Source organism: Malania oleifera, chromosome 5, assembly GCF_029873635.1.
Source record: "Malania oleifera isolate guangnan ecotype guangnan chromosome 5, ASM2987363v1, whole genome shotgun sequence".
Lineage (NCBI taxonomy): Eukaryota > Viridiplantae > Streptophyta > Magnoliopsida > Santalales > Ximeniaceae > Malania > Malania oleifera.
In genome coordinates this window covers 83,687,137-83,759,225 of record NC_080421.1, presented here as the reverse complement: position 1 = coordinate 83,759,225, position 72,089 = coordinate 83,687,137, and the positions used below count along the sequence as shown (strand labels likewise).

Below are 72,089 nucleotides of genomic sequence, written 5' to 3'. Positions count from 1 at the left end.
GGGAAGGAACTGCACTTACCGTTGAAGGGTAAGCCAACATCTATGAATGAGGATAAGTGGGAGTTGCTTGATCGTAAAGCTTTCGGAGCCATCACAATGATGTTGTCAAAGTCTGTGGCTATCAATATCAAGTATATATCATCCACCAAGGCTCTAATGAATGCACTTTCTAATATGTACGAGCAGCCTTTAGCCGCAAATAAGATACATCTCATGAAAAGTCTATTTACTATGAGCATGTCTTTAGGTGAAAGTTTTAACAGACATTTGAATAATTTCAACGAGTTGTCGGATCAACTCGCCTTAATCGGGATAACATTTGATAATGAGATTCGCGCCTTATTGATTCTTAGTCATTTGCCCGAAAGATGGAATGGTGTTGTTACTGCCATTAGTAGCTTCGTTGGAAAATCAAAGCTTGTATATGATGAGGTCATCAGCATGATTTTGATGGAGGAAATCAGAATGTAGTCGAACCATGGCTCCACTTCGAGTCCAGCCTTGAACATGGAGAGTCGAGGCAGAGGAAATAGGCATGGACGATCAAACAACTGTGGCAGATCTAGGCCTAGGCAGTCTAAATCCAGAAATCCCGGAAGTTCTCAGGACATAGGTTCTTAGAGCACAAAAATTATTGAGTGCTGGAACTGTGGAAAAATTGGTCATTATAAGAACCAGTGCAGAAGTCAGAAGAAAGAATACGAGACGAGAGCAAAGATAGAAGAAAATGTTCCTTTAGAAAATGATGATTTGTTGATCTGCTCTTTGGAGAGCAAAAATAAGTCTTAAGTGTTAGACTCTGGAGCTTCATTCCATGCCACTTGCAGCAGAGAGTGCCTAGAGGAGTATACATCAGGTAATTTCGATAAAGTATATCTAGGCAATGATCAACCTTGCGACATTGCCAATAAGGGGACAGTGAATATCAAAATGAATGGGTCAGTATGGAAACTGAGAGATGTCAGGTATATTCTAGACCTAAGGAAGAATTTGATCTCAGTTGGTCAATTGGCAAATGAAGGATATAACACATCTTTTATTGGTAATGAATGGAAGATTTCGAAGGGTGCATTGACAATTGCTCAAGGTAAGAAAAGTGGTACTCTTTATGTAACTCCTGATGCATGTATGTCTATTACAGTTGCTATAGGAAATGATGATAGCAAATTATGGCATCAACGACTCGGTTACCTGAGTGAGAAGGGACTCAAGGTAATGCACTCAAAGGGTAAGTTGAGTGATTTATAGTCGGCGAAGATTGACACATGTGAGGATTGCATATTTGGAAAATAGAAGAGAATCAATTTCTAGACAAACATTAGTACCCCAAAGAAGGAGAGACTTGAGCTAGTCCATTCAGATGTGTGGGGACCAACAACCGTTTCATCCATATGAGGAAAATATTACTTTATCACGTTTATCGATGATCATTCACGGAAGGTATGGGTTTACTTCCTAAAGTATAAATCTGATGTTTTTTATGCTTTTAAAACTTGGAAACCGATTATAGACAACAAAACTGGTTTAAAAATCAAAAAGCTGAGAACAGATAACGGTGGTGAGTATGTTGACACCGAGTTCAAAAAATTCTGCTACGAGCATGGTATCAGAATGGAAAGAATTGTGCCGGGTACATCCCAACACAATGGCGTAGCCGAGCGAATGAACAGAACACTGTTAGAAAAGACCAGAAGCATGCGTATGCAGTCAAGCTTGCCAAAGATGTTTTAGGTAGAAGAAGTCAACACAGCAGCTTATTTCATTAACAAGAGTCCATCAGTACCTTTGGACTATAATCTACGAGAAGAAGTTTGGAGTAACAAAGAGGTAAGACTTTCACATTTGAAAGTTTTTGGTTGTGTTGCATATGTACATATCGATGATCATGTCAAGAATAAGATGGATCCGAAATCTTGGAAATGCACTTTCATCGGTTATGGTGGAGATGAATTTGGATATTGCATTTGGGATGATGAAAACAAAAAGGTGATTAGAAGCAGAGATGTGATTTTTGATGAAAAGATGATGTACAAGGATAAACACACAACAAAGTCTATAGAGTCTGAAACAACCTATGTAGATATGGATGATGTTTTAGAAGGTGTAAGGACATGTTAGCAGAACAACAAGAATCCTCAGCAGACTACCAAGATTCCTCAGGTAGAGGAACATGTGGAGTAGATTGTTGCACCACAACCTCCTCCTCCAGCACTAGAGTTTAAGAGATCTTCTCGGCAGCACGTACCAAAAAAAAGGTATGTGAACCATTTACTTCTTACAGATGGAGGAGAACCTGAATGCTATGTTGAAGCATGTCAGGCAGGAGATGCAAGCAAGTGGGAGCTTGCAATGAAAGATGAGATGAAGTCTCTTAACTCTAATAAAACATGGCAACTAGCTAAGTTGCCCAATGGTAAGAAGACTCTTCACAAAAAATGGGTGTACATGATCAAAGAAGAGCATGATGGATCCAAGAGGTATAAAGCTCAGTTGGTAGTTAAAGGCTTCGAGCAGAAGGAAGGAATTGAATACACTGACATCTTTGCACCAGTTGTCAAGCTGACAACGATCAGATCTGTTCTGAGTATTGTTGCCTCAGAGGGTTTACATCTTGAGCAATTGGATGTGAAGACAACATTTCTTCACGGTGATCTTGATAAGGAAATTTATATGCAATAGCTAGAAGGTTTCTCAGAAAAAGTTAAAAAGAATCTTGTATGCAAATTGTAAAAGAGTTTGTATGGTCTCAAACAAGCTCCTAGACAGTGGTACAAGAAATTCGATAGTTGTATGCAGAGGAACAATTTTCGAAAGTGCAATGCTGACCACTACTGCTATTTCAAAAGGTATCGTGCTAGCTATATTATTCTACTGTTATATGTTGATGATATGTTGGTCGCAGGATCAGATATAGAAGAGATTAGAAAATTGAAGCAACAACTGTTAGAGGAATTTGATATGAAAGACTTGAATCCTGCAAAGCAGATTCTTGGGATGTGGATATCTAGAGATAAGCAACAAGGCACGTTGCAGTTATCTCATTCAGAGTACATCGGCCGTGTTTTACAAAGGTTCAACATGAGCAGCGCCAAGACTGTAAATACACCATTGGCAGATCATTTCCTTTTCTTAAAGGATCAGTCTCCCCAAACAGAGGAAGAGAAAGACTTCATGGCTAAGGTTCCATACGCCTAGCCATTGGAAGTCTAATGTATGCTATGGTTGGTATCAGATCGGATATTGGCCAAGTAGTGGGAGCTGTCAGCAAGTATATGTCAAATCCAGGGGAGACACATTGGGAAGCAGTGAAGTGGATTTTGAGATACCTACGTGGCACTATTGATAAGTGCCTATGTTTTGGCAAAAGTGATCTAAAAGTCTGAGGATTTGTAGATGCTGATTTTGCAGGTGAAACTGATCATCGCAGAAGCACCATCGGGTACATATTCACTGTTGGCACAATAGTTGTTAGTTGGATGTCATAGATATAGAAGATTATTGTTTTATTCACTACAGAAGCTGAGTATGTAGTAGTGACAGAAGCGAGTAAATAGATGATTTGGCTTCAAGGTTTGGTAATGGAGCTTGGATTAAAGTAGGAGAGGAATGTTTTGTATAGTGACAGTCAGAGTGCGATACATCTGGCAAAGAACTCCACATTTCATTCCAGAACTAAGCATATTGGATTGCGTTACCACTTCGTCAGATCTTTGATAGAGGATGGTGTGTTGATACTTGAAAAAATCCAAGGTAGCAGAAATCCGGAATATATGTTAACTAAGGTGGTGACTACAGAGAAGCTGAAGTTGTGTTCAATTTCAATTAGTCTTCATACCTGAAAACATATTTTTTGAGCACATCATTTATTCATGATACTGGTTGAGGAGGCGTCTCCGTCTCCAAGTGGGAGATTGTTGTAGCTGAAGACAGGAGATACAGCTGGAGCTAGGCATGAAGAGTTGGCATTGCAAGATGGACATTTATCCACCATTTATGCATTGCAAGCTGGACATTTATCCACTATTTATCTCCATGATTGTAACCTCCCAAATTTCTAATTTATTGTATTTAATTGTGATTAAATATCAACCCTATAAATAGAGAGCTGAGGAAGTTGTAATATGTACAAGAGAGACACAAAAGAAGCTCAGAGAGTAGAGAGAAGAAAGAGAGGAGGAAGAGAGGGAGAGAGATAGTGGGAGTTGTATTTTTCCGGTGAATGGTGAATTTTGTGGTGTGCTCTGTGGACGTAGGTTGATCTTGACCGAACCACGTTAAATTACTGGTGTCATATTTTTTCTGGTTGCTCACAGGGTCCTAACTGTGTCATAGCCGTCTTTTATGACTTTTTGCTTTATATGTTGCATTAATTTGTAATCAAGTTACTAATTATTGTGCTGGGGGTTGTTAGGCTTGTTTTTGAAAGTGAAAACTCTACTTCAGGTGAAGATAGGTAAGCTGCTATTCTATGTTCATGATTATTTGTAAGGGTTAATTTTTTTTTTTTCCATTGTCTATTATCAATATGATTATGCATGGTGCTCGACTAAGAGCTGGTTAAAGTTTTTATACATTTTGATGTACAAGTTGTGCTAGTTATGATTTTGGGCACTTTACTTAATCTGTATAAATATAAATATCTACACTACATATGTAATATGTTGGAAATGTTTGTGTTTTGGTACACATATCAAAATGGGCATGTTTGGTGAGGGAAGAGAATGCACTTTTAGTTCATTTGAAGTTAACTACAATAATCTCTTAATTTCATTCTTTTTTCAATTAGTTCTATTGTGTTGGTTGTGGTTTTACAAAGGCATTTCATTTTCATGTATAAAAAGGAAAATAAGTTCTTTTTAGTAGTTCAACTGTGTATCCAATGGAAAATTTGGATAATGTAGCTAATATTCCATGCAATAACTAGGAATCCTCATAAAAAAACTATAAACTAAAAACCTCCCCCACCCCAACTTTCCCCTTACCCTTCTTAACCGTATAATTAATGGATGAATTCATATTTTGCAAGCCCTTTCAATTTTTTTTTCTTTTTCCTATCATCATACCTAGAAGAGAACTTCACACTATCCACTCGACCAAACACATAACTAATTTTCCCCCTTATCTTTCCTTCGTTGGCTCTCAAATTTGGTTTGAGAGTTGTTTAGGGACACTCTTCCTCTCAGTTAGGCTATGCAGCATCCTTAGTTGTATGCTGTGTGTGTTTTTCATTGTTTTCTAAATGAAACTCTTGTGCACTCATAAAATTCATTACTGGTTGGATTATTGTTAACTGTTAATTGTAAATAATCAAGTTTGGAGCATATCTCTATGGAAAGTGTCTTATTTACAGACGAAATGTCATGCCCTGAACCTGACAATGGGACTCAGGGTGTGATGTAGTAACCTAACCTGTCCCTGTATCATACAATGCACAAATAATACTATAATGAATGAGAGTTCGACTCCATGGGGTTTTCGTACACCCTATACACATTCACATACATGATATATACACAACGGAAAATTTTCTTTCTATACATACATTGTACCATACCAGAGTCTATACAAATACAGTCTCAGGTCCGCAATACAAAACATAAACCTGGGTGCTAGCCAAAATCCAAAACGACAACCTGATATAGTCTTAGTACTTACACAAGTACTTCACGCACTACACCGACCACTATGCTCCCAACACAAGGACACTAGTTTCGGTTACTCGAAGGACTTGAAAACATGTACGTACGATAGGGGTGATGTAGTGACCCAGAGAAATTATAGTATTTAAATGATAAAGAATGAGAGAAAGGAAATTAAAAAGGGGGCACAACAGGTCCTCGTTGACGAGAAAATACCGAAAGGGGGTTTTGGGTGATTTTGAATTTCATCGATGAGGAGAGAGTTTGTCGACAAGTTGTCTTCATAACCTCGTCGATGAGATGATGTGTCTTGTAAATGAAGGCCAGTGTATAAATAGGCCAAATTTTCATTTTTGGCTGAAAAATCACGCACAACTTTCATTTTCTCTCTCCTTTTTGGTTTCCCAACCTTCTCTCTTAGTTTCTGATTCCATTCTCCGTCGGATCGACGATCCAAAGCCACCACGACACTCTTGGGGAAGTTCTCTGCATATCTGCTAGAGTGGATCATCGGTGGGTCGAGCTTAGAAATTCATCTCAAATTTAGGGTAAGACTTTTATTCAGTATTTGGCCTTCCCTGTAGTTGTAGAAAACGTAGTACATGTAGAAATAATGAATTTTTGTTCTGAGAAATGTTGTTTCTAGGGTGTTGAACGGGGAACCCATCAGGAGTTGAATTGACTATTTTAGGGGCTTTTCAGGAATCAGGTAAGAGGATAAACTACGCTAATTGTTTTATGAAAATTTATGTATGATATTACAACATTTGATTTCAAAAAATGAATATATTTATATATACACTATATTGAGAAATACTATTGTAAATGACGATATATTCTAAATATACGTGAAACTCATTTTGTGTGGCATGAGTAGAATTTATGATGAATTTCTGTTTTCTGGGAATATGATAATAATATGGATTTTTATGATGAAAAATCGGCGTACGAGCCGAGAGTTTTATATGTTTTGCCGGCATATGGGTCGAGCTATGGATATGTTTTACTAGCATATGGGCCGAGCTTTGGATATAATTTGTCGACATACATCTGAGCTATGGATATGTTATGCCGGCGTACGGGCCGAGCTATTGATATGTGATACGGCGTATGGGCCGTGATTGATAAACTATGAAATGCCGGTGTACGGCCAATGATTTTCATGATGTATATATATATGCAAAAAATGTGATGATATTTATTTGACAATTAATAGTATGAAATATGCATGTATCACAGTTTCATTATATGCTATATGTTATCAGAACCTGGTTTACTTGGTTTAGGCTAACATTTGCTCGGTATCGTTGCTATGTGTTCATGATCATTATGATATTGTGTTAACGCTGCTGTACAAAGTATAGCGTGAGGACGGATAGTCAATGTGGTTTTTAAGAAGTGTGAACACCCCTGGTGTATTTACCAGGTTTGGCAGATCCATCGTACTTACAGACTATACTTTTGACTTGGCAGTGGTCGGCCAACTATTGTCAGGTCCTGCATTTGGGCCACATAACCTAGTCATATGGGGGTAATACATGACAACCAGTTAACCATCCAAGGTTGTTTTTGTATTATTATTATATGAGATGATTTATGCAAATAGAAATCCATTATTTTTTGCTTTGATATGAGTATATATGTTTTCCCAGATATGATACACACAGTTACACTAACATGTTTATGTATGGTTTTATGTATAACACGAAAATACTCATGTTGCCACACACTAGTAATAGTTTATTTCCCTTACTGAGAGGTGTCTCACCCCAAATGATATGAACTTTTTAGGAGCCCTTGATAGGAGAGCGGATAAAGCTCCGCTGAGATAGATATAGCTGACTTGCCCTTTCTAAAGGGTAAGTATTTTGTTAGGGTCGGATGGATTTTATAAAAAGTGACCCTAGACTCTTTTGGAATGTGTAATTATAAATACAATGGATGTAGTAACTCTGGTATTGAGATGGATGGAATTATGTGTATGATATTATAAGATGTTTACGATTTTATGTTTCCTACTGCTTAGGCTTCCGTATTGTATTATGCTGTATCCCTGGTACCCACGGGTTTAGGTTGATTATGATATGTTGGATATGTTATTTTGGCTTTTAGTATATATTAAAAAAAATAACGTGGAAATTAAGTAGGTCGTTGCAGTTTGGTATCAGAGCCTAGGCTGTTAGGTTTTGTAGACTTTAGAATGCAGCAGAAACGATACTAGAGTATAGGAAAATGATTTAAGGTTTTGTTCTACAGTCTAGAAGTAGGACTACCATGGTGGTTTCTGTGTTTTTCCTGTGGTGACAATATCAGAAAAATCATAGTAAACTATTGTTGGGTTATGTTCATAGAATGTAGGATTGGGGTTAGAAATAAGCTGAGAAGGTTAAGACAAGAGGTGAGGTTAGGCAGGTAAATTGTAAGGATAAGATTTCTAAGTTACGTTTGTTGTTTTTTAGGATGGATCCAAGAGGAGGTAGTGCCCATGTGAGTGGCAGTGATGGAGCAGGGCCCTCGAGTGCAGACGGGACTGACTCTGACGTAGTATTACGTAGCGTGGCTCAGCAGGTTATAGCTGAGATCGCTAGGAGCTCTAGGGAACAGAGTGGTCCGTCAGCAGGCCATAGGTGCACTATAGAGAAGTTTAAGAAGATGAATCCTCCGACATTTTCAGGAGGAGTCGATCCTATTGCTGCTAAAAACTGGGTACAGGAGATTGAGAAAGTCTTAGTTGTGTTGCAGTGTACGGAGGAACAGTGGGTCCTCTTCGCCACTTATAAACTGATGGGGGAGTTAGAGAGGTGGTGGACTATTGTGAGACTTTTGGAGCAGCAGAGGACAACACCGATAGTCATGACTTGGGAACGGTTTAAAGAATTGTTTTTCAATAGATATTTTCCAACTACTATTAGGGAGGCTAAAGTGGAAAAGTTCCTAAGTCTAAAGCAAGGATAGTTATCAGTCCAGGAGTATGTAGTGCGTTTTATTGAGCTTTCTTGCTTCGCTTCGTATATTGTCCCTAAAGAGGTGAAGAAGGCGAGACAGTTTGAAAGAGGTTTGAGGCGAGGCATATTCAAGCAGGTGGTAGTGTTTCGGATCCAGGATTTTGCAGAGTTAGTCAACAGAACAGCCATGGCAGAGGTTGGTGAGCATCTGGATGCAGAGGAGCAGGGACAGAAGAAAAAATCTGCATCTTCGGGCTACCAGTAGGGTCCTAGAAAAAATTAGTGGAGGAGAGGAACCACGGTAGAGGACGGAGGTAGGAGACTGGAGGATGTGAGGTACATGTAGTGTAGGGTCCTTCTGTTTGTTAAACTTGTGGAGGAGACACTGGGAAGAGTGTCAAATAGGTGGAGCTATCTGCTATCGCTACAGTAGACAAGGGTATATGGTGCGAGACTGCCCTACATCACCAGATGCAGCTCCTACTCCCAGATCATACCAGGGAGGATATCAAGGCCGCAAGGGGGTCAGCAGAGGAATACGGCTCTAGCCAAAGCATTCGCTTTGACGTTGGGTGATGCTGAGACAACTGGTGATGTGGTGATAGGTATGGTTAGTATGCTTTCTTTTAAAGTTATTGCATTGTTTGATTCAAGTGCCATACACTCGTTTGTATCTGTGGAGTGTGTTAAATTATGTGGGGCTGAAACACAATCACTAGATGTTGAATTATTAGTGGCTACACCGACTGAGTCAGCAGTGAGGTGTAGTAGGGTACTCCGTGGCTGTCCAATCAATGTTTAGGGGAGAATTTTATTTGTTGATTTGGTGGTACTGGACATGCATGTGTTTGATATCATTTTCTACATGGATTAGCTATTAGCTAACTCTGCCATTATTGACTGCCGTACGAGAGAAGTGATATTTAGACCTCTAGGAAGACCAGAATTCAAATTTACAGGGTCACGAGTGCAATCTCTACCTCAGTTAGTTTTAGCTATTCAGGTGAGGAGACTACTATTGAGTGGTTGTCAGGGGTTCGTGGCATTTGTAAAGGAAATGATAGGGAATGAATTGAAACTCACTAGCACACCTGTAGTAAAGGAGTTCACAGATGTTTTTCCAGATGAATTACCGGGGTTGCCACCAGATCGTGAGATAGATTTTCCTATTGATCTACTTCTTGGTATAGTACCGATTTCTAAAGTACCTTACCGGATGGCGCCAACGAAGTTGGAAAAATTGAAGAATCAGTTGCAAGATTTGCTTGATAAGGGCTTTATATGACCTAGTGTATCTCCGTGGGGAGCTCCAGTTCTATTTGTGAAGAAGAAAGACGGGACTATAAGGATGTGTATCGATTATAAGGAGATTAATAAAGTGACAATCAAGAACAAGTATCCTCTACCCCATATAGATGATTTGTTTGACCAACTCCAGGGTACACAAGTTTAGTGAAAGATTGACCTCAGATCTGGCTACCATCAAGTGAAAGTGAAAGCAGAAGACATCTCGAAGATAACCTTCAGGACCAGGTATGGGCATTACAAGTTTCTTGTTATGCCGTTTGGTCCGACGAATGCTCATGATATATTTATGGATTTGATGAATAGGATTTTTCATCCATATTTACATTAGTTTGTTGTTGTTTTTATTGATGATGTACTGGTCTATTTGAGGAGCTATGAGGAGCATGAGATGCACTTGAGGCAGGTTTTGCAGACACTTAGGGAAAAGAAGTTGTACGCCAAATTCAGTAAATGTGACTTTTAGATTGAGAAGGTTGTGTCTTTGGGGTATGTTATTTCTGGAGATGGTATTTTTGTGGATCCTAGTAAGATTGAGGTGGTAGTGAATTGGGCTAGACCAAGGAATGTTTAGGAGATTAGAAGTTTATTGGGGCTAGCTGGGTATTACCGTTGTTTCATAGGGGGTTTCTTAGCATTATCAGGACCTTTGACATGACTGACTAGGAAGAATGTCAGATTTGAGTGGGACGACAACTGTGAGCAGAGTTTTCAAGAATTGAAGTAGAGGCTAGTCACAACACCAGTACTGATCATCCTATCGGGGGGTGAGGGTTATGTTATCTATAGTGATGTGTCCTTGAAAGGACTTGACTGTGTATTGATGCAGCATGGTAGGGTGGTGGCGTATGCTTTCAGGCAATTAAAAGAATATGAAAATAACTATCCTACTCATGATCTTGAATTGGCTGCAGTTGTACACGCATTGAAGATTTGGAGGCATTACATATATGGCGAGCGGTGTGAGATTTTCTCCGATCATAAGAGTTTGAAGTACTTTTTCACCTAGAAGGAATTGAATATGAGGTAGAGACAGTGGTTGGAGCTCATTAAAGATTTTGACTGTACTATCAGTTACCCCACAGGGAAGGCGAACATGGTAGCTGATGCATTGAGTGGGAAGTCCAGGGAACCGGCGTTGGCGGCTATGGAGATCCAGTATCCAATCATGATGGATTTGGAGAGACTCGCTATGGATTTGGTTGAGGGTGGTACTTATGTATGTATTGCCAGTCTGGTGGTGCAGCCTACTCTACAGGAAAAGATTAAAGCTGCTTAGAAAAATGATCCAGAATTAGCAGAGATATTAGTTAGGGTGCAGAATGGTCGGGGGGAGGAGTTCTGTATTGCAGATGACAGAGCATTGCAGTTTTGTTCCAGGTTATGTGTTCCTACCGATGCTGATATCAGGAAAACTACCTTAGAGGAAGCTCACAGATCTTTGTACATAGTTCATCCTGGTAGTACGAAGATGTACATAGATTTGCGAGAGTCTTATTGGTGGAGTGGTATGAAGAAGGAAATTACTGAATATGTAGCCCAATGTTTGACGTGTCAGCAGATAAAAGATAAGCACCAAATGCCAGCCGGTCAATTGCAGCCATTATTTATCCTAGACTGGAAGTGGGATCATATATTCATGGACTTTGTTTCAGGGCTGCCATCAGCATCGCATGGTCAGAATGCGATTTGGGTGATTGTAGATTAGTTGACTAAGACTACCAATTTCCTACCTATAAAGATCAGCTATTCCCTCAATCATTTGGCAGAAATTTACATTCAGGAGATAGTTCGTTCTCATGGAGTGCCAATATCTATTGTATCAGATCGAGACCCACATTTCACGTCATATTGTTGGAGGAGCTTGCCAGAGGCTCTAGGGTCTCAATTATCATTCAGCATGACATTCCATCCTCAGTTAGGCTGGTAGATTGAGAGGACAATTTAGATATTGGAAGATATGCTCCGAGTATGTGTATTAGATTTCATGGGTAGTTGGACTTAGTTCATGACGCTGGTGGAATTTGCGTATAATAACAGTTATTAGGCCAACATTGGCATGACACTGTTTGAAGCACTTTATGATAGGAGATGTCGTTCTCCTTTATTTTGGGATGAGATGGGTGAGCAGTGAGTTGTGGGGTGGTGTAGTAAGCGTGTGATAAAGTTTGACTCATCAGAGATAGAATCAATGCAGCTCAGAGCCGATAGAAGAATTATGCTGATAATTGCCGTAAGAATATGAAATTTGATGTTGGTGATAATGTATTTTTGAAGATAGTTCCGTTGAAAGGGGTTATGAGGTTCGGGAGGAAGGGTAAACTTAGCCCTAGGTTCATCAGTCCGTTTGAGATTTTAAAGAAAATGGGGCCAATTGCCTAGAGGCTAGCTTTGCCATCTATGTTATCTAGGATGCACGACGTATTCCACGTATCTATGCTAAGAAAGTACGTCCCAGACCCTTATCATGTAATTAGTTATGGAGAGTTGGAGCTTAGTGATTTGCTAGTTTATGAGGAGGTGTCAGTACATATGTTGGATAAGAAAGTGCAGGAATTACATAATAAGAAGATTTCTCTGGTAAAAGTTTTGTGGAGAAATCATGCACTAAAAGAGACTTCTTGGGAGTTCGAGGAACAGATAAGGCAAAAGTATCCACAACTATTCCAAGAAGTTTAACTGGGTAAAATGTAAGTAGTTAGGGCAATATTTCTTTTGTAGATACATGTAATAGTTAATTAATAAGTAGCATTTTAGTTTTGGAGGAATTTTATTTTGTATATGTAATCTCCCATGACTTAAAATGTAACCACGGTATTCTTCCGCTATAAGTGAGGGTAAGTAATAAAATAAGTAGACCGTTTTTCTTTTAAGGGATGATGAAACACATGAATAGAAAATTTCGAGGACGAAATTTTATAAAAAAGGGAGAATGTAGTGACCCAGAGAAATTATAGTATTTAAATGATAAGAAGGAGAGAAAGGAAATTAAGAAGGGGTCACAGTAGGTCCTTGTCGACGAACGCGAACCGTTCATCGACGATGTGACATATTGGGCTCGTCGACGAGGGTGTGCTTCGTCGACGAGAAAATACCGAGAGGGGTTTTGGGTGATTCTGAATTTTGTCGACAAAAAGAGAGCTTGTCAACGAGTTGTCTTCATAACCTCATCGACGAGGTGACGTGGCTTATCGACAAAGGCCAGTGTATAAATAGGCCAAATCTTCATTTTTGGTCGGAAACTCATGCACACTTTCATTTTCTCTCTGCTCTTCAATTTCCCATCCTTCTCTCTTAGTTTTTGGGTCCGTTCTCAGTCGGATCGATGATCCAAAGCCACCACGACACTCTTGGGGAAGTTCTCTGCATATCTGCTAGAGTGGATTGTCGGTGGGTCGAGCTTGGAAATTCATCCCAAATTCAGGGTAAGGTTTTTATTCAGTATTTGGCCTTCCCTATAGTTGTAGAAAATGTAGTACATGTAGAAATTTTGAATTCTTGTTATGGGAAGTGTTGTTTCCAGGGTGTTGAACGAGGAACCCTGCGGGAGTTGGATTGACTATTTTAGGAGCTTTTCAGGAATCACATAAGGGGATAAACTAAACTAGTTGTTTTATGAAAATATATGTATGATATTACAACATTTGATTTCAGAAAATAAATATATTTATAGATACACTATATTGGGAAATACTGCTATAAATGACGATATGTTTTTGAATATACATGAAACCCATTTTGTGTGGCATGAGTAGAATATATGATGAATTTCTGTTTTCTAGGAATATGATAATAATATGGATTTTTATGATTATAAAATCGGTGTACGGGTCAAGAGTTTTATATGTTTTGTCGGCATAAGGGCCAAGTTATGGATATGTTTTTTCGGTGTACGAGCCGAACTATGGATATGATTTGCCGGCGTGTAGGCCGAGCTATGGATATGTTATGCTAGTGTATGGGTCGAGCTATTGATATGTGATACGACATACGTGCCATGATTGATAAAATATGAAATGCCGGTGTACGAGCCGATGATTTTCATGATGTATATATATATGCAAAAAGATGTGATGATATTGATTTGGCAATTAATAGTATGAAATATGCATGTATCACAGTTTCATTATATGCTATATGTTATCAAAACCTGGATGACTTGGTTTAGGCTAGCACTTGCTCGGTACTGTTGCTATGTGTTCATGATCATTATGATATTATATTAATGCTGTTGTATGGAGTAGCATGAGGATGAATAGTCGATGTGATTTTTAAGAAGTGTGGATGCCCCTGGCGTACGGATCAGGTCTGGCAGAACCATTGATTACGCGTCAAAACTGCGTAATTAGGCATCTTAACCCTGGCTTTACGGTTTATATTTTTAATTAAATGTCTAAAATTGTCCAATATTTAATAAAGTGCCAAAATCATCATCCTTGAACTTTATTGCACTATTTATGAAGTTTTGGTAATTTTTTGTTGTAGGAAAAATCTCGGAAATCAAAACCAACACCTGTTCGTATTTCATGCATAACTTTTCCGTCCCAACTCCGATCGAGATGATTCAAATTTTTAGAGAAAGAGGAAAGGATTATTTACAACTTTCATGTTTTGAGTTTTAGAAGACATGGGCTCCAGAAGAGTAAAATTTGCGATGAACAGAGAATGAAAAAATGGAAAAAAAATATAACAATTCGGGTCAGCTCCAATTGGGTCAAGTTGCTGGGTCAGATTTAATTGGGTCGGATTTCACCTATCCGGGTCTAGGGCAACCCAGCTCCCCCTTAAATCCCCTTCTCTTCCTCTCTCTGCGCAGGCAGCTCCATGAGGGCTCTTCTTCTTCTTCTTCTTCTTCTTCTTCTTCTTCTTCTTCTTCTTTTCTTCTTCTTCTTCTTTTATTTCTTCTGTCCCTTCTCTCTTCCTAGCCTTTCTTTCTTTCTGCTCTTCTATTTCCTCAACTCTCTGTATCTTCTCTTCCCCTGTCCCTCTCTGCAACTGCCTCCTACACCCTCTCTCTCTTGGCTCTTCTTTTCCTTCTTCTACTCTTTCGCAGCTTCTCTTTCGCTGTTCCTTCTTCTCTTCGAACCTTGTTCTTGTTCTTCTTCTTCTTCTTCTTCTCTCCTTCTTCCTTTTTTGCAGTTTCTCTTGCCTTTCTTCTCCTCTCTGCTCTTCCCCTTTCCCCTGTTTCTCCATAGCTCCAGCCGAGAACCACAACCCTTCTAGCAGACCTAAAAAGCCACCAAATACCAGCTCTTGTGCAGCATATACCAGCCTCTGCACAACTCCACTTGAGGAGAACTCCCAGAACAGAGCAGCAACCTTCAGCAGTTCCCGAGCACTCCAACCAGCAGCTCTGTAACTCCATTCTCGGCAACAATTCCAGCCGAGAATCCACAGCAGCAGGCCATGAGACTCCTCTGCAACATCCTCCAAACAGCAGCCCCCCTGCTGCTATACCAGCTACCACGCGAAGCCACACACTAGTCTAGCCTCTCGGCCAGCACAGTCCATGAGCCCTTGCTCTCTCTCTCTCTCTCTCTCTCTCTCTCTCTCTCTCTCTCTCTCTCTCTCTCTCTCTCTCTCTCTCTCCCTCTCTCTCCCTCTCTTTACTTTCATCTTTTGCTTTATTATTATTATTTAAGTGACAATGTTTTTGTAGGATTTATCTTAAAGTTTTGTTTTTTTACTTCCTTATTTCTTTCTTGCAAACAAATAATTATTTAAGTATTGTTAATTTGGAGTTGTTTTTTTTTTTTTTTTATTAAAGATTGAGTTTCGAATTCCTCTTGGGTTATTGTTAGTAGGCTTAATTTATTTATTTTTTGTAGGGTTTTAATTGTTTTAATCTTAGTTTAATTGGAATTTGAATTTTTACCCCATTCTCGTTCATGGTTTAATTATTAAAGGTTTAATTTTGGTTCGAACTCTTATTAGTTAAAAATTCGATTTTTATTACGCGTGTGTGTGTTGGGTTTACCTTCCATTGTGTGTTTTTAATTTCATGTTTTAGGTTTCCATTTTTAATTAATGCGTATCCCACTGTTTCCTTAAGTAGGCTAGGGTTTCCATTGTTTGCTTCTTAGTTCCATGTATGTTAGTTTTAGGGTTTCACTTTGCGTGTTATTTTAATTAGTTTAAATAAATCTCAACAACTTTGAAAATCCCGAATTTGAACTAAGTTCAGTGCATTTTTAATTTCGATTGGAAGAATGTAAAATCTGAGATTAAACGCATTCCCTGAGGAGATGATCTAGCCCTTGGGCTTAATATTACACGACAGAACTCCTATACTTGGGATAGCTTTCGAGCTGCTCATTTTTCGAGTGAGTCACCCATCGTACTTACACAGTGTACTTTTGTCTTGGCAGTGGTCGACCAACCATTGTTAGGTCCCGCCTTCAGGCAACACAACTCAGTCATATGGGGGTAATACATGACAGCAGCCAGCTAACCATCTAGGGTTGTCTTTGTATTATTATATATGTATGGTTTTATGTATAACACGGAAATACTCATGTTACCACACACTAGTATTGGTTTATTTCCTTTACTGAGAGGTGTCTCACCTCGAATTATATGAACTTTTCAAGAGTCCCTGATAGGAGAGCGGATAAAACTCCGCTGAGATAGATACAACTGACCTACCCTTTTGGAAGGGTAAGTATTTTGATAGGGTCGGATGGATTTTATGAGAAGTGACCCTAGGACTCTTTTGGAATGTGTAATTATAAATACAATGGATGTAGTAGCTTTGGTATTAAGATGGATGAAATTATATGTATGATATTATGAGATGTTTATGATTTTATGTTTCCTGCTGTTTAGGCTTTCGTATTGTATTCTAATGTATCCGCGGTACCCACGGGTTCAGGTTGATTATGATTTATTGGATCTGTTATTTTGGCTTTTAGTATATATTAAAAAAAATAATGTGAAAATTAAGCAGGTTATTATAGGTGAGACACCTCTTAGTAAGGAAGAATCAGGTTATATCGGTGTGTGGCATATGAATTTTATCATGACATAAAACATACACAGTTCAATATAGTTCCAGTATTTTCAAAAAAAAGTTCAAGTATAGTTCTCATCACACCCACACACACATGATCAAGTAACTCGATATTGTCACACCCATCGGCCCGCAGTCGACCGGCATTACACGACATCCCCGACACATGGCATAGCCCTAGGCTCCCATGGGCATCGTACTGATACAACTGGTGGATCGACACCCTTCGGTGATCAACTAGTAAAAGGCGGTATTTCACGCCCTCGGATATAGAGCCGAACACTCTTGCCATTGGTAGGTGGTATTTCACACCCTCAGATATAGAACCGGACACTTTTTCACAACTTGGAACAATTCGGAACCCCATTCCTATCTCATTTCAGAAATAAACACAACTCATACATGTTCATATAACAATTCATTCCACACCCATTTGGTAATCTAAAAATCATGATTTTCCAAAAATACAGTTTAAACAAGTCAAGGTATGACCATCTCCATAACACATATATATAACATAATATATCCACGGTTTTCCAATGAAACCAAAGATGCAACCTAATGCCCTTTTTTTTCCAAAACTGTAACATGAAAATCCCGTAATTTTCACCTGTTAGATTCTCCCAAATGAGTAGCCAAAACACACACTGGATCGTGAACCACAGTTTTATCGAATCCGATTTCGAAAATAACCAATATAAACATAATCCCCTTACCTTTCCCCAAAAGTCCATACTCGAACTCTACAGCTCCTAAACAGCGAACTGAGTTCCTAAAAACCTATAAATCAGAGTAAAAAAGATACTTACTATTTCATTCTCTACATAACTACTAAAATGGAAATGAAAATCGAGCCTTACCTCGATTTTGGGTTAAAACCTGAAAATCCTCAAAACGAAGATCCGTTCCACAAATGACGAAGAGAATCCTTCCCTGATCCTCGTAGTAATTTCGAATCATCGATTCTAGCAACGATCGGTGAAGAAATCTAGAGAGAGTGGATTTTCGAATTCTTAGAGAGAGAGAGAGAGAGAGAGAGAGCATTTTGATATCTTAGCCATGAAGTAGTAGAAAAAGATATTTATAGCACCTTTGACTCGACCAAACTTGTCGATGAGGTGGTGTCTTCGTCGACGAGTTAATGAAGGGAGTTCATTGACGTAGCGGTGGCCTCATCGACAAGCCTGAGATTTTTGAATTTCCCAAAACCTATCGGCTTCTCCTCGTCAACGAACTACTGAATTACGTCGCCAAACAATAGAAAGGCCTTCGTCAACGAACTCTGGCTTTGTCGACGAAGCTTGCTCAATTTACTGTTTTACCCTTTTATTATTTATTTATTCCCCATCTCACGGGTTGGGTTCTTACATGAAATGCCGCCAAAATTTTTCTAAACTTCTATAATTTTAGAAAATGTAATCCTATGGACTTTCATGCATATCATTATCTTTATTTTTGAGTCCAAAGGTTGTCTTGAGCATATTGAGCATCTGTATGATGCAAAAATCTTATGAATTGCATGTTTTTGTGACTTGCAAGTTTGGGAAATATTCTATTTACAAATGGAATGTTATCGAAAATTTGTTAAATTTTTCCCAAAATAATTGAAGTCATATACCATAGTTGTGAGAATGATTATAGTATGCTGAATGTTAAAACATTTATGAAAGGATGAGTAAAGTTCAAATGAATTTTGAACTTCATCTCTAAATTTACTTTTGCATATGCTAAGTGAAAATTCTATCAATCATGGACTCATTTGCATTATTTGATTATTATAGTTGTTTTTGAATCCTAAGGAAGTCATGTAAACCATGAACATCACATTCTATTTTTTCATAGAATTATATTCTGATATAGATTGTTTGTGGGATGCATGAACACATTACATTATTTAATACTTATTATATTAAACTCTTGTACACTCATAAAATTCATTACTGGTTGGATTATTATGAACTGTTTATTGTAAACATTCAAGTTTGGACCATATCTCTATGAAAAAGCTCCTATCTATAAACGAAATGTAGCCAAAATTTTTCTAAACTAATAAAACTTAGTCATTTAAAATTGTATCATTCTTTTTAACTATGTTCAAATGTTCGATTATTTTACCTATCAAATCATTAATACTTATATATGTTCAAAAATCATATACTAATTTTTTTTATAATTCTTAATTTGTAGGATATGCGGCTGTCACAACATTAGCACGATGCCATGCATTGCAGTCGGATGCAGCTTTTGATTTTTTTTTTTTTTGTATTTTTTTCTGTTATCTGAACAGATGGAATTTATGTATTTTAATTTGAATTTGTATAATGTATTTGTATTTGAATTTGCATAATATATTTGTATTTGAATTTGAATTAGAATTTTGAATAATTTATGAATTTTTTAGTAATTGTGGTTTAATGTTATGTATGCGAAAATGTAATTTCAAATTTTTATAAAAATTAATGATTAAAAATATTTTAATTTTAAATTATTAGTTACGGTTTTAAAACCTTCATTAATAATTATTCATTTTTTAAGCATTAGTGAATGTTTCAAAATCGTCACTAATAGTAGAGTATTAGTGACGAATTTCAAAACCATCACTAATAGTATAGTATAAGTAAGGAATTACAAAACTGTTACTAATAATATAGTATTAGTGACAATTTTGAAATCGTCACTGATACTCTACTATTAATAACGATTTTGAAATTCGTCATTACTAATACTCTATTATTAATGATGGTTTTGAAATTTGTCACTAGTACTGTACTGTTTGTAACAATTTTGAGCCGAGCCAATGTAAAATTTATAGTGATGGTCTTAAGATTTTAGTGATGGTTATAATCCGTCACTAATACTCTATTATTAGTGACACTTTTAAGATTCGTCACTAATAAGTAGTAGTAACAGCAATTATAGCGACTAATTCAAAACCGTCACTAATACTGGTCAAACCATCAATAATACTATTAGTGACAGTTTTTTGATTATTAGTGACGGATTTGATCCGTCACTAATACTCTTATTTTTTGTAGTGCCTTCAGTATGCTTTAACTTCCTTCATAACCCATCGACTTAAGTACATACTTTGTCAAGCTCTTCAAGCACATAATCTTGATCTCATAAGCTCTTTTTGAGGTCTTGAAATATGCTTTAACAATCATGTTAAATACCCTTAATTTGTTATCATCAAAATGAGATTAAACTTTGTAAGGCCAACAACATTAATTTTAGTAAGAATCATACATTTTACTCTTGAGTAAAGCACGTTGATGTGAAATATCATTAGACTGAGGTGCATTAGATTCTATTTATCAGGCATGAGAATATTTATAATGATGTTTTAAACATGAAGACAAAATCCCTATCAAGTGATTTAACATAAAAACTACTCCAAAAGATTTGGTATAGTAGAAGGAATTTTTTTTTTTTCATTTCCTTCTTGTGTTAAAGATAAACCACACACACACATATATATGGAATGGTTGACTTGGATGTCTTGGTTTATGCCCAATTACAATCCATGGCCACATGAAAAATCAATTCATTGGAAAACAATGGTTGGCAATGAAGTATTGGTTCATGGGTGTACTGGGACAACCAAGAAAAGAGTGAAAAGGAGAGGGAGAAAGCTTGCTGAAAATTTTGGGTTAAAGGGACAAACAATTAGGTTGCTATTTATGGTTGAATGATGATTCTCATTTCACAACATAATTGTTATCCATCTTGATTGTGGATGGTGTGATTGTGATTTGAAGTTCTTTAGAGTTGATTTTGTAGTCATCTATTATGGGTGAGATTGCTCCATATTTTCATTTCCACCATGATTCCACCCGGTGGCAATGACTCAATGTAATTATACTACTTTGATATAGTAGAATATTGAAAGCAATTTATAGTGTTGTGGTGTTTTCATAACCCTAAACAATTTTTCATGTAAATCTTGTGTCCCCTTTATATGCATAGTTGATTGTGTTGTTAATATTGCTGATCACTTGTAACATTTAGGGGTCATTTGGTATTACTGTCAAAAATTAGAGAAACGGAAACCAAAAATGAAAAGCAAAAACTAAAAACTAAAAACCAACAACTTGTTTTATTAACATTTATAAAACTAATACAAATTAAAAACTTAATTAAAAAAAGCTCATTTTCATTTTTAAATCAAATAATATTATAAAAATAAAATTAAAATAATAAAATTACAAATAATACACATTTAAAAAGTTATAATAATACAAATAAAACTTATTATAATTATTTTACTTAATAGTTCTACTTTCAAATTTTACTTTACAATAAAAATTTAATTGGACATGACAATTGAAAAATTGTAAAAGTATTTTGTAATTGGCTTTATTATTATTATTATTATTATTATTATTATTATTATTTGAAATTTATTTATAATTTTTAATTATATTTAAATTCATATGATCATTTAATTTTGATTTTCATTTAAAAGTGTATAAAATGATTAATTTAATTCAAAAAACTATTTATGGATGTTAAAATTTTTAACAACAGGTTATCAAAACAACTGAAAATCATAAAATGTGGTTTTAAATTTTTTGTCAAATAGCTGAAAGCCGGCAACAGAAACGAAAAAACAAACATAAAAAAAATGCGTTTTTATATTTTGTTATTTTATTGTAAAAAAATAAAACAGAAAATAAAAAACAACAATGATATCAAATATGCATATTATTGATATTCTCTTTATGCTACATTTGAGAGTGTTAATTTCAGTTGTTGAATATGAATTTGGGTGGATTTGGCAAATTTCAATACAATTTTATATTGCATCTTATCCAAATTTCAATACAAATCTAAATCAAAAGGCTATCCAAACATAGAGTTAGTGTTTAAGAGTATAGATTTTAGACCTTAAATTTGGATTTGTTTGAATACAATTTTGTACTGCATTTTATTCAAATTTATATAAATTTAAACCAAGATATGAAATCTATGTTCATTAATATTAATTTGAATAATAGAAATTAAGGATTATCTTGGAATATGGTATCTTGGATATATTGGCGCTGTCCACTTATCAACGTGTTGAACAAGACCTAACTCACATTTTGGCTTTGTGGCCCGAAATATGAAATAAAATGATTTTCCACTTTTAGCCTATTTGTGTATATAAAAATCCGACTTCCAGTTTGGAATTGTGTTTGCATAAAATTGGATGCACAGACTTGTATTGATTGTCCGGTTGTCCCAAATTTATATTGTTATACACAGACGGTTTCAAAAATTCACATTCCCAAACCCAGGTATTGTAATTCCCCAAACAATCCAGAAATCCTCTTTATTTGATCTGTGAAGAAAACCAATTTGTTCAATCTCATACAAGAACTCTCTCTCTTCAAAAAACTAACTAGCCATATTTGATACATATCCAGGGAAAAGAACTCTTAAAAGATAAAAAAATGCATAATCAAATGATACAACACTGATGGAATCTCATAGTACGCCGAATGGCAACAGAAGATCTGATGGACACAATGAGACGGATCGATTATGTCAACGTTCATATGGTGGCAGAGATCGACACATATGACGCAACAAAGAGCAAGAAGAAAAGCAAAGAGATCTGCAGTTTGGTAGAAGTCCCCTCTGAATTGGTAGAAGTTCCATCTGATGAGCCTCCATCAGCGGACGGTATTGTCTTAGAACCAGATCCTGCATCAGCCAACACATGCACGAGTCAATTCATATAGCTCATAAGGTCGCGTTGGGTTAGAGGCTCGGCTAAATTAAGGATCCTTAACCCATATTTGATGTAACATAGTAATATGGGATAGGATTGGCCAAGGAAGGGGCGCCCAACTTGCCAATCCCGGATAAAGGGATCTGGACGAGGACGCCCCCCCGTGTCGTCCTTTACACAGTCGCACTAATCCTATGTTCAGTAGATCGTGTATTGAGAATAGACTGAGTTGAAAGGTTGTGTGATGAATATGTAAGGTTATAATGATCAATTCTATTTGATCCAATTTCATTTTTTAATACCAAACAAGGTACTGGAAGAGCATGCCGAAAACACCATAAGATTGAATTAATATTTCTTCAGTTCTTGTACCTGAAGGAGCTGTTGGAGAGCTTGATGTTCCTGCAGGGGACTCGGCTGGAGAAGCACCTGAACATGAAATTAGGAGCGCAGTCATTAAATCTCCAGCTCAGAAGGAAAATTATGCATTATTAACTTTCTCTTTTTGCCACTTCCATTGAAGATTTTTTAACAAAAAAAAAAAAGAGAAAAGGAAAGAAAAGAAAATGAATTGCAGGATCTTTATTTTTTGTTACCATTGCAGCGGTTGATAGAGGGTGTCTGGACATTGCAGGCATTTGGGAGCTCCAAAGCCAGAGTTTTGTTAATGTTGAGACCAAGCGACGAGCCGCCGCCGGTTAGGGCCTCGCAGAGGCACTGTGGCTGTGACTTGACCACACTGGCGAGCTGGGTGCAGCATCCGGAGCCTGGGGTTGAAGAATTTCCTGTGATGTAGTTTAGGCAGGGGGACAAGCTTATGAGTACATTGGTGCAACTGGATTGAGCCACGGCTCCTGCCCAGAGACTGGCCAATAGCACCGTGGTAATCATAGCCATCTCCATCCTCCTTCCTGCCATCAGATATGGATCTGGATGTGGGTTTGATCTTGTTTCTCTGGTGACAAAATGGTTGTGATCGACGTCAAATGAGGAAGTTCTATCTACTTTCAAGTTTCAATGAGCCTGAGCCTGCGGGAAGAGGGATGGATCATGGGCGTGGTTTATAGTGCAGAATTTGTCGAGAAAACCAAGGCAGATGGGTTGTGCGGGTTGCCAACTTTTTTCCTACTTTGTATGAAAGATATGATCTTGGTAAACAACTCACGTTTTGGGAATTGACCAAAAGTAATCAAGGGAAGTTGGGCTTGCGTATTCAACAGTAACAAAATACTTTATGAAAATCGGTGCGGCTTGTATATATATGGCAATAATTCTGTTTTGGGAGCTTTTGTGTTCGTTAAGATTACAAAATCTAAATGCATTTATGGTAAAGTCTGAAAAGGATTAATTAATGGAGCCCTTAATTATGTCTCTCTTAATTATTATTACGACAATTATTATAATAATATTTAGGGTAAAACCAGTTTAGTGGAAAAACTAAAATTTATCTTCAATAAAATGACAAATTTACCCTTTTTGCTTAATTTTGATAAGCTAACTTAATAAATGACATTAATTTAATAAACTAAATTGGAAAAGTTGATTAGTCAATTACAATATATTTTGAAAATTAAACTTATAAGTGAATCAAACACCCGACGACTAACTCAAGGAATCAGTTGACATATGCATGATAATATATTTATGTTATTATTTTAAAATATTAAAAAGTACGGGAAAATTAAGTAAATGAAAAAAAATACCTAAATAAATTATATTGTTACAAAATATTTGTTATGTACATTTCATGAAAATTAAATGACTAAATATATCATTAAAAGATAAAATATAGTTTAAAAAGTTGATTTGAATTAGACGATTGGTTGAATTATGGCTTGTTTTCCGGGGTTGGTTGAATACTCAATTTAATAAAATTAGAAAAAATTAGGTGAATTGATTCCAACAATGGTCAACCAATTAAACTTTCGGTGTATTTAGTCATTACATTTTTATGAAATTACATCTAACAAATATTTTGTAGTTTTATAATTACTAGGTATTTTATGACTTATTTAGTAATTTTATTTTTCCACATATATTTTGAAAATTTTTTTAAATAATAATAATTTATTTATTTTTTTGTATACTGAAGTCAATTGATTGATTAACCATGGCTCCCCATTCCACGCAGCCTTAAGGCCAGCTTCAGCCTTCAAGAAAGATGTAACTAAGGGCTCCATTAATGATTAAGAAAGGCATAGTTAAGGGTTCCCTTCGTTAAGCCCTTTTTCACTTTCCCATGCCATGTGTGAAAGCTATCTGCTTAGAAGCTCAATGTTTTTGTTCCCACTGACTTTAATTTAGGGCACGCAAAGCTCCAAGAAAAGAAATGCAAGCACGCACGCAAGACACATCGTACATGCAGGAAATGGGAAAGAAAGTGCTGCATTGATGTAAGGATGTGTGAAGCTAGCTCATGATTTTTGTGGGTGACCAATTATGGTGGATCTTCTGTTTTGATGTTCGCTTTCATTTTTTTTTTTTTATAATATTTTTTATTAAATATAAATATTAATTAAAGCATGTAAAAAAATTGTCAAATTATTATTTTCAATTAAATCACAGGTTCGATTTCTCCTTGAGGCATTACCCTGGTGAATTACCGGTGGTGCATCAATAGACGGACGATTTTCATCCCCCTGGGTTCGGTGCCACACCATAGTGTCCAATGCAGCGCAATGGTGGCTGGAGTCCCCGGATTATTAAAAAAAAAAAAAAGCTTAAATGTCATAAGTAATTTATCTATATTATTAGAGAGTATTTGGTTCATAATATCTTTCAAAATTTTTAAGAATGCAATGCCATAATATCTCATTTGTACTTTTATTGGGCATGGGAATCTTTGTGTATTAAGTTTAATATTATTGAGAATAAAAAACTCCTACAAAACATGGACATCTCATTCCAATCATCTCCATGGGTAAGTTTTATGCGGATCTATGTTATTTTTGGATCAAATTATCCTTATTATTTTGGCAAGTTGGACTAAAATGCCCTTATCTAGTATTATTACATTCTATTATTATATTTAAAATAAGAAATTAATAATAAAATAAAAATAATATTATTATCGTGTTGTACTAATATAATTTAATTATTAATGCATAGACATCATATTAGTTCAACTATTTTAGCTAATTTATGATTGTTGAAAATTTTGTTACATGGATCTAATTAAGTACATACTCTATAATTTTTATGTATTGAAAATATAATTGAAAATCAAGGTGTACTCCCAAGAGGGAGGTTGAATTGGGTTATTAAAATTTCTTTCAAATCTTTTAATGAATTCTTAAACTCTTGATGATTTATGAAAAATATAGCACAAGCTTAATTTTTTATTCAATCCACAACCACAAAAACTTAATCAACCAAACCAATTGATTTACCAAGCACAATTGATCAAAACCTTAAACATCCACATAACCAATCAACATCTAAGTAATCAAAAACAAAATACTCAAACAAATATAATTTTCAACACTTTGGTAATTTCAACTTTTGTTAATAGTCCCGTGTGTATGATTGTTTCAAGCCCTGTAGTGAATGTAAATTTGATTTAATGCAAACCACAACTCAAATCCCAAATAACTCAGAATTTAAATTAACTCTTTGTTAATTTGTCTTTGAATGTTAACCAATCAACGTACTTCCTTTGGGGTTTCCGCAAAGTATTAATCAACCAACGTACTCTCTTTTAGTTTCTATAATCCCAAAACCAAATTAAACTTCAATTTATTTAATTTACAAATTACATAGTATATATGATTAAGAAATTAAATCATCCACGCAGTTTATATGTTTGCTAGAATTTAAAGAGAGTAAGGGAAAGAGAAGAACACCACAATTTTTACAAGGTTTGACTTATCCCCAACCTATATCCTTGTCTTAGGCAAACCACTTAAGGATTCCATTATACAAGTTCTTTTTTGGGTGGAACAAAACCGTTACACACTCTTTTAGTAGGTTAGAGTAATCACCTCTCCAAGTGATACCCTACACTTGGGAACTCCTTCAATAGGCTAGATAAATCACCTTTCCAAGTGATACCCCACGCTTGGACAACAATCCAACAACCTGGAATCGTCCAAGAACTACAAGAAATACGAAATAAACACTGTGTACAAGAACACTATCAAACAGAGTAGATTAGTACAAATTCAGTACTATGTACTTCAAAATTTAAATATTAAGATGAAATAGAATTGAAGTTCAAGATAAGATATCACCGGAGGTTCTTTCTTAGGATTTGAAAAACTCAGTAGCAAGTTAGAACCGTGACTTTTGATCAACAACAATTCAGTAGAATTCTCCCAACAAGAATGTGAGCAAGAGTGAGCTTTATAGAAGACTGAAAGTAAGATGCTTGATTGTTGATTTTTGCTTGGTGATTTGATTCCTTGGGTTAAAGGAGTTGTGATGCCCCAAACCTTAATACGGCCACAGAGTGCTACTATACATATATAATATGTACAAATCCTGATAACATACATATCTACGCGCCCTAAACAGGGACATATGAGTATTTCATAATGATTTGTACCGTTATATATTGCAGAAAACATAAACATTCATATGGATTCTAATAGACATACTAGAGTAGTTAAATGTTCCTTACATATATTCAATCGTATATAAAACATATACTACATTGCATTCCCAAAAACAACCAGGCTAACAACCCAGTACTCATACATAAACTTACGCTAACTAACAGGACCCTACGCTCCACAACCTCTCTAGATGATTAGGACCGATTTCCTGTAACTTCTGAAAACAATGACCGCAAGAAGGGCATCAAGATTCAAGAGAAATAAAATTAATATTTAAATCATATATTAACTATAAGAGACAACCTATCAGATGAAAGGCTAAAATTCATTTTGTCTACATGTGCAGGCTTATCGCATTTCAAATCAATTTTGAAAAGAAACTCTGAGTAAACTAGATAAAGCCCCTCCATTCATTGTATATACACTGCAAATGATATGCTCACTATAAAAAATAGAAGTTATCAAAAGTAGACCTAAAATTATATAACAAACCCTTCTCAATGACGGCAAAATCTAAGGAAAAAACTACATAATTATAAATGCAATGTAAAAAATAAATATGCTTTTTAAACTATTTTTTAGTCATTCAAAATACTAACTTAAATTCATTAAGTAAATCAAGCCAAGAGAAAGTTATAAAATTGCAAAGTTCATACTACTTTCAAGATTTATGATACAACTCCCAATTATTCCTATATTGTTTCCAAATTTCATCCAACAATAAACCTCCACCTCAGTCAAAACTCAAATCATCACTTTCTGATCCAATATATCTCCCCATTTCTTAACCTCCTTTTCTTTCCTTTCCACATTGATGCACCCAACCTCCTTCTTAATAGGAGAATCTCATCCAACAGCAACCTCCCACCACAGTCAAATCTGCCAAAATTCATACACAAGATATCATCAATCTCCCCCATAGTTGCTCCTGGGTTTTTGCATCTTACCTCCCCATTTTTCAAACACTTTTAGCTCCAAACTATTAATATTATGGACATGTACCAGAGTTCGATCAACATGATTTGAAATTTGGAGTATTGGACTCTGAAGGTGAAGTCTAACCTCCTCCTTAGTAATGCTATTTCTTTTGCACAAAGTGTTTTTTGTGGGAGAGAGGCAGATTGTGTATGTTATTTTTAGTAGACATTGAAGTGGTAGGATGTTCGTTATACAAAGAAAAAAGGCATTGTGTTCAAATTAAATTTTCTGATTTTGAGAAGGCGTGTGATTGAGCTAGTTGGGAGTTCTTGGATAGTGCCTTTGAGGAAAGGGTTAGGTGTTACATGGAGGAATTGGATAGGGGGATGTTTATCTAATGGCTAATGCTTATTTTTTGTGATTATTAATGGGTACAATAGTGGTTATAGATCTACCAGGGGGTTTAAGCAAGGAGATTCTCTTTCCCCATTTTTATTTGTTTCTTATGGAGGATGTTTTGGGCGAAATGATAAAAAGGGCTGCTGATAGGGAGTTGTGAGGGGGATCAAGATGAGCAGAGAGAAGGTGGTACTGTCTCATTTGCAGTTCACTCATGATACAATTATTTTACTTGATGGCATGTCAACACATTTTTTAACATCCTCACAATTCTTCAAATTTTTTAGGTTTGTGGAAATTTTTTTTTTTTTTTTTTGTAGTTCACTCATGATACTAAACCAAAAAATAAGAAAGAAAAAGAAAAGATCAACAACAGTGGAGAGAATCAACCCAATATGCTTTTATGCTTCTTTTTCTTTTCCAAAGAAACAAGCTCAAAATATAAAGCAGCATGCATGACTCGGCAAGTGGGTGGACACATACAGTGCATATGCTTGTCCAAACCCACATGCCCCCTATTGTTTTTAGTGTATATGGGATAATATATATAATAAGAGAGAGAGAGAGAGAGAGAGAGAGAGAGAGAGAGAGAGAGAGAGAGAGAGAGAGAGAGAGAGAGAGAGAGAGAGAGAGAGAGAGAGAGAGAGAGAACTGGTTTCGTTCGGTTATCCAATGGATATTACCCTTAAAACTGGTTAATCAAATTTCGATTAACCATTTAAATGATTCAATTTTGTTTTGCATTTTCTAGCAAACTAAAACTTTGATTCAATTAATAGATCCATGCCCACCCCTAAATCTCACAGTCAGAATTTAAAATTTAAAATTATATATATCTCTCTCTCACACGCACACATCTTTTTTTTAACAGTTAGTTCGTAAAGTGAAAATATCAAGTAATTTTTTTTTTTCAATTTTGACATTTCATTTTTTGAACTACAATGTAATTGTGTACCATCAAATTTGGTTAAGAGATACAAGTGTGTTAATAAAATCATACCAAGAATCTTTTAAATTATTTTTACCCTAACTTTCAAACAACCCTAATTTGAATTTTAGGGTGATAACAATTGAATCAAACTTTAAAGCCCTAATTATGTAATTCTGATAATTACTATTTAGGGCATGTCAAAAGACAGTCAACACATTCAAACATGGCTATTGGTACAAAGAATTATGCCCACACTATAATGCAATAAGTTGAACTGAGGCAGCCCTGAATCATACATCTTCCATTGATTTCACAAACATGCATTAGTAGGGCTCAATTATAATGAAACCCAACAAGCTACCAGTAATAGAGAACCTAAAAAATAAAATAAAAAGTTGCAACTCACCTCCATGGCTCCACTTTTGGTCCTCTGTGTCTTGGATCGTGAAGGAGCTTGATCCGTGAGGCCTGAGGGAGCTTAATCTTATCGTGGAGCAGCTGGAGGCTGGAGGTGTGGAGTCAAGTCATTTGTGGAGCAGGGGATGACTAATGCCTGTGGCTGTGGTCTGTGGAGCCTGGAGGAGACGACGACTTGAGCTGGGAATCGTTCGCACTTTGCAGGCTCGCAGCATCGGCAGGTCTGGCACGTAGTAGCGCACTAGAGGAGAGGAGAGGCGACTCAGGAGATTGAGATTTGAGAGAGTGAGAGCTGAGAGGTCAAAGATGAGGAAAGGGTAAGAGCCACGACGCAGGTTAGGGGCCCTTAGGGTTTTTTTATGTTAACTGAAGTCTTAAGTAGTAGTAACGGTTTCAAAACCGTCACTAATACCCTTAACCATTTCTTTTTTAATATTTTTTAAATAAAAACACTAGTAGTGACGGTTTCAAAACCATCACTAATACCCTTAACCATTTTTTTTTAAAAATTTATTTAAATGAAAACACTAGTAGTGACGGTTTCAAAACCATCACTAATACCCACTTATTAGTAACGGTTCTCCCAAACTGTCACTAATACCCTTAACCATTTTTTTAATAATTTTTTAAATAAAAATACTACTAGTGATGGTTTCAAAACCGTTACTAATAACCTATTATTAGTGACGGTTCTCTCAAACTGTTATTAATACCCTTAACCATTTCTTTTTTAAAATATTTTAAATGAAAACACTAGTAGTGACAGTTTCAAAACCGTCACTAATACTCACTTATTAGTGATGGTTCTCCCAAACCGTCACTAATACCCTTAACCATTTCTTTTTAAAAATTTTTTAAATGAAAACACTAGTAGTGACGGTTTTAAAACCGTCACTAATACCCACTTATTAGTGACAGTTCTTCCAAACCGTCACTAATACCCTTAACCATTTTTTTTTTTAATATTTTTTTAAATAAAAACACTAGTAGTGACGATTTTAAAACTGTCACTAATAACCTCTTATTAGTGACGGTTCTCCCAAACCGTCACTAATACCCTTAACTATTTCTTTTTTAAAAATTTTCAAATGAAAACACTAGTAGTGACGATTTCAAAATCATCACTAATGCCCTTAACTATTTTTTAAAATATTTTTTTAAATAAAAATACTAGTAATGACCGTTTCAAAACCATCACTAATACCCTAGAATCATCGCTAATATTTTCGTGAAAAAATTTTCATGCAGAAATTGTTTATCGCGCTATTTTTAGTGATGAAAGTATTAGTGACGGTTTTAAAACCATCACTAATAGTGTCATATTAGTGACGGTTGCTAAAACCATCATTAATGCTTAGACTATTAGTGACGGTTCTTAAAAACCGTCACTAATACCAACTTTTACTGACGAAATTGAATTCGTCACTAATACTTTCATTACTAAAAATTAGATTTTTTGTAGTGTTTATAGAGCCTTTGACTGAGTCAAATTCATTGACGAAGTAGCGCCATCATCGACAAACCAGCCACTCAGTTCGTGGATGAAACTCTACCTTCGTTGATGAACCCTATCAAGATATTTTTCTTAGTTCGCTCGATATTTCTTCGTCGACGACGCTCTAAATTTCACTTTTTTCACTTTAAGAAAGGCATAATTAATGGTTGCCTTCGTTAATCCTTTTTTTGACTTTCCCATGTCATGTGTGAAAGCTATCTGCTTAGAAGCTCAATGTTTTTGTTCCCACCGACTTTAATTTAGGGCACGCAAAGCTCCAAAAAAGAAAAAATGCAAGCACGCACGCAAGACACATCATACATGCAGGAAATGGAAAAGAAAGTGCTGCATTGATGTAAGGATGTGTGAAGCTAGCTCATGATTTTTGTGTGTGACCAATTATGGTAGATCTTCTCTTTTGATGTGGGCTTTCATTTGTTTTATAATTTTTTTATTAAATATAAATATTCATTAAAGTATGTAAAAAATTATCAAATTATTATTTTTAATTAAATCACATGTTCGATTCCTCATTGAGGCATTACCCTGCTGAATTACCAATGGTACATTAATGAACGGGCGGCTTTTATCCTCCTGGGTTCGGTGCCACACCATAGTGTCCAATGCAGTGCAATGGTGGCTAGAGTCTCTCGATTATAAAAAAAAAAAAAAAAACACTCAAATATCATAAGTAATTTATCTATACTATTAGAGGGTATTTGGTTCATAATATGTTTCAAAATTTTTAAAAATGCAATGTCATAATATCTCATTTGTACTTTTACTGGGCATGGGAATCTTCATGTAAAGTATTTTAATTTTAATATTATTGAGAATAAAAAACTCCTACAAAACATGGGAGCTTTTTCCCGTTTTATAATTAAAAAGAAATAAAATATAAAATAACACTCTGATTGGGAAATTTTTTCCCAAAATAATGCTCACGTAATCTCGCAGCTTTATGCTACGAGATTTAAAAGCGAAGCCAATGAGAAGCTGACGCGTGGCAGAGTGCAGAGAAAATCTTGCAGCTTCATGCTGCGAGATTTAAAGACTCAGACGAATACGGTGGTGACACGTGACAGTGGGAAAATCTCGCAGGTTAGTCCTGCGAGATTTGTGGCTCTATTTACTCCCCTTTTTTGCAAATTTAAATTTAAAAAATAAACATTCTCTTTTAATAAATTTAATCATAACTTTCCCTTAAAAATATAATTTAAACTTAAATTTTAATTTTTAAATTGTAAATATATAATTTTAAAAAAAGAATTTACATAAAAGAAATTATTGATTATAAATAAGTATTTTGTCATAAAAATTTGGATAAAATTCAAAAAAAAATTTCAAAATATGATTCTAACCCCTGAATTTACAAAAATTACTACAAAATTTCTTATAATTGAATTTTATTGACGAAATGAATATTTTGTTAGTTAACTATTAAATGCATGTGGAATAACAAAATTTGTCCTTAATAAAATGATATTTTAAAATGAGTGGATTAGAGACTGAACTAAAATTTCGAATTGAATGCTTTGATACTTTGTGCCAACTAATTCTTTAAGTATGACAAAATAATTTGTATTATTTCAAAATTTTCTAAAAATATAATTAGAAAAAATAAATTTTTCAATAAGTTATAAAAATGCCTAATAATTATAATGCTGCAAAATGTTTATTGGATATAATATTTAAAATTAACAATTTAACATTTTGCAAGACAAAGTTAAATTTATTATTTAAATTTAAATTTAAATTTGTAAAAAGGGAAAGTTATAATTAAATTTAAATTATAACTTTAAAAAAATAAAATTTAATTAAATTTTATCTAAAGAAATAAATAACAAAAAAAAAAAAAGTTTTAAGTAAGATTGAAGCTCTGTAGAGCACATGCAAAATTAATGGGAAATAGATAATGAAATTTGATCCGTGAGTATCGTGAGTTGACAAAAGCTAATCGTGTAAGGAGTGTGACTATTTCTAACACAAGCTTAATCAACTTGAAAACAAGTATGACGAATTCAGTTAGCAGCATTAAGACTCTAATTTACATATGTAATTATAAATATTATATTACATGCATATAGTCTCTCTAAGGAGTGTATGAAAGATAATAGCAGCATCAATACCTCTTCGTACATCTTAATGTTTTTGTTTTTACTCTTTTTTATTATATTTTGACTATCCGCATACTAAATCAATTATTTTGACCCATCCTTTTGGTGTTTGAAAGTAGGATTTGAATCAAATTGAATTATTGTTAGAATGTTTTTTTGTCTTAGTCACCCATTCATATTAAAATAATTAAATTTTTAAAAAATTGAGTCTAATTAAAAAACAAAAATAATAATTATCTCCACAATTCCTTTGACAAAAGGCATGTCTATTGCTAAATTAAAATATATGAAATATTCAAAAACAGAATATATAGTTCAATTTGCCAGGTTGCGCTTCAAGTTAATAATAAGCTGCACTATGAGAAAGGAAGAAGAAGGCAGGGATATTTCATAAGAACGAGATTTATTATTATTTTTTTTCAAGTTAAAAAATTGGACTTCTCTCGCCTTGACGCATGTGTGTAAAAATGAAAGTACAATATTATTTATATAAAATTAAAAGATAAAAAAAAAAAAATGTAACATTATTTGCGTGTGGAAACAAATATTTTTAATTTTTCAAATAATTGTAAAAATATCAAATTAATTTTTTATTTTCTAAATTTATATAAAAATTTTAAAATATATTTTTATTTTATATATATTTAATTTCTTAAAATATTATTTTCATGAATGTAGAGAAAACTATACTAAGCTTTTTCTAATTATACAAATTTAAATTCAAATGCAAAATTAACGATTCTTATATGTTGTAACTACATGCAGTTTGAACTTTAAATTTGGATAGTCAATTAAAGTATAAGTTTAGAGAAATCATAAAATAAACTTTGATTAAGGATATACATACTCTCAAAATTAATATATCACTTAATCAATAATACTTTTTTATTAAAATTAATATACGTAATTAATTAATTTACTTTAAGATAAATTGACTAGGAGTTGAATGGAGAGAACATATATTAAGTGCTCCCTAAGATTTTCGGTGCATGTAGTATATGGCGGTGAGGGCAGGTTAACGTGTAAATGTTTAGAGTGTTGAAACACGTTTGGATTTGATGATGCACGTAAATGCATGCAGACATACAAATTTTAGCAATACGAATTTTAGAATAAAAGACAATTCAATTTAAGGAATTAACTTAACTAGACATGCAAATTTAGACGATACGAATTATGTGTCATTTTTTAGATTTGACAGTATTGAATTCTTTAGAGATACGAATTATTAATGATATATACAAAAGAATTAAAAAAATAATCAATTATGTATAAATGAAATCAAAACAATCAATGATATACATACAAATAAAATGCAATTAAAATAATGCTAAACTACTCCGTGCCGCAGCGAGATCGTCTCCGGGGTCGTGGTGGCTGCCGTCTGCGTCTACCCTCTCCCTGCTCATCAACATCATTAGGTGTCCCGTCCCGTCGTGCTGGATGTGAATCCTTTCCCCCAAGAGGTGCTGCATCATCATCATCAGCCGTGCGGAGCGCACGCGGTGAGAAATGATATGATGTTTCGGGACGAGAACGAGGCGGCATAGGGGGTGCATCGACGTCCACCCCATCGAAAAGATCGTCCAATAAAAATGACATGGATGGGGTAGCAGTAGAGTCGGATGGGGCATCAGTCGGTCTGCTCGATGGTCCGGCAATATGAGCTGCAATGGAAGGCGCATAAGGCGCTGACGGGCCGAACAAGTACTCGGCCTGTACGACTGGTGGGGAGGACATGGGAGTCCCTGGACGACTAGAGGAGGCATATCGTCCTCCTCATACTGGAGCTGGTCGACCTCCTCGTGCTGGTACATCAAGTCGACCTCCTCGTTCTGGGATTCGTTGACCGTCCTCATGGACGAGATCCAGTGCAGCACTCATCAATCGGTGGATCACAGGATCCGATGAGATCTGGTCTACCTCAATGACTATGTCAGCCTGCAGGATATGAACATATATTATTAACGCATTCAAATCGGAACGTATATATAATAAAATGAGTTGTAGCATTAATCCTCTTACGAGGCTCAAATATACAGCTGTGGTCCTGTCGACGAAGCGGCGTGTGATAGACCTATACCAAGTGAAGTATGGGTCATCTAGACGCATCGGACTGTGCTCCGTTACTCCTCGTACGATGTAGTCTTGCCGATGCTCCCACGCAGTGACGAATATCGCGTGCGTACTCGACCAGTCTGTGACCCCTCGACCGCGCCCATCCATGCCGTGGAGATCGTCCCCAACAATATCTACCCCCGAAGTCAAAAATGGGGCGGGAATGACCTGTTGAAACCCGAACTGTCGCATGACTCGATCGGGGAGATACCACTCAATAATATGAAAGCATATGAGTGGCACTCGCGCTACCCACAGGTCCCTCCTGTCTGCATAGGCAGGCGGCATGTCGGCTAAAATCTCATCCGTGTAGGGCATCCATATAAACTGTAGTTAGACAAAACAAAAAGTTAAGCGGACTATAAACAATTGAAAGAAAGAAAGAAATAATATCATGTGCTATACTTTAACTAATTTATGCCTCATGCTCCCGGTGCATGTCCAACTCGAACCTGTACCAGGGCAATGTGTGAAGCGCAACCATCGATGCCCTCAAGTCGTCCCTCCATCTGTATAAGATGAAACGTAAGTTCCCAAATGCAAGACTACTACATATTACGAATTAGTATTCGTAATAGTTATTGAGTGAATGAGAAGGGATAGATAAAATTTGTACTAATCGATATGCGAGTGGGAGAGGATCAACCAGACGACCGTCCTGACCCCTCTCAATCTGTAGGAAACCTCGCCACGTAGGCTCGAATGAAGGAAATCTCTCCCAAACCCAAACCTGGAGTAAGCAAAGGGGGCCCGCAATCTGTGTCTTCGAGTGGTGCACGGCACGACACATCTCCCTGTACAACCACGCCAAAGTGGCGGACCCCCAACTGTACGAGTGACATGCTTCGAAGTCCTCAAGGAGTGGAAGGAACATCAGATGCGCATAACTGCCGGAAACATTCGAGACGATCACCCCACAAATCAAATGCAACAAGTGGGCTCGTGCGTGGCATGCTATCGTCTGAACATCTGCATGTGCCGGGAGCTCACGAAACGCATCCCCCTCAAGGAACCGCATACGGATGCGTGCACTAACCAACTCGCTGTCAGGCAGAACGACACCTAACAAACGCTCACACATAGTATGCAGGGCGAGTCGACCCTGACGGTCTGTAGGTCCCTCCACTGGTCTGGCAGTGCGACCAATGATAGCTCGCCCATCAATCAGCAACTCGAACAAAATAGCTACGTCCTGTAATGTGACAGTGGCCTCGCCATGAGGTAGGTGGAACGTGTGCGTCTCGAGTCTCCATCGCTCCACCAATGATGTGACAAGATGCCAATCAAGTTGGATATGAGCAATCTGATAAATGCCATAAAACCTCGCATCGCGTATTAGTTGGACAATGCGGGGGTCTGCCTCTAACCAACGCTCAGCAAACTGCGTGCCCCCTCGGCAGCACAGGGGCTCCGCATGCCCATCAGCTCACGCTCGGCTGGCCCTGTGATGATCGCCCATCGTCAATATGCTCAGATCGGACGGCCCTGGATCAATCCTGGAAATGCATCGTTGCATCAGAATAGTTATATACAAAAAAAAAAACGGTGTGAAATAGTATAAAACTGCATACGACATCAACGCGATGGTCCCGCTGCATCGCCCGAGTGGGTCCTTCTCGGACACCTTGTGCGATTATGCCCTTCTTGATGACATATACTGCACGTGCCCTTTTCCTACCTTCCCTAGCGTCCATCTCATTATGTATACGGGAGCTCCTTGGACGACCTTGATGTCTAGCATACGCTAGATTTGCCTGTATAGTCGGCAACGACGATGCTGGCCAGTACGCCTCGTGCATAATCGGCTGAAAATCCGCCGCATATGTCGCATAATGTTCGGCGGTGCTCCAACAAGGCTCAACGTACTGCATGGCGTTGAGTCGTGTCTCCGCACATGTAGCGAGAAGGTGGGAGCATGGAAACTGTAAGGCTTGCGACTTCCCACACGAGCAGACGTGCAAATCCTAAATGCGCAGCGTTTGCACATTGTTTCCTTTATGAGGTCTCAACTGCGCAGTTGTGATGCTAAAAGTACCTCTAGACCGGTTGAACGTCGTCACGCGATGTCCGGTCGCCTTCAACTTCCTTCTTTCCATCGCAAGCAATATATGATGAGTTAATGCATTTCTTCTTGATATTGCATTACGAGTAGCCTCCCTCGGCTGTTGAAATAATGTGCAACGCGATAAAACGTCAGTTGCACAAGGGCAGTGATTGGGAGGCTACGAGCGCCCTTAAGGACGGCGTTGAAACATTCGACGAGGTTTGTCGTCATGTTCCCATACCTTCTGCCCCCGTCATGGCACTGAGTCCACATATGAGGAGCGATTATCGGAGATCTTCTCCATCCATATGTTAAACTTTCTGACCTGATGCTTCCTTCCCGCGCGCTCAGCCATTCGCTTCAGATTGACACTGTGCACTTTCGTGCTGAAGTTGCTTACAAAGTTTCGAAGGCAGAATCGGTGGTGCGCACGCGGTGGCTGCCAATCAGGATTGTGAAACACTGCAGCGATGATCCCTGGATGCGTATCTGATATAAGGCAAATGTCGTCCCTATCGGTAATGGAACGAAGACAACATAGAAACCAATTCCATGTGTCCAAACTTTCCTCTTGCACAATAGTGAATGCAAGGGGAAATATTTGCCTATTTGCATCCGGGCACATCGCAATAAGGAGTTTTCCATTGTACTTACTGTACAAGTGTGTCCCGTCTATACATATCACAGGAGGACAGTGGGGAAAACCCTGAATAGATGCTGCGAACGCCCAAAAGACTGATACAAATGTTACGGTCTGATCACTGCCTGGTATAGGGTTCCATCTCCACTTGACAATAGTACCAGGATTATAAGTGCACATTGCTTCCATCCACCTAGGCAACGTCTGATAAGACTTCTCCCAATCGCCAAATACTTGGGAAATTGCCTTCTATTTTCCTAACCAAATTTTCTTATATGAGATGGAATAGGCAAAACGACGATCTATGAATTCTTTCAATGTAGCGATTGAGGTCGACGCATTACCCCTTATCATATTCACAATCGCCCTAGCAATAAGGGACGACGTGATTTGACTATGGTCTTATGAGAGGAGTTTATTCAAGCATGTGTCCGGACCACCATATTGAGTGATTTCGAAGAATCGATGTTTCTGACGATACATCGCACGCAGTCTCCAACTGCATTCAGAGTTCTTACACCTAACAACCCATAATAGTGGGGTCGACTGTAGGACGTGGAAGTCATGGTGCGTTCGAGCCTGGTATATTCGCATAGTAGCTATCAATTAATCTTTTGACCCGAATAGCATCCCTTGACTTAGTTCTGATGATTCATCCCAACGAGTTACCCATATAGGAAGCTCGTCACCATGGGACAAATCTGCGGCATCTACGTCAATTACACCATACATAGGAGGTTCGTCTATGAAATCTGCCGTATTCGTGCCATCGTTCGATTGACGGGGTGGTGGGTCGACATCATCGGGGAACTCGTTCGTCCCTTCACCAATTTCCTCCTCGTACGTGTCATCTTGTAAATGAACATCGTTCGTGGTGTTCATCCCCACGTCCAGCGTGTTGTTCGCTATTGCGAACAACGATCCTGGTTGTTTTGCTGAAACATCTTCGCAAACACCATGATAATTCGTATGAATAGTAGTTCCTTCGTACGTCTGCGCCTCGAATGACGATCGTGGACATTCGTTCATATCCACAACAGGCATCCCACCAACATCTGCATCTTCTTCCTCCGCTTCAACCACGTGCTCAATAGACGTTCCCGGCTGCCCATGTGCGGCGACACCCATCTGAGGAATGAGTTCGATATACAGTTGCACAGTCAAATATGTCATCCTTACACAGTGTGCATCCAATACCATGCGCAAACTGTAATCATTAGTTACGGGAACAACCTCATAGAAGATTGTATCATGATGCCCCTTAATCGAGTATCTTGCGGTTAGCCGCAATGCATATTGATTTGGATCAATATGCAAATACTTGTATATCTTCGTATGCAATTTAGTTAATTTACACCTATGACCAATTCTAATAGGTTGAACTGGCGGAATACTATAACTAACACCGGTTTGTTCGGTTATAATGTTACCCCCCATGTACAATAATACCGAAATCGGAATACTGCTTGAACTTCCTGCCATTTAGATTGACGCCCGGTAAATATAAAAGACCTACGCAAAACAATAATTTTATGTATAAGTCGTATGCTAAGTGAATAGTGAACAAAAATTATTTTCAATATGTTCATGTGCATGTAATATTCTCTAAATGTTTCACTTGTCACTTTGAAAAAATTCTTGCATGCAATTCTGACTTCTCTACGAAAAGTCGTATCGAAATTTGGGCAGCATGCCAAGTGTAATTTGAACATTTACCCATTTTTACAATGACCCTTAAACGTTTGCAGACAATATAATGATATAGTTTAAGCATGCGAGAACCTATGATATCTACCAGCATGCAATTCACATCACTGCATCAGCCGTGCAGGAGGCATTTAAATTCGTGCTTAGAAAACAAATACTTTTAGATATAACATATAATATCTTTGAAACTTTTTTGTAAGCAAGCCTTCAATTAATGCGTGTGTCACAAATATTTATTTAATATTTCATAAAAATTAATTAACATTTTATATTTATATTATATAATAAAATTAATTATATATATATATATGTATGTATATACAAATCTCAAATATAGATTCAAAAGCTCCAAAACATCATGTGCCATTGAGTGTATACTAAATAATTAACTTATAATTCCTTCAACTTATATGCATGCCACTATCATATTCACATTGCTTCCAAACATTAATAAAAAATTATTTTTAATATATCTTTTATCTCCAATGAACTCATCTTGTCACTAATTTAGAAAGTTATTTTTTATACATAAGAAAGAAAATGAGATTCATTTTTCTATTTTTTCTTAAACAAAATTTGGGAGGAGTGAGAATCCACATATCAGTTATGATTCAAGTTTAGGTTATGTTGAATTTTATCTAAATTTTAACAAATTTATATATAAAGTTTCAAATTTGTGTCATCAAATACAATATAATTTACAAATTTTGATAAGGCAATATAGAGAAGTGATGTGAAAAGTTTGATGAAGATGACACTACAATGATACATCTAAATAATTATCTCACAAAAGCAACTAGTTAACCACATACCTTTTGTCATTTATATAGTTTGTATTATCAAATTCCAAACACAAACAAATCATAGTCATGTGTAGTAGATCGGATCGTACTCTAACAAAAAAATTTGTATGATTTTGGCATGGAGCACACTCAATATGAGTATATAAGACTAATGTTGAACAAGTTAAATTAACTTAAATTTAACCTTTTAACTTTATTATTAAGCATTTATAGATCAACAAACTACAACTTATTTGTTACTATTAGATAATTATACAATAGAAAATTTTATTCCTATCTTTGCAACTATTAAAACATATTAGATTTTCGCGATATTTATTCATAAATTATTTCATGTTATTTTTAAAAAAATCTTTGTACTTATTGTGAAACGTGCAACAATTATTACGGAAAAACATTGAGTTAGATTTTTTCATCTAAATAATTATCTCATGTAAGAAGTCTAAAAATAACAACAATTTTTATTTTTTTTCATTTTCTTTCATGTGACTCTAATAAATAATAAATATTGGTAAAAGATTAACTTTTTCTACGTCCACAATTTTATAATAATTTAGTTTGTATGACAGCTAAAGGTATCTCAATTAAGTCATTTTGATAATGTAAATATCTATTACATGTTAAACTATCCTAATTCTTTGTCTCAATTTATACTTGATGATCAAGTAGACACGCATAACTAGTACACCCAAATAATAGATAATGTAAATTATGGATCAATTCATCTAATAATGGTTTTGTAATTAAAGAACCTTATCTAAGTGAGTTAAGACCCACAAACAATACAAAAAATACAAACAAACAAATGTCCTAAACAGTATTTCTTCTTTGATATTAATGAATATGTAAATTTAAAATATTGAAGATAAAATTTGAAGCATAAATATTAGATCAATATACTTTTTTTTTTTATATTTAAAATATTCAGATTAAATTATTAAAAATTTACATGATTATGCGGAGTATATACAAATACTATTAGAGAAATAAACGTTAATGAAATTATTAATTAAAAAAACTAACCTTCCTCTAGATGCAGCAACGAACCCAAATAGTCGGAATGCAAATATGATATCAAACCAACTCAAAACATAAAATAAATCTCAGTAAGTTAAATAAAATATTCACGTTTTTTTCTAAATAATAAATAACATACCCCATCTTCGGTCCTTAAATAGCCTCGCCTCGCCTCGCCTTCACCCGAACGGTCACCTGCACCTTAAACAGTAACCTACCAACGCAACGGTCCTTTGCAAGCTCGAAGGTCTGCAACTTTTCTCCTCTGCAATATTGTGTTCTGAGAAGGCTCGGGGAGGAATTCAGTAGACGAAGCAAATCTCGCAGGTTAGTCCTGCGAGATTTACCACGTGTCACCACGCGGATGGATGTCAGGCACAAATCTCGCAGCTTCGTCCTGCAAGATTTCCGCCACGCGTCACCACCAGTTCGATACTTCATTTAATCTCCCAGCCACGTGTCACGTTTCGGTTCGATGGCTCATTAAATCTCATAGCTTGGAGCTGCGAGATTTCTTCAAGCGTCACCATGCGTCACCTGCCCCCTGTTTCTCTCTTTGCCATGCGTCGAAGGCAGAGTAGCCATCAGTTTAAATCTCACAGCATGAAACTGCGAGATTACGTGAGCATTATTTTGGGAAAAAATTTCCCAATCAGAGTGTTATTTTATATTTTATTTCTTTTTAATTATAAAACGGGAAAAAACTCCAAAACATGGACTTCTCATTTGTACTTTTACTGGGCATGGGAATCTTCATGTAAAGTATCTTAATTTTAATATTATTGAGAATAAAAAACTCCTACAAAACATGGACTTCTCATTCCCATCATCCCCATGGATAAGTTTCACGTGGATCTATGCTATTTTTGGATCACATTATCCTTATTATTTTGAAGAGTTGGACAAAAATGCTCTTATCTAGTATTATTACATTCTATTATTATATTTAAAATAAGAAATTAATAATAAAATTAAAAAAATATTATTATCGTGTTGTACTGATATAATTTAATTATTAATACATAGACATCATATTAGTTCAATTATTTTAGCTAATTGGATTATTTAAGTATTGCCTTTTTAAAAAAAAATAAAAATAAATTTATGATTGGTGAAAATTTTGTTACATGGATCTAATCAAGTACATACTCTTTATAATTTTTATGTGTTAAAAATATAATTATTCTTCTTATTTTCATATATTAGATACATGCTAGAGTATAATGGTTATCTTCTTGATATATATGAAAATCTTGTGTATATTCTCGTGAATCTTAAAATGCAAATAAATTAAAAAAAAAGATAAAAAATTCGTAAGACAGTCATCCCTTTTCTAGAAATGAGATTCTTGGGAATGTTATTCAATGGGAATATTTCTTTATGCCGCAAATCAAATGCCCCCTCGCCCATACACTACTAGCTAAGAGGAGTGAATAATAGTTTTTAGCCCACATGTTTTTCCTTATTCTTCCTAAACTATCATGAATTTTACAATTATCTTCTACTATTAAAATTTGCAAAACATAGACATATAAATAATCTAGCAAAATTATTAAGCAAAAGAATGCTTAGGAAACTCCCATTGGTCTCCAGGGGTCTTTTTGGATGCTTAAATTGTTAGGATTAAGCAAGTTCAAAATGAGTAATAATATAGAGATGTGATAGGGACATACCTTACCTCCCCTCTGAAGCCCCTTTTTATAAGTGGCGAAGACCCTTTTAATACTAATATTAAACCCCTTTAACTCTTAAGGAGGTTACAAAAGTTATGTTGAAAATTAAAACTAAACATGACGGTGATAGAAAAATTTGACGGTGGCAGCTCCACCAACTCTAGCCCACTGTTGTTGAATTGCAGTGAAAAGTAGGCAACCTATCTTCACCAACTAGCCTACTTGTTTGAATTTAATCCTACCTACCATTCATCCTTTGCTATATATAGATGTGTGTGTGTATAATGTAACCAGTGAGAAGAGAGTTTGTGTATTTAGAATTTCTCTGTAATAATTTTTTTTTTTTTTTTTCAGATTGAAATCAATTGAGTGTATTTGTGTACAATCCTCACCGAGTTTCAGTCACAACCAGTGATTGAGTGAGTCCCCTCCACCCTTCAGTGGTATCAGAACTTCAGGTCTGTCGGAATTCGCCAAACAGAGGCGAACAGAGGGCAAATTCGATTTTTTCCTAAATTTGAAGTTGCTCAAAATCCAAAATTGAGTATACTATTGTGAAATTTGCGTCGAGACGAGTCCAGAGGTGGAAACCACGTCTCAAATGAAGTCCCAGAGCCTTTACATGCGCTCACACGTGCCGATAGATGAAATAATGTCTTCCACATGCGCCGCATGTGCCAGCGAAGATGCTGACCGCCGACGCCACGCCTCTCATGCACCCACATGTGTCTTCTTCATCTAACTGATATGACCTGACTAGGACACCCAATCAGCAACCCAACCCAACAACTAGAAACCCTGATCAGGACCCGCGAGCACAACCCGACCTGGCTGACGGACCCATGTCCAATCATCGACACGCAGCATGCCCAGAAGCCGCCACGTGGACTAACGGTAAGAATTGACGCCGTTTATCGCCGTTAAAAAAAAAAAACCAGTTTAAGTCAAACTGGTAAAGAATTGCTTTTTAGCTGATTCAGTGATTTTTAAACCAGTTCGTTGTAACCCAAAACCGGTTCCTAAGATTTTTTGACATTCTAAACACATTGGTGGTATTAGATTTGCCAAAATCAATCTCTATCACTCTGTTTTTTTGATAGATTAAACCCGATGGCGAACGATGCTACTCAAGTGGTCATTCCAAAGTTGACACGGGAGAATTATGACAACTAGTTTATTCAAATAAGAGCCCTACTAGGTTCTTAGGATGTCATGAACATCGTTGAAGATGGGTACAGAGAAGCCCCATCAAAAGAAGCTGAAGCAACTATGTTTGACGCTCAAAGAACGATCTTGCGAGCCGATCGAAAGAAGGATTGCAAGGCAAAGTCCACAATCTACCAAGGTCTTAATGAGGTCACGTTTGAAATCATAGCCTTCGCAAAGACATCCAAAGAAGTTTGGGACTCTCTCCATCGAACACACAAAGGTGTAGACAAAGTGAAGAAGATTCATATTCAAACATTGCGAGGTGATTTCGAATCCTTAAAAATGAAATCTACTGAATCTATTGCTGACTATTATACACGAATTATGGTAATATCAAATCAATTGAGAAGAAATGGAGAGACTCTCAATGACGAGAGAATTTATGAGAAAATTTTGCGATCTTTGGATCCAAAATATGATTATATAGCTATGACCATGGAAGAAACAAAAGATTTGGAAACCATGTTTGTAGAAGAACTTGTGGGCTCACTCCAAGCCCAGAAGCAAAAAGTCAACAAAAGGAGTGATGATAAAGCATTGGAGGAAGCCCTCCAAATGAAGTTGTCCTTTACTACAGATAAATACGACAAAGGGTGGACGTCACAACGAGAAAGAGGATGAGGCCGAGGATCTCAAGGAAGAAATTTTAAAAATTTTGAATCCAGAGAAGGTGGTAGAGGCGGAAGAGATCCCACTAGAGGAGGACACAATCAACAGAACTATATCCCATGAGGCAGAGGACAAGGAAGAGGAGGGGGATACAATAACCGTCCGAATGTAGACAAGAGAAACATTCAGCGCTACAACTACCATAAGTACGAACACTACAACAATGAGTGCAGAGGTAATCCCTAAAATCATGAAGTAAATGAAAATTCTAACTTTGCAGAAAAGGAGAAAGCCAAAAGAGAATTGTTGATGCTAATGGCACACAATTCAACCCACTAGGACCAAAATGTTTGGTACTTTGACTCTAGAGTCGGCAATCACATGATTGATAGAAAGAACCTATTTAATAAACTTGATATGAAAGTTTAAAGAGAGATATTATTTGGTGATCTCTCTAACATCCTAGTTAGAGGAAGGGAAAATTTTTTAATTAAAAGGAAGGATGGAGACCATGCTTTTATCTCCAATGTGCCAGCCATGAAGACTAATATACTTAGTATTGGACAGTTTGTGGAGAAAGGCTACTGAATTAGCCTTAAAGATAAGCAGATGGTGATAACAGATGCTCACGGTAAGCTCATTACTCGAGTACAAATGGCAAAGAATCAAATGTTTCTTCTCGCCATTCAACATGTTACGCCAAGGTGTTGAAGTGGTATCATCAAAGACTGGCTATGGCATCTCAAGTACGGACATCTGAACTTTGAAAGTTTGAAACAATTGGGAAGCAAGAAGATGGTGAAAGATTTACCCAACATCCACCACCCAAATATGATATATGAAAGTTGTGTTCTAAGCAAGCAACACAGAAATAGCTTTGGAAAGTAAGCCGACTGGAGATCTACCTTACCACTCCAGCTAGTACACACAGACGTGTGTGGTCCATTGAGGCTGTTTTCAAGTGGACAGAACCGATACTTTCTTACCTTCATTGATGATTACAGTAGGAAGACTTGGGTTTACTTCTTGAAAAGGAAGTTAGAGGTGTTCGATAGTTCAAAGAGTTCAAAGCTCTTATGGAGAAACAAAGTGGCTATTGTATCAAGTCACTTTGATCAGACCAAGGAGAAGAGTACAAGGATGAAACTTTCTTCAAGTCACTTTGATCAGACCAAGTAGGAGAGTACAAGGATGAAACTTTCTTCAAGTCACTTTGATCAGATCAAGGAGAAGAGTACAAGGATGAAACTTTCTTAGAATTCATTAGCCAACAAGGGATTCAAAAATAGTTCACACCAACCTACACTCCCTAGTTGAACGGTGTAGCTGAGAGGAAGAATTGCGTGATCTTTAACATGGCCAGGAGCATGTTAAAAGATAAGAATATGCCTAAGAGTTTTTGGGTAGAAGCGATATCATGTACAGTTTATTTGCTTAACAGGTGTCCTATGAAAAGTCTTGATACAAAGATGCCACATGAAGCTTAGAGTACTCACAAGCCCACTATGAGTCATCTTAGAGTGTTTGACTCCATAGCCTACGCCAAGATCCTAGAAACAAGAAGGACAAAGTTGGAAGATAAAAGAGAGAAATATATCCTTGTTGGATACGGAGATATCGACTCTACAATCCCATCAACAAGAAAGTCATTCACAGTTGGGATGTCATTTTTGAAGAAAATGAATCCTAGAAGTGGGACCAAGCTGAATCTTCCAAAGATATAGAATTGACGCTTGAAGGAAAAGAACCCACACAGACAAGAGAAGTGGCTATTGAGTCACAAGTTCTCGAGTTGCAGACACCTCCACATGGTTCACCACAGAGGAATGAAGCTCCATCACCAATTGAGCGTGAAATCTTAGACATGAGGCCTAGAGGAGCTCATATTCTAGCCGATCTATATGAAACTACATAACCAATAGAGGAGTATATTACACTATATTGTATATTGTTGACCAGGGACCCGGTTAGCTTTGAGGAGGCTAACGGAGAAGACAAATAGAGAAAAATGATAGATGAGGAGATTCAATCCATCGAGAATAAAAAGACTTGGGAGTTAACAAATCTCTTGAAGGGCCGCAAAACTATTAGTGTGAAATGGCTCAACAAGACCAAGAAGAACGCTAAAGGAGAAGTTTAGAGATGCAAAGTAAGACTTGTCACCAAGGGCTACAAGCAAAAAGAAAAGATTGATTATGGAGAAATATTTGCCCCGACTGCCAGGCTTGAAACCATCTAATTACTAATTTCACTATCATCACAAAATGGATGGAAGATTTACCAACTGAATGTGAAATCAACATTTTTGAACGGTTTTCTAGAAGAAGAGATCTATATTGATTAGCCACCTGGATATGTAAAGAAGGCAAAGAAGATAAAGTGTACAAGCTGAAGAAAGCACTCTATGGCTTGAAGCAAACACCTCGTGCATGGAACATGAGGATTGATGACTATTTCCAGAAGAATGGATTTGAGAAGTGTCCCTATGAGCATGGACTATACATGAAGATGGAGACATACACGAGCATGCTGATTGCCTGCCCATATGTTGATGATCTAATTTTCACTGGCAACAATCCAGAGATGTTTGCTGCTTTTAAGGGAAGCATAGTTAAAGAATTCGAAATGACGGATATTGGCCAGATGACTCATTTCCTTGCCATAGAAGTCGTGCAAAGAGAGAAGGGAATCTTTATCTCCCAGATCCACTATGCAAAAGAAGTATTGAAGAAGTTTGGGATCAATAAATGTAACCTTGTGACAACTCCAATTGAAACGAGATTGGAGTTGAGAAAGAATGAACATGGAGATGTTGACCCCACATATTTCAAGAGTTTGGTTAGAAGCTTGATGTATTTGATGTGCACTAGACCAGACATACTCTATGGAGTTGGACTTGTCAGCAGGTACATGGAGACTCCTGACCAGTCCCACTTGAATATAACAAAAAGGATACTTGGCTATGTCAAGGGTACCATCACTGATGGTATGTTCTATTCATCAAGAGGTGATTGCAAACTTATTGGTTATTCAGATAGCGATTGGGGAAAAGATCTTAATTGAAAAAAAAAAAGCACGACTAAATTCACATTCTTCATGGGAGATACATTATTTACATGGTTATCAAAGAAGCAACCTGTTGTAATGTTGTCATCATGTGAAGTTGAGTATGTTGTTGTCAGTTTAGCTATTTGTCATGGTATATGGATTAGGAATGTACTAAAGTATCTGGGATTTCTTTAAAATAATCCTACAGAAGTCTACATTAACAACCGATCAGGAATTGCACTTGTGAAGAATCCAGTTTACCATGAAAGAAGTAAACATATTAATACTCGGTATCATTTTGTCAGGGAGCATGTCAAGAATAAAGAAGTGGAGCTAATATATTGCAGAACGTATGATCAGATTGCTGATATTTTCACAAAACCACTTAGACATGATATTTTTTCAAGACAAAAGTCAAGATGAACATCAAAAGATTTGAAGACTTAGTATTTAAAAAGTCATATTCAGTAAAATCATTTGTAAGTACTTCAAATTGAATATAATTTAGACCTATGAAGCCTATTAGGGTGCAAAGACTTAGAGACCGATTTTTGAAAACCTTGGAAAATGATTTTGTAAAGTGACATTTGAGTCTTTTAAATTACAAGGGTTTACAAATCAAAATTGGAAGTTTTTGGAAAAAGAATGGACTGGTTAGTCAACTGACCAGAACACCCTGGAATGGCTTAGTCGACTAGACACAAGCTATATGTTGAAAATCTGCTCAGCCGACTAACCATTATGAACTAGGATCAGTCAGCTGACTGACATGAATACAATGGTTAAATAAATGGCCTAATAGACTGACCAAATGAACTGACCTTACTCTGCCGATTGACAATGTCTAGCTGACTGACATTTTTGAACATGGTTTAGTTAGCCGATTGATAATTTAATGAATTTATTTTCTGGTAGACAGAAGGGTCTCAGTTGCCTGTCTAACCGACTAACCTTTTGAAATATACTATCTAGTCACCTGTCTAGCCGACTGACTCCATGGGATTTCAAATTTTTAAACTTTAATGGGAAAATTTTAAAAATTAGTTTTTCAAGTACGACCGTTATAAAAACGTGGTGGACACTCCAAGTAACTTGGGGAACAAGGAAACTAATTCTAAAAAACCTATAAATACTAAGAAATTAATTACGTAATCATACAACATTTTTGCATTCAAGCTTTCAATCTCTCTCAAAGTTCTCTATTGCTCACACTCCGTCTAGGAGATAACTTCTGAAATTACTACTAAATCATCAACCTACGGTTCTAACACTGAGTTTTTTCAACCAGGTTCCTTAAAAGTTAAATTCTCATCATTCTACTCACCCTCTTTATCAGGTGTACCCATCACCGTACCACTACGGGGATTCGCTTCAACATTGCACTCATTGACATTTACTTTAGTAGGGAACGATGGTTCCACGACTGTCAATCTCTGAGGGTGAGGTACCACAGGTTGGTACTCTTTACTAGTCTCAATCTCCATGTTAACTGACTTTTTCAATTCTGGACTCGCTTCCTCTGATATTTCTTTAACCTCATCTATCTTAGTCATAAGTTCAGGTGTCGGGACAACTGTTTGTCTGTCAGTGAGTATCTCAAGTTGGGGAACTTCTTTTTCACTTCTCGAAGTAATAATGACCTCCGCTGTCTCAAGAAAAACATTATGTATTTGTTATTGTTGGTACTGGTATTCTTGAGGATTAGGTTGAGGTTCTACCGAAAATTCCCCTTTTCTAAGATATCCAACTACATGCTCATCGCATTAATGGTGTCTCATAATTCATTTATGGCCTGAGTGTATTGATTGTTAGTTGTGATTTAAATCTACATGAACTGTTGGAAAGCATCCTCAAGAGACTTCTCCACTGGAGTAGGTGCTGCATTAGATTGAAATCCTGAAGGTGCATAGCTCTGAGAGATCTATTGTGGCTGATACTATGCTGAAAGACAACCTGATGATATGACGACTGATAAGAGGGTGCATAACACTGGGAAGGTTGATTCCAAAGTTGCTCTGTAATATTCTCCTTTTCCATCCCCATAGCCTCCACTCTTCTGGTGAGTTTAGCCATACGTGCCTCAACATAAAAATCATCTTTTAGTTCATTCCACTCTCCACCACGTATTGCTCTCAATGGTTGAGTTGCAATCAGTCTTCTGTCAATCATAGTGTTCCACTACTGAGCATAATTAGCTAAATGATCCAGAAAATCCAATGCCTCAAGAGGCTCCTTGTTAAAGAAATATCTTGAACACATAGTATGAACGAATTGCTTCGATTTAGGAATTAACGCAGTGTTGAAATAGTTGACCCGGCGCCATGATTCAAATCCATGGTGGGGACACATATTAACCAGATCTCTAAATCTCTCATAACTTTCATGAAATGTCTCATCAACTCCTTGCATGAATCGACTGATCTATTCCTGCAAAAATTGATTTCTCTGTAAGGGAAATAAATTATACAGAATTTCGTTTTACATATCAGTCCAACTAGAGATAGAATTAGGCCTAAGAAAATTAAACCACGTCTTAGCCTTGTCTTTCAATAAAAAAGGAAATAGATGAAATCTAATTCTCTCATTAGTAGCAGTCTCATTTATGAATGTAACACATGCAAGCTCAAAATCAGTTAAATGCTGATACGGATTTTCATACTCCATCCCATAAAATTGAGGTATCACAAATATCATTCCAGGCTTAATGTTAAAGTTTTGTGCATTCTTAGGCAATACGATGCAAGATGGTTGTGTGGTTCATGTGGATTGCAAAAAATTTATAAGCGTGTGTGGTGCAGGTGTAGCCATATTTATTATTATTATTTTTTTCAAAACTCAAATTTTTTTCTTTTCTTTTTTCTCTTTTTCTTTTTCATGAGAAAAATTTAAATAACAGGAAAAACACTAGTTTGAAATTAAAACCGACATTCCCCGGCAACGACATCAAAAACTTGACTCACTCTACAAATGAGTAGCTCGGAAGCTATCTCAAGTATAGGAGTTTAGTCGTATAATAATTAGCCCAAGAGCCAGATTGTCTCATCAGGGAATGCGGTTTAGTTCCAAATTTTGTGTAATTCCAAAAGAAAATAAGAAAATAAATTTTTACTGAACACAGTTCAGATTTAGTTCCTAGGATGTTTGAGAATTTTGCAACTAAATTAAAACGAAATAAAACACAAACTCTATTACTCAACTGAATGCGGAAAAACAATCTTGGTTAAACTATTCAAACAGGAAATAGATCCTACGTTAAAAATTTCAGACAAAAACCTAAAGATAAAAACTTTATTAATTAGCTTAAGCATTTAACCATAAAATAAAAACTCAATTAAACACCTACTTAAAAACTAGACTTAACTCAATCAATAGCATAAACAAAAAAAAAATTTAAATATAATCCGACAATGGTTTCATCGAAAACAAACTTTACTCTTCAACAACTTAAATAATAAATTAAACCACAATAATAACTAGGATCTCAACTAAACCAAACTTAAGAAAAGCTGGCGGTGAGAGATTTTGTAGCAAAGCTACTACTATCCTCTGCACCCCCTCCAACCTGCTGCCCCCCAAAGAAGAAACTACTCTCTAGAAAAAAATAAAACAAAACCCTACATCCCCCCTTTTGACTTTTTAAAATCAACACAAAATAACCCCCCCTCCTTTTTTTTTTTTTACAATTTAGCCCCCAACAATTGAACACCCAAACTAAAGACACAACAATTTCTTCTTGTGTACACGGTCAGCATGGCAAGGTCATATCAATCTTTTTTTTTTTTCGTTTTCTTGTTTCTTTTTATTTTTTTTTTCTATTTCCCGACAAACAAAGGGGATTTTGACATTCCTAAAGTCCATATCTCTCAAAACTCGAAACACAAAAGTTGTATAGATTACGAAGTAGAATTGGTTTTAGCTTTCAATAATCGCCCTGCGATAAAAAATACCAAAAATTCATAATTTATACAATAAAATCCAAATATTATAAATAAGACACAATGTTGAAATTTTGAGAATAATTAGGTATTTAATTAAAAATATAAGCCTCAAAACATGAACTAAATCACCTAATTACGCAATTTAAGCGCGTAATCAACATGGTTCATCATTGGTTTCTTCCCTCGTCTTCTCCCTACCATTTTCTTGGTCTAACTTCTCTCCAACCCTATTGTTTACCTCCCTACCACTCCGAAGAATGGTTACAGCCTGAGCTTGCTCATTATATGACAAGGGTCCAACAACCGGCTCACATTCTACCCCATATTGACCCTTAGGGTTCACTAGAGGTTGACTCAGAATTTTACCCTCATATCTCCTCCTCGAAGAGTTAGCTAGTTGCCCCATGGTGGGTTCTAGCTTCGAAATCGATTAGGAGTGAGAATGAAGTAATTTCCGATCAGCTTGGTGAACAGCCTCAATGCCCTTGAGGGCTTTCAGCATCGTCTCCTAAAAGGAATCATATTTGGGTTACAGAGGAGATGGTTGCTAAAAAGATGAAGGTCTAGGCATAGAAATGGAAGGATTTTGAGAATTTTGGTGTAGGCGAGGAGGTGGAGCAGTGAGTGATATTTGAGGTCTTTGTGCTTGAAAACCTAGAACTTGTGGCCTCCAGGAGAAGTTAGGATGTTGTTTCCACCTAGAATTGTACGTGTTTGAATATGGGTCATTGGATGACCTATCGAACAAATTGTGGGTGGCCTTGACTTCCTCCTACACAAACTTAGGCTGGGAAGACACATGGAAGCAATTGTAGCATGTGTGTGAAGGATTAGAACAAATGGCACACACATGTGCATACACCACGGGTTGAGGTTGCTGTTTGAAGGACAAGAACTTATCTAACTTTTTCACTATGGTGTGTGGTGTGGGTGCTAGGTCATGGCCAATTGCTAACTCATAGACTACCTTAGGTTTGGAAGAGGAGGGTTCGTATGGTCTATGAGTAGCAACAACATGTTGTTGAGAAGTTTCAGCAAGGTTCTCGAAAAGAGCCAAGGCCTCATTGTCCTATTTGGTGAGGAAAGTACCTCAATAAGATGCATCTACCACAATCCAGTCTCGCTTAACTAATCCTTCATAGAAGGTCTGAACCAATTGCCACCTAAAAACCTGATGGTGTGGGCATTTACGTAAAAGGTCCCTAAAACGCTCCCAGGTCTTAAAAAATAATTCCCCATCCAATTATGAGAAACTAGTGATGGTCTTCCTCGGCTAGTTAGTCTTCCCGATTGGGAAGTACTTCTTTAAGAACTCATGCTGCATGGTGGCCCAAGTGGTCACTAAGTTCAGCTCTAAGGAATTCAGCCAATACTTGGATTATATATATATATATATATATATATATAGAAAGAACGGGAAAAGCCTTAAATAGAGGGTGTCATCACCATAGTTGTTGATGCAGATGGTAGAATAGATTTCGAGAAATTCATTTAGATGCTTGTATGGATTTTTAAAATTCCTCTAAAAGTTGGGAAGTATAGAGATGGTAGAAGTCTTGATTTCAAATTGCCCCTCCTCGACATCCGAGAACCAGATACAAGATAGCAACATGTATGTGTTGGGTGTGAAGTTGTCTCTAAGAGGCCGAAGTGGTTGTTCCGTCACCATAGGTTGGTGGGGAGCTTAGGGTTCTAGGAATTGAACTGCAGGAACCGGGTTACATTCAACCATGACTTTAGGTTTAGATGACTCAGCAAACTCAAGATTAGAGGTGGATTTCCTAACGGACCTACATGGTCTCTCAATCTCGGGGTCTATAGGCGCTAACTCAGGGTCCAAAGAACACAAACCCAACATACACACATATAGCACACAATCAATACTTTAGAGTATCAAACAAAATAATAATAAAAGAAAACAAAGAAAAAAAAAGCAACTGTACTTTAAATTGGAAATTGGCTTATAATCGTGATGTAGTCCCCGGCAGCAATGCCAAAATTTGGTAGGCTTGCCAAGGCTTGGATCCTTAACTATCAAAAATAAAATTTATAAACCTAACTACTTCAAAGTTTGTAAAAAGGAAAAAAAGTAAGATTTCGATGGGGTTTTCTAACAACCTACTGAAAGCATGTAAATTTTATATTATCACTACTCCTTCAAAGTAGATCTAAGATCATGAATCATGTCTAGATTGTCATTTGGCGCAAGTTATGCCCGGTCTATCCATCTTAGGCTAACAGCTAAGTGAACCATTTGAGGGCATAGAGTAGCGAAGGTGCATTAATCGTTCGAAGCACGATTGGGAACCGGGGTATACTCTATCTTAACGATCACGAATCCACCCTGTATATGAATCGTAACCTAACTCATATAGGTGATTGAATCCCTAACTAGGCTATCCTATCCCCTAGGGTAACATTACTCTCAAAGATGTAAACTTGCACGTTATTGAAGTAAAAGCAGTAAGGGAAAGCATGTAAAGGAAAACAGTAGAGAAAAGCAGTAAAGAAAAGCATGTAAAGATGGCTTCAATTGCAAACTCAATAGTCTGTCACTAACAATCAAGCATACAGCTAACAACTATAATCTACTTGGAGAAACATGGAATGAGAAGGTTGTCATAGGCCTTCATGAATCCAAGAATGAACCAGAACAAGAATTTAAATCAAAAGCATTAAATCTACTATACTTTGTCCTCAATGGCTTTCTAAGTCAGTCCTTAACCCAAAAGAGGCCAAAGAGGAACCCTAAGAACATATTCAAAGCAATTATTTATGCCCAATATGGTCTACAAGATTTGAAATTCAAGATAGGAAAGTTTGTAGGAAATCTTACGTAGAAGATTGTTGCTGTGGACCTAGTCGCAACCATCCTTTCTCTTGGTTGCGCTCTAATTGAGGATCGCAGGAAATCAAGAATTCAAACTCTAGCATCTTCGTCCTAGTCACACCAATGGGTCTTGCATGTCGATCTGATGGTCGAGACTTGCAAGATCTCAACTTCAATTTTGCTTTAGGATCTCGACCTGGTTGCCCCTTAAGGTCTCCCTGGTCGAGAACTTGGTCGAGACTCTCAATATCTCTAACTCTGTATACTTCACAATCTCGACCTGGTTTCCCTAGAGAGTCACTTGGTTGATCACTTGTTCGAGCCTTGCAACATTATTCTTTCAGTCTGAACCTTGGCGCTCTACATCTTGTGACCTAGCCACCCCTGTGTTAGCTGGTCACACCACATGGTCAAATAGGGTCTTATTTCCTTTGATATATTGAGGCTCTGGGAGTTTGGTTGAGTATCCAATTTGAGTTTTGTGCACTCCAATTACTCCTTTGGCTTCTCGTAATGCTTAACTCGGTTTTTGCCTATTTTTCTTGAAACATGAACAAATCTTACATAAATCTAAATTATGATAACAAAGGGCATTTACAAAATAAAAGAAGACAAAACAAAGATAAATGAGCTCCTAAAATAGTGCATTTTAAGGACTCATCAACTGCAGGGTAACACAGTTGTAGGTGAAGCTATAGCTGAGAGTTCTGAGTTAGGAAATACTATTTTGTGTAATATAATTACACAAAAAATGGTGGATATTCTTAACTACATTGGTATGGATATTTGGGGACCGATGAAGGAAGCATTATGAGTTGGACATAGGTATTTTGTGAGGTTATCACGAAAGGTCTGGAGGTATCTCATGTGGCACAAGTTGGAGTTGTTTGCCAGGTGTAACTTGTGGTTGAGGTGCAGTACTAGACGATGAGAGAGTTTCTCAGGTCAAATATTGTTGTTGAGTGCACTAGTGTTCAAGGAGTTTTATGAGCAGGGCATGGTGTATGCAGAGCTTGCAAGGGACTTCTTGGTGAAGTTAGCAAGTATGTCGTGTGTCTTAATTAATCGATTGCCAAAAGAATCACTATATGTGAGAGTTACAGTAGAGGCTTGGACTGGTTATGTGGTAGACTTAGGAGGTCCAAATATGCACATTTCTAGTGAGGTGGGATCTAGGCTCGGTGTTATGTCTGGACAGTGCATCTTTCTGGCATATAAGAAAGATGGGTTCAAGTTGGGTGATCCAATGGCAAACAGGGTGGCAATTTATTGAGACATGGTTTTAGGTGTTAAAGTCATTGGACAACGTGCTCGGGTAGATGAAAAGAAACGGGTGCCAGAAAGCTACAATAGTAGCAATAAGCATGTTGTTCAGGTGGAGTTGGAGACTTAGGACGTAAGTGTAGGGAGTTTTAATCGAGGAGACTTACGGTATCATAGGATAAACTGGAGCAAAAAAGAGATTGTGATGCCGGTGGAGTTTGACACTTAGGGCAAAGATGACGTTGGTCATGATGCAAGGAGTTCAAAGTCAGGGGACTAACAGGATAACAATGGGCTGAGAGGTACTATCAGGCCACCGCCCATGTGTGATATGATGTCTTATGCAACCATTACTACGAAGGATCTTACTACCTTTTAGGAGGCAGTGCATGGCCGGGAGAAGGGTTGGTGGACTGGTGCCATGGTGAAGGAGATGGAGGTATTATATAAGAATTAGACAGGGGGTGTTGGTCGTGCTCCTAGAGGGGGAAAGGGACAAAGGCTGCAAGTGGGCAGGTATTCTATTGTTTTATATGAGTGACATGCCGATTGGTCGAAAGGTTCCAACTAAGGTAAATCAGTCGAGGACTCTGTTGAGAAAGGAAGTTGACATGAAGGTGTTGGGTGTTGCCAAGAGTATTCTTGGGTTGGATATTTGCATGGTTGCAAAGAGATTGAGTTTATCTTAGGGTGACTTTGTAGATGCGAAGAGATTGGTGCTGTCTCAGGGTGGCTATGTGGAAAAAAACTATATAGAGATTGTGATTATCTTAGGGTGGTTTTAAGGATCAGATGTTGGTGAGGTTTAGCATTGTTAGTGTTAAACTGGTCGCTGGTACACCATTGGTGAATCTAAGTAAATGGTTTACCGCTCAGTACTTCAGGACAAACGATAATATTTGGGTCATGTCAAAGGGTTCCTATGCTAGTGCAATTGTGTACTTTGTCAAGAAACAGAGGGTTCCGTCAATTGTGAGGTTTGTAGATGGAGACTACATAGGGGGCTTTGAAGACAAGAGGCTTACAACGGGGTCTGTTGTGGGAAGGCCTAATTGTTGGGAGTTCAGGATACAGTCTCAAGGTGTGCTAGTTACAATTAGATCAGAGTTCTTGGTAGAGGCTAAGGTTGCCAAGGTATCATTGTGGTTCAAAGGATCATTTAAGTAGCTGGGTGTTCATCTAGGTAAAGTTCCTATTACCACGATCAAGTTCAAGCATGGCTTGGACTTGGTTTACATCTCTAGGTGTTAGAGGGGCGGTAAGGTCCCGATCTACAGGCCCAAGTGGAGCAGCGGTTATGGTTTCAGATTTCCAAGGTGGTGAATATTCGCAAGGGTGGAGATTGTTGGGGGTGTGGCTCATATTCAAAGCAAATCATATGTACCTAAGAGAGCTATGTGAATTAAGAGACAATTGCATGAGAAAAGGTTTCAAGAAGTACGCAGGAGGGCCTTTTCTTAGCACGAAATCGTCGATGGTTTCTATCGGTGTAGATTACATGATTTTAATTTAGGGGCTTGTAGATTAGGCTTATCTGGAGGATTTTTCTCGGGGAGATTGCTACAGATGTAGTTTAGATATACTAGAACACTTCTATATGCATTCGATAGTTATATGATGTTTATTATGTAACCTTAGAAACTATTAAACTTCAAGTAAGCTTCAAAGATTGTAGCTTTGACATTGATTATGGTGAAACCGAGGTTGCTGCTCCCGTGGACGTAGGCTATTGCCAAACCACGTAAATCTTGTGTGTTTTTGTTGTGTTTTTTTTTTTATTCTTTTTATTATTGTTTGATTGTTTCTTGAGTATATTTCATCATCGAGTGATTGTATTAGTGGTTGTTGATTGTTTTATATTTGATTGTCTACTTCCTGTGCGCGTGTTCAAGTTGAACGAACATCAACAACTTTTTACGATTTGAGGGCTATCACAATAACATCTGGACGACGCCAAGCACTACAGTCGGATGCAGCTTTTTACTTCTTCTGTATTTTCTAATATCTGAACATAATGGAGTTTAGTATTTGAATTTGTATTCATATTTGAATTTTGAACAATTTATGAATGTTGAACAATTTGTATTTGAATTTTGAAAAATTTTATTTCAATTTTAAGCAATTTGTATTTAATTTTTGAAGTAATTCTTGTTCAATATTATGTATGCTTCAATGTAATTACAAGTTTTTATAGGAATTCATGAATGATTTAAAAAAAAATTAATTATTTTTAAGTATGAGTGATAGTTTTCAAACCGCCACTAATAGTAGCTTGTTAGACTATTAGTAATAGATATACAAGTTGTCACTAATAATTGGACTTTTAGTGACGGTTTTCAGTTGAGCAAATGTAGAATTTATAATGATGGTCTTAAGCTTTTAGTGGCAGAATAAAATCATCACTAATGCTCTATTTTATGTGCTAGTTTTTATATTCGACACTAATAAGTAGTTGTCTCCGCTATTTTAGTGGCGAATTTGAAACCGTTACTATACCATCACTAATAACCTTATTTTTTGTAGAAATCATTAAACAATGGTGACAATTTAAAAATTTTTCACTAATAGTCAATTAAGACAATCAATATATTGCCCTGTTGATCCATCCAAAAACTATCACCATAAAGTAGTTGTGACTGATTGTTGGTTTTTAGTGACGATTTCGTCAATTACTATTATTCAATATTTATTGTAGTGAGCAATTTTTTTTTTCAATTATTTGGTTTTTATATGGAATAAATAATGGGTACAATCTCTTTTCTATTTTTTACAATGAAGAAAAAAATTTTGTTTGATTCAATCTCCATGATAAGATTTGCCAATTCAGTGGTTCAAAGAGTGTGTTCCCGAATTAGGGGGTATAGATCTTTTGGATGATTAATTTAATGATATGTGGGAAGAATGATTTAGATTTACTTTGATCTTCTTAAAGATATATTCCAATTCGAGGGCTTGAGAAATGTGTTTGGAAAAAGGTAGGTGTGAGCTTCACGGTGAATAATGGAAATTCAATTGAAAAACATATAAGAGAAGAATGATATATATATTCTAGAATTCTTCGATGATAGAAATTGTCGAAGGCTGGATGATAGTTTTTTTTTATGTGTGGCTGGAAAGTATTAATAGGCAGGGATGAAAGTTAAGTATAACTCTAAGAGTACCAATATTTTGACATGTGTTCATATATGTAGGATTTAGAGTCATGGGCTAACTAATTATATTTAATAAATTATGCCCACATTTTTCTCTTAAGATCTAAAGCCTATTTTTTGAGGCCCAATATACACTTTTTTTCTATTATATATTCTTTTATTTTGATTAATTAAATTATTTTTTTAAGCTTTGATCATTTTTAAAATGCCTAGAGGCATCAATTCCAAAATGGTATCCACTAGAGAAACATCTCAAGAGGCATTTCTCTGTATGGTTCAACCGCCAATAACAAGCTGGCTTTACCTACTAGGCTGACTCGAGAAACTTTGGTAAAATGACAAATAATCAATAGATTAACTTAGTAAGAAACATGGTTTGACAAAAAAGAATAATAATATTATCTAAAATGATGAGACATAACTCGATTTTATTTGAGAAGTTGAGACCATTGAAAATATGACCACCAAGTGTAACAAAGAATTGTGGGAAATATCACTGTAGAACTATGAATAATACAAGCCATCCTCTGGGGAAACGTGAGCAATCTATTAAAGCGAGATCACTCAAAATATTACCACCAAGTATAACGAAGAATTGTGGAAAATATCACGGTAGATGTATAAATAATGCAAGCCGTCTTCAAGGGGAATATGAGTAATCTATAAATAATACAAGCCATCTCCAGTACTACAATAAGCTAGTCAATGATACTGCAGAAAGCTCATGATGTGGTTCCCTGTTGACCCAATGAAGAGGAGCAAAATTACAAAACGAAAGGGCGATAGGATGATGCTTCCACCAGATGTGTTCCCCTTCGTTGATGGCACTGTTTTGGACCCTCCTCCTGCATTCACCAATGCATAATTATTATTATTATTATTGTTTGTCTCTGTTCGACAGTTCATAATACTAGCACGGTCCACGACTTCTACTTACCAGAAGGATTAGGAACATCTGATGCCGATGGAGTATCTGCAGGTGTCTCATTAGAAGAACCCACCGGAGAACCTATCGGAGAATCAACCGGGGGAGCTGCCGGAGTCGTGGGTCCGCTGGCGGCTGCTTCGCCACATATGCAGGCAAATGCAAGTCAAAATCTAACTAAAAACATAAATATGCCCTCACCTCTTTAAAAAATTATATCTATATATATATATATATATATATATATATATATCTAATATTCTAAACTGAAGCAGATAACACAAGCTACCGCAGCATATTTAAGGATGCATGAGCTTACGCACCATTACACTGGCTGATTGGCGGAGTTTGGACATTACAAGCACCGGGAAGCGCAAGAGCAAGAGTTTGGTTAATGGGGATACCGAGCGACATGCCGCCGCCGTTGAGCAAGGAGCAGAGACACTGCGGCTGCGACTGAATAGCGGCAGTAAGCTGTGAGCAGCAAGAAGGCGACGGGGTGGATGAATTTCCCGTTATGTAGTTGAGACATGGGGACAAGCCCATGATGACACTGGTGCAACTCGATTGAGCCGTGGCTCCACCACAGAGCATGGTCATTAGGATCAGGACTAGACACATTTCAATCGCTTTTGAAGCCATTTGTGGTAGCTGCTGGAGATTTCAGGTGAGGGGATGAGATGGGAATTGCTTAATGGGGATGGCGTTTTGGAGTGGATCAGGGAAGGAGGTTTCGGGGGAATTATATAGGAAGGTTTGCAGAGAATGGACAAACAGATAGTTGTGTTTGGATGAACAACTTGGCACCTAAATAAAGGGTTGGCAGCATCTTAATAGGCTTTGACCGACGAGTTGTGATTAATTATTCCATTGATTTGGAAATTTAAAGTTTAATATTTAAGTAGAGGGTGTGATTAGCCTGTTTATTAGTATTTTTGCTTTCATCATCATCCTAACTAAAAATTTATACTTGCATTGTAAGCAATGAAATAAGATTATACTACAAGTCTATAGCAGCTTGCCAACATTATGTTTTGTGTTAGGTTGCCTGATTATATAGCACAAATAATTGAACATTTAATTAAGTGTGGTGCTACACTTACCTACCAAATATCAAACTTTTTGTTGGATTTCGTGGAAGATGATCTACATGTAAAAAATTATCCTCTTTAAAGTTTTGGTCAATACTCAAGTAAAATCCATGTCCAAGTGCAAGCGAACACCTTTTGTGAGTGGTATCTCACTTGTTGTCTTGAACTGGAGTAGTTCATTGATTAATTGGTTATAGCTTTCTTTGAAAAATGATGGGTCATCTTTGGAGAAGCAAAACCACTTTTTTTTTTTTTGGGAAAGATATTTCTGCAAGAAACGAAGCTTCGTGTATCCTTAGGACAACCATGAAAAGAGTGAGGGAGAGAAGAAAAGTGTAGTGACCTGGGGGAATTATGGTATTTAAATAATGGAAGAAGGAGAAAAGGAAATTGAATTTTAATATTTAAACAGAGCCTTGTCGATGAATATAGGGAGTTCGTCGACGAGTGCACATGAGGGGCTCGTCGACGGAGACGTGTCTCGTCGATGAGAAAATACCGAGAGACTATTTTCCCATCTTTGAATTTCGTCAATGAGAAGAAAACGTTCATCGATGAATGTCCTTCTTGACCTCATCGACGAGGTGACATGACTCGTCGACGAAGGTTAGTGTATAAAAAGCCCTAAACGCGATTTTTCAGCTGATTTTTTTTGCGTAGAACCCTTCTCTCTCTCTCCTCTTCGGTTTCAACCCCTTCTCTCAAAGTTTTTGGGCCGAATTCTCACCAGTTCGACGATCTGAGGCCACCACGACACTCCTGGAAGAGTTCTCTTCAATTCTACTGGAGTGGATCGTTGGTGGTGTGAGCTTGAATTCCATCCCAAATTCGGGGTAGGACTTTCTACTTAGTGTTGGACTTTCTTGTAATTGTAAAAAATGTAGTAGTCAAAGAAATACTGAATTTCTGTTCTGGGAGATGTTGATTTCTGGGTGTTGAACGGGGAACCCTGCAGGTGTAGGACTGGTTGTTGTAGGGGTTTTTCAGAATCAGGTAAGGATATAAACTAAACTAGTCGTTTTATAAAAGTATATGAATAATCCTACAACATTAATTTCAGGAAAATAAATATATATATATATATATATATATATGCATTATGTTTGGGAAATACTGCTTAAATGATGATATGTTTTAAATATACGTAATACCCATTCTATGTGGCATGAGTAGAATTTATTATGAATTACTGCTTTTTGGGAAAATGTCACTACAAAGAAACTGGTTTGTAGTGACAAAATTATTAGTGACAGTTTTAATTTCGTCACTAATAGTGTGAGAATTAGTGACGGTTTTAGCAACTGTGACTAATAGTGTCATATTAGTGACGGTTTTAAAACCGTCACTAATAATTTCGTCACTTAAAACCAAATTTTCCGCTCAAACTATCGTAGGAAACCACTTTTTGCACGTAAATTATCCTGAAAAAATATTAGCGACGGTTCTTGGGGTATTAATGACATATTCAAATCGTCACTAATTGTCATTTATTAGTGATGATTAAGCAACCGTCACTACTAGTCCATTATTAGTGTCAGTTTGGAAAATTTGTCACTAATAATAGGGTGTTACTGATGGTTTTGCCACTGTCACTACTGGTCGTCTTATTAAAAAAATAAAAAAAAATATTATTTCACACTATTAGTGATGTCTTTTATTTTCATCACTACTGGTTCCTTATTAGTGATGATTTTCAGAACCGTCACTAATAGTATTTTATATTAAAGAAAAGATAAAAAAAATCATTTCAGAGTAGTAGTGATGGTTTTTATTTTCGTCACTACTGGTCCTTTATTAGTGACGGTTATCTTGATCGTCACTAATAGTACTTTATTTAAAGAAAAGAAATTTTAGAGTACTAGTGACGGTTTTGTATTTTCCTCACTACTGGTTCCTTATTAGTGACAATTTTCAAAACAGTCACTAATAGTCCTTTTATTTAAAAAAATAAAAAAAAAAATAATTTCAGAGTTGTAGTGACGGTTTCTTATTTTTGCCACTATGGGTCCTTTATTTGTGACAGTTTTAAGAAACATCACTAATAGTCCTTTAATTTAAAAAAATAAACAAAAATTTATTCAAGAGTAGTAGTGATGGTTTTAACAACCGTCACTGATGCTCAAATAACAAATGAGAGTCTCCCGCCCAGAATGTTTCGCATCATTTGCTTCACTTCATTCTATTCCCCTTTTCAGTTTTCATGTCATTCGGCAGCATGTCGGGTGCAGAGAATGGCCTGGTGGAATGACTCACTCGAAAAATGAGCAACTCGAAAGCTATCCCAAGTATAGGAGTTACGTCGTGTAATATTAAGCCCAAGGGCTAGATCGTCTCCTCAAGGAATGCGTTTAATCTTAGATTTTACGTTCTCCCAATCAAAATTAAAAATGCACTGAACTTAGTTCAGATTCGGGTTTTCAAGATTGTTTGATTTCATTCTCAACAAATTAAATGACACGCAATTTAAAGTCCTAAAACTAACATGCTTTGAATTAAAGAGTAAGGATGGAAACTCTAATCTACTTAAGGAAATATCAAAACACGCGCTAATTAAAGATGGTAATTTTGAACATGGAATTAAAAACACACTATGGAAACTCAATCAGATTCAAGCACACACTAAAAATCGGAACTTTAACAATTCAAGAACTCAAACCAAAATGCAACACATAAAAAAAAGAACAATGAAAGAAAATAAAAATATGAACTTTGATAAAACCGGTCCTAACTAAACCAAACTTCGAAAAAAATTAAATCTCGAGAAGAAAAAAAAACTAATTTAAATATGAAACCAAGCATAATTAAATATAAACTTCCAACTAACTCTACCCATAAAATAAAATACCAAAGACAAAAATAATTAAACAATCAACTATTGCAAAGATAAAATATTCAAAATCCAAGCTTTTTAAATACCTTCGGTAAAAAAATAATACTATCCTATATCAAAATTAAAAGAGAAAAGATAAGAGAGAGAGAGAGAGAGAGAGAGAGAGAGAGAGAGAGAGAGAGAGAGAGAAAAAAAGAGGGGAGTTGCAGCAGGGGCCATGGATTATCTGGTGCAGAGGAGCTCGAAGGAGGCTGCTGGTTGTGTTGCTGTGCTGGTCTCGGCTTGGCAGAAGATTGCTGCTGCTGCTGCTGCTGGTGTGGATTCGGGGCTGGTTGTGCTGGAGATTGGCCAAGAGGCCTGCTGCAAGGAGCTGTGGAGAAGACGACTGGCCTGGTGCAGGTTGCAGTGCTCTTGGGCTCCAGCAGAGTGATAGGCTGCAGCAGCGGCTGTGCGTGGTCGTGAGGATCTGCTGGAGAGGAACAGCCGGCTGTGGACTCGAGGCAAAGGATGAAGAGATTTGCTTGTGGAGTGCCCCTTGGCCGAAGCTGTTGGAGTGGTCTCACGGTGGCTGGATGTGCTCTACTACAGAAGGGAGATTAACCGAGAAGGAGAGAGTGAGAATAAGAGACTGAAGGAGAGAGGGCAGAAGGGCAGGAGAAGAAGAGAAAAACAGGGAAAGGAGAACTGGCAAGGTGGAAATAAGACATAGTAGAAGAGAAAAAAAAATAAACAGAGGAATAGAACGGGAGAATGGGCAAAAGAAGGGGCAGAGAAAAACTAAGGAAAAGAGAAGGGACAGGGGAAGAGAAGAAGAAGAAGAAGAAGAAGAGAGAAGAGCCCTCACGGGGCTATCTGCGCAGGGGGAAGAAGTAGGAGAGCTAAATAGGAGGAGCTGGGTGCCCTAGGATCCGGCGTGGACAACCCGACCCGGCCATGCATGGCCGGGTCACATCAATGATCTAATTATTATATTTTTTTTCATTTTCTTTTGTTCTCTGTTTGTCACAAATCTGACTCTTCTGGGGCCCATATCTCACAAAACTCAAAATACAAAAGTTGTAGATGATCTTTTCCTCTTTTTTCAAAAATTTGAATCGTCTCAATCAGAGTTTAGACAGAAAAGTTATGTATGAAATACGAATAGGTGTCGGTTTTAGTTCCCGGGAATTTTCCTGTGACAAAAAATTACCAAAACTTCATAAATAGTGCAATAAAGTTCAAGAATGATGATTTTGGCACTTTATTAAAATATTGGACAATTTTAAATATTTAATTAAAAATATAAACCGTAAAGCTCGGGTTAAACGTTCAATTACGCAGTTTCGGCGCGTAATCATGGAAGCCCCTACATGGTCGGAGCTCAAGCTCCCAGACCTACTGTTTACCGACATTGCCTAGGAGCTCTATGTAGCTATAGAAAATGAGTGGGACTCACTTCAGCGGTCAGCATGCCAAACAGCAGCGGGACGAGCGCTGTGGAAGCATGTCATCCATGACCCGCTCGTAGGGTTGCTTGTTGGAGAGACATACCTAAGAAGCCTCTACGAGAAGATAAATAAGGACTGGCTTAATAATGCCCAAGAGGTCTCCGGTGTGATTCTGACAGTTCGAACCCTTTGGCTTGATACCAAACTTGAAGTTGCTCTCAAGTCCTTCAATGGTGGAGAAACATAGGTGGTGGTGCTCAGTGCAGGTTTGTGATTACAAGTCTTTCTTGGCTCCTTGCATTTTAGTGCTTTGCATGTTTGATTGCATCCTGTTAATATTAAAATCTTTTCGTACAAATACAACCATACACGGGCATCCTTTTTTTAGGGTACGAGGAGGCATACAATGGTACAAGAGTACAAGGGCATTTTAGGGGTATTTTATGGAGGTAATTTAGGGAGATATACTAACATGCCCCCTCAAACTCAAGGTGGTATCGAAGATGACATCTGGAGTTTGCAGAATAAAACACGATGACAACCAGGTGGATGAGCTTTTGTGAAGATATCAGCCAACTGATCAATCGAAGGAACTGACAAGAGGCGAAGTGTCCCATCCTGAAGATGATGACGCACAAAATGACAGTCGATCTCGATATTTTTGGTGCGTTCATGAAAGACATCGTTGTGAGCAATCTGGACAGCACTATTATTGTTACAATAAAGCGGAGTGCTTGAGGGCTGAGGAACTCCCATATCGTGGAGAAGCCAACAAAGCCAAAGAAGCTCAGAAGTAGTATCAGCGAGAGTCTGATACTCAGCCTCAGTGCTAGAGCGAGCAACAACAGTTTGCTTTTTGCTCCGCCAAAAGATAAGAGAGTCACCAAGTAAAAAAAGAAAACCAGTGGTAGACAGACGATCAATAGGGTTCCCTGCCCAATCAGCATCTAAATAAACTTGTAACGTTAAGGATGAGTGAGAGGAAAAGAAAAGGCCATGAAATAAGGTGTCCTTCACATATCCCAAGATGCGAAGAACAGCTGCATAGTGAACGGAACGAGGAGCCGACATAAACTGGCTAACAAGGTGCACCGCATAGGCAATGTCTGGTCTAGTTACAGTGAGATAAATCAAGCTCCCAACAAGATGTTGGTAATGAGTGGCATCGGGAAGAAGCTCCCCATCAGTAGAACGGAGTTTGATGTTGGGTTCCAGCGGACTATCAGTTATCTTACAATCAGTGAGGCCAGCACGAGAGAGGAGATCAGAGGCATATTTAGCTTGGGTCAAGGAGTAGCCATCAGAGGTTGGAGACACTTCTAAGCTAAGGAAGTAGCAAAGAGAACCGAGGTCTTTCATCTCAAAATGCCGAGACAGAAATTGCCTGAGCTCATGAATACCAGAAGTATTAGCACCAGTAACGATCATATTGTCAACATAAAGTAGGAGAATAGTGATGCCAGTAGCAGTGTGATGGGTAAAAAGAGCGGAATCATAGGGGCTAGAGGCAAACCCAAGTTGGGAAATAGTGGAGCTGAACTTGGCAAACCAAGCATGGGGAGCTTGCTTAAGCCCATATAAAGCACGACGAAGACGACAAACCTGACCAGGAGAATGAGGATACCCAGGAGGGGGCTGCCTATATACCTCCTCAATCAAATCACCATGTAAGAAGGCATTCTTGACATCCATCTGAAATAAAGGCCACCACCGTGCAGAGGCAATAGCCAAAAGAGAGGCAATAGACAAAAGAGAGCGAACGGAGGTAATACGAGCAACAGGGGCAAACGTTTCCTCATAATCAATGCCATATTCCTAAGAAAAACCCTTTGCCACTAAACGAGCTTTATGTCATACTTCAGAATCATCGGAATTTGTTTTTCGTTTATACACCCATTTGTTCCCAACTACAGTCTTACCAGGAGGCAGGTCAACCAGGTCCCAAGTATAGTTTTGTGAAGTGCGGCAAGTTCTTCAGACATAGCTTGTTGCCAAACAAGAATAGAACAAGCTTCTCTATAACTGCGAGGCTCATGAAGGGAGTCAAGGGTAGAAAAGCAGTGAAAGTCACTAAGATAGGTAGGAGGTGCCCTTACCCGACCAGAATGACGGACATCCAAATCAGTGATCACCTGATGAGCTGGCATGAACTGCATTAGAAGAGAAAGCGGGAGAGGGATCGAAGGAAGGATCAGTGAAAATGGGGGAGTGTGAGAGAAAATTAGAAGAAAATGGAGAGAGACTAGCGAACATTTTGTGTTCCCAAAATTGAACATGTCGAGAGACTCGAAGACGCTTAGCTATGGGGTCATAGCACCGATAACCCTTGTGTTCAATGCCATAACCAAGAAAGCAACAAAATCGAGAGCGAGGTTCAAGTTTAGTATGTTCATGAGGTGGAAGCAAAACAAAGCAAGCACAACCAAAGACTTTAAGAAGAGAGTAATCAGGTACCTTGCCATAGAGAGCCTCATATGGAGATTTATTGGAAAGAGTAGGGTGGGAACCCGATTAATAGTGTAAACAACGATAAAAGTAGCTTCTCCCCAAAAGGATTCTGGGAGGGATGCAGAGAAGAGTTGAGAGTGAACAGTGTCAAGTATGTGACGGTGCTTACATTCGGCACGACCATTCTGTTGGGAGGTGGATGGACAAGATCGATGGGATAAGGTGCCGGCCTCTCGAAGTTCTTCAAGGAAAGGGGTAGAAGTATATTCTAGGGCATTATCGGACTAAAAGACTTTAATGGTGCGACTAAATTGAGTTGTAATCATCCGAGTCACGAAAAACATTAAGTAACCTAGTGCGATCATGCAAAAGATAAATCCATGTATACTGAGAGTAATCATTGATAAAAATGACAAAGTAATGAGACCCGCCCTTAGTAAGGACAGGAGTAGGTCCCCAAATATCAAAATGAACCAGATCAAAAGGTGCAGAAGACAAAGAAGTACTTTCATTAAAAGGTAAAGCTTTTTGTTTGCCAAGTTGACCAGGCATACAATCAAAATGTTTAAATTTAACATCTCCTAAGCAACCACTAGAAGCTAAAGATTGAATGCAAGACAACGAGGCATGATTGAGACGAGAATGCCAAACACTGGAAGACACTACAGCGGAAAGAGATGACAGTGGAGGTGTTGAATATGGAGCAAAAACTGAGGAGCTCGTGGAGATAGCAGCAACAAACTTGGAAGAGGAAAGGCCTTAGCCTTAAGAGCATCCTTGGCCTTCTTTTTAGGACAATCAGAAATACGGTGACCGTCTTCCTTACAATAGTGGCACTGGCCATTGAAATGACGCGATTTAGAAGATGCAACAGCTGCAATAAGAGTAACCGAAGAAGAGGAACAAGACGGAGCAGTAGCTGAGACCATATCGGTAGAATGAACGCGACGAGTTTGTTGGTGTGTCTCCTCAGAAATGAGCTCCGTAAGAGCAACCTCAAGTGTAGGAAAAGGTGAGCGATGTAACAAAGAAGCTCGAGTATTCTCAAATTCATCCCGGATATGCATCATAAATTATATAAACTGACGACGATCCCGATAGGCAGCAAAAGGTTTAATCGACTGCTCATCAGAAAAAGTAGGTCAGGTTGAGAAAGTTGATCCCAAATGCCACTAACCTTAGCATGAAACTCGGCAATAGATTGTCCAGGTTCCTGACGCAGCTGGGAAAGCCTAGTTTCCAATTGAAACTTGAGAGAAATATCACTACCATAGTTGTACCGTTTGGCCAAAAAAATCCCAAGCAAGTTTGGCATTACGAAATTTAGGAAGTAGACTCTGAATGGTAGGAACAGATGTATTAATAAACCAGGAAAGGATCTTATAGTGAGTACTTTCCCATTCATCAAGAGCCTCATCAAACTCCTCCGTTGATTGCGTGTCAGTTTTCGTGGGTTTTTGTTTTGTCCAGTGACAAAACGCCATAATCTTTGACCAATCAAAAAAACTGACATATTCTGGGCCCATGCATTGTAGTTGGAGCCGTTCAGAACAATTTCTATAGGGCGAGCAACATCAGTGGAAGACACCATAATAAATAAATAAATAAAAAACGCAAGGGCAATAACACAGTAATAAACTTAAATAGGCCTCGGTTGTGCACAGGGAAACAATGTAGCAAACAATGCAAAATGCGGGCTTTAAGTCCGCGGCCCCAGTGTAGGTAAGGCCAAAGCAGGGGAAGATGGTTCATGCCGAAGCAGAGGAAGATGGTTCACGCCGAAGCAGGGGAAGATTGTTGCCCCAAATGTCAATACAGATTGTGGTGGGTTCTGAATACTTCCTGATAATGACTTTGAAGTGCCAACAAAGTGAACCCCCAGCAAGCTCCTCTCACAAATTAAAAGAACACGATTTGTTTGAGCCAACCATACGTACGAAGGACGCCATGGACGACATAAATGAGATGTTCAGAATGCTTGTAAAAGAACTCGATTGGTTTTGAGTTTGTGCTTGAAGAACAATTTAGGGATGCGTTTCAGAAGCAACTTCATCGGCCATGGCTTTGGCCACTATGATTGATCCTGGCGGTGACGATGGATGGCCGTGGATGCCAAACGGAAACCAGAGAGAGACGGGACCAGCAGCAGTTTGGCGAGATGACGACGACGTCATCCGAAACGGCTACCAACGATGATGACGACGTCGTCCGGAACGGTGGCGATGCGGAAGAGATGACAGTGAGTAGGGACGGCCACTGTGTTAGCAAGGAGTTCACGAACAGAGACGGGGAGAATAGAGACCGATGAGGAAGATGGCCGTGGATGTTGGACGCAGAGGGTCAACCGGCAGCGGTGTGGCGAGAGGACAACGACGTCGCCCGAAACGGCAGCCGAGTGGAGGAGAGACGGAGACGACGATGGCGTCCGGAACGGTAGCAAGCAGGAGGTTTATGGAAAAAAAAAAAATTTAAGGTTAACTTGGCTCTGATATCATGTCAATATTAAAATATTTTTGTACAAATACAACTATACACGGGCATCCTTTTTATAGGGTAGGAGAAGGCATACAAGGGTACAAGAGTACAAGGACATTTTAGGGGTATTTTAGGGAGTTAATTTAGGGAGATATACTAACACATCCTAAATACCGAAACGAGGAAGAATAAAGGCAAAAAGATTACACAGACAAAAATAGGTGACCGTAATGGAACAAATAAATTCCTTCGCCTCAATGGACTTAATTCCATTCAGCTGATGAGATAACACCATTAGGGGATAGAGAACTGCATACTGTAATTTCTCTAGCAAAACCAAAGCAATATAATGACTAATGATGCTTGTTTTGGACAATTGCCGGGGCCACCAGTCTGTATTCTTTTGTGGTAGAATGTTATTTGGATTAATCATTGTAGCAAGAAAATGTATCATGTTCACCATGGAGAGGCATAGAAAGGTTCAACCAGCCCAAATGCTGGGCCAGCCAATTCAGGAACTTCTAGAAATGGTTTTAGATTAACTTGAAACATATCATCAGTATAGCATCAAGGAGAACTAGAGAGGAGCCAAGGCTGAAGTTTATAAAATTAAAATTTGCCTATAATATAAATTTGCCAACTGCAATTTATGTATATTCATTATAACCACTTATATATACTATAGCACTTTTTATTGTATTACATCATTTAATTATATGTACTTAATTTCATGAGTCCTGCAAATGTCCATTATTGCCCCAAAATTTTATTTTTTGAAGTTGTTTTGCTCATAATTAATGATTCTATGCACTATAATAAAATAAATAATTTTTGATAGATTAATTTGTCAAAAACAAAATTAAAAGTTGTCGAAAAATATTTATTTTGATAATAATATGGATTGTCAGAAAGTGTCATCAACAAGCATGTCACAAAAAGATTTTTCAACAATAGACAAATGTCAAAAAACTAAAAATAAAAAGCATTATTGACATTTCTTACATTATTATTAAGAAATTCAAAATTATCATTACTATTTTTTTTTATCTAAGGTAAATGTTGATAAAAAAATAAAATATATATATATATATATATATATATATATTCTTTGCAATTTTAAAATGTCAATAAAACATCTGATAATCATGCTTGTTGTTTTTCCAATGAAAATAAACTTCTTTTGACATATTTTAAAGTGTAAAAAAAAAAAAAAATGTGTTTGTATATTTGTTTCAACATGTTTAATTCTTTTGACATATCTGTGTCAAAACACAGAGACCTCTCAAATTCAGGTTGTCTTAAACCTTGCACAGCTTGTGCTCGCAGTTTTGCTTGATGAATTGATTTGTGTTGTCTTAAACCTTAGGTTTCTAAGGTTGAAAAGGATTATTGGGCACA

General features: G+C 37.1%; 2 protein-coding genes and 1 non-coding gene across 4 annotated transcripts; 1 reads left to right on the top strand and 2 right to left on the bottom strand.

Annotated features, from left to right (window-relative positions):
* Window positions 1–22,180: 22,180 nt before the first annotated feature.
* On the bottom strand, window positions 22,181–23,838 carry LOC131155379 (non-specific lipid transfer protein GPI-anchored 5-like). The gene is made up of 3 exons (XM_058108460.1): window positions 23,211–23,838; window positions 22,987–23,043; window positions 22,181–22,586 (listed from the first exon to the last, which is right to left on the bottom strand). Exons 1-3 carry the CDS (start codon window positions 23,530–23,532, stop codon window positions 22,435–22,437), a joined length of 531 nt encoding a protein of 176 aa, XP_057964443.1. The 5' UTR covers window positions 23,533–23,838; the 3' UTR covers window positions 22,181–22,434.
* Window positions 23,839–53,418: 29,580 nt separating this feature from the next.
* LOC131156832 (small nucleolar RNA R71) lies at window positions 53,419–53,525 on the top strand. Its single transcript, XR_009137102.1, has one exon. It is a non-coding gene; the product is annotated as a small nucleolar RNA R71 (small nucleolar RNA).
* Window positions 53,526–60,092: 6,567 nt separating this feature from the next.
* LOC131155589 (non-specific lipid transfer protein GPI-anchored 5-like) lies at window positions 60,093–61,135 on the bottom strand. Of its 2 annotated transcripts, none has more exons than XM_058108827.1 (3): window positions 60,744–61,135; window positions 60,433–60,555; window positions 60,093–60,340 (listed from the first exon to the last, which is right to left on the bottom strand). In XM_058108827.1, exons 1-3 carry the CDS (start codon window positions 61,060–61,062, stop codon window positions 60,198–60,200), a joined length of 585 nt encoding a protein of 194 aa, XP_057964810.1. In that variant the 5' UTR covers window positions 61,063–61,135; the 3' UTR covers window positions 60,093–60,197. The 2 variants fall into 2 exon arrangements, with proteins under 2 accessions (XP_057964810.1, XP_057964811.1); XM_058108828.1 differs by having other exon boundaries at window positions 60,093–60,337.
* Window positions 61,136–72,089: the final 10,954 nt, after the last annotated feature.

Bases quoted from the DNA above. Each gene is read 5' to 3' on its own strand.
- LOC131155589 (XM_058108827.1), bottom strand. From the start codon at position 61,062: ATGGCTTCAAAAGCGATTGAAATGTGTCTAGTCCTGATCCTAATGACC. The intron at 60,556-60,743 runs GTGCGTAAGCTC...GTGGCGAAGCAG, and splicing joins GCCAATCAGCCAGTGTAATG to CCGCCAGCGGACCCACGACT. The intron at 60,341-60,432 runs GTAAGTAGAAGT...TGGTGAATGCAG, and splicing joins AGATGTTCCTAATCCTTCTG to GAGGAGGGTCCAAAACAGTG.
- LOC131155379 (XM_058108460.1), bottom strand. From the start codon at position 23,532: ATGGCAGGAAGGAGGATGGAGATGGCTATGATTACCACGGTGCTATTG. The intron at 23,044-23,210 runs GTAACAAAAAAT...TTTCATGTTCAG, and splicing joins CTCTATCAACCGCTGCAATG to GTGCTTCTCCAGCCGAGTCC. The intron at 22,587-22,986 runs GTACAAGAACTG...TGGCTGATGCAG, and splicing joins CTCTCCAACAGCTCCTTCAG to GATCTGGTTCTAAGACAATA.